This window comes from Onychostruthus taczanowskii, unplaced genomic scaffold (genome assembly GCF_017590055.1).
Source record: "Onychostruthus taczanowskii isolate IOZ18803 unplaced genomic scaffold, ASM1759005v1 scaffold59, whole genome shotgun sequence".
Lineage (NCBI taxonomy): Eukaryota > Metazoa > Chordata > Aves > Passeriformes > Passeridae > Onychostruthus > Onychostruthus taczanowskii.
The window spans coordinates 332,590-404,678 of NW_024503568.1; the positions used below are offsets into that span (position 1 = coordinate 332,590).

General features: G+C 38.8%; 1 protein-coding gene and 1 long non-coding RNA gene across 3 annotated transcripts; one reads left to right on the forward strand and one right to left on the reverse strand.

Annotated features, from left to right (window-relative positions):
- Positions 1-2,178: 2,178 nt before the first annotated feature.
- On the reverse strand, positions 2,179-28,925 carry SP4 (Sp4 transcription factor). Its single transcript, XM_041418243.1, has 6 exons — positions 28,496-28,925; positions 27,725-27,825; positions 25,669-27,217; positions 7,072-7,300; positions 6,638-6,837; positions 2,179-5,556 (listed from the first exon to the last, which is right to left on the reverse strand). The coding sequence occupies exons 1-6, from the start codon at positions 28,500-28,502 to the stop codon at positions 5,309-5,311; spliced, it is 2,334 nt and encodes a 777-aa protein (XP_041274177.1). The 5' UTR covers positions 28,503-28,925; the 3' UTR covers positions 2,179-5,308.
- LOC121343253 lies at positions 28,250-41,847 on the forward strand. 2 transcript variants are annotated; one of them, XR_005953669.1, is made up of 7 exons: positions 28,250-28,361; positions 34,098-34,193; positions 37,907-38,202; positions 39,036-39,129; positions 39,854-39,909; positions 40,434-40,595; positions 41,150-41,847. It is a non-coding gene; the product is annotated as an uncharacterized LOC121343253 (long non-coding RNA). The 2 variants fall into 2 exon arrangements; XR_005953670.1 differs by lacking the exon at positions 39,854-39,909.
- The last annotated feature ends 30,242 nt before the right edge of the window (positions 41,848-72,089 follow it).

Here is a 72,089-nt window from a genome sequence, read left to right on the forward strand (position 1 = left end):
TAGGACAAATTATAAAAACTTTTTTCTTTTTTTTTTTAAAGAGTTGTGCTAAAATATTGTTGTAAGAAATTATAAAATGCTCAAGGCTAGGCACTTTCCATACACAGAAGTAGAAATTATAGATATAACTTTGAATTTGTATATTATGAATCGTATATGGCACACTGCTGCTTATGTCAGTCAAAGAAATGCCCATGTTCCTTGACCTGGCAATTTAGAAGCAGGCAATTTTTGGCACTTGCTATGAAAACCATCCAACAAACCATATTAACCTGAACAGAAAAATGCCCATCACTATAACAACAGTAGCTGGGCAAAGCACCAATCCACCTTCTTGTGATAACCTCTGGTCATTTTTAGTGAGACTTTTCTAGAAAAGGTATCTGGCTGCCTGTCTCCATGGAAGGTATTCTAGCAAGCAAAGATGGCACATGCCAGCTCTAGGTCCCTACAGCTCTTCCATTTCATTGCCAAATCTCAGGATATCAGGAAATTATATCCTTTGCTTTGGGGAAAGGAAAAGAAATGGGAAGCAGTGACATAGAAGGCATTAAGAAGTTCAATATGAATTAATCCTGATACTTGCTGCCTAGCTGGACAGAAAATAAAGCTAATGGAATAAATATAAAAGGTAACTTTAGATAATTTTAGCAATGGTAGTGAATTTACAGTTGTGGACAGAAATACTCAGTTTGGTGTCACACTTCATGATTCCCAGAGTACAACAATCACATTTGAAGGACTAAAAGGTAAAATGTAACATGCACATTCATCCTTATATCCTTATGTAAGAATTTGTAATTTTTTGATATTGTATATTAGAAGTGGTGTAAGCAGAGGACTAGTCTCTCACCAGTAATGCAGAATTTGCTTCAAAACATACCACTGCCACAATACTAAAATATTGGTCTATAAAGATATATTAGTTGGTCAGATGTCCATTTACTTTGAATTACAACACAGATTGACTTCAGAAGTTTGACATTCAAATAGAGGTTACTGAGACCTTAATGGGTATCGAATCAAACATATAATAAAGATAATATATTTTATATCTTAGTTAGGAAAGATGATTCTGTTTTGCAGTACAAGGTTAGAGGTCTCAAATTATAAAATCATCTTTTGTAAAATGGAAGGAAGTGGCCTTCTTATGTGTATATGTGGTGGTTAGGGACATGTTTTAGTGGTGGGATTTGCAGCGTTATCTTTTCAGTTGAGCTCAATGGTGTTAATGGTCTTTTCCAACCTAAACGATCCTGTGATTCTCTAGGCATTTCTTCCTTTGTGAAACAGCATTACTTATTCACTGCAAAAGTAAAGTCCACCATAAAAATTTTTAGCATTAAAAAAAAATTAGTATAACATTATCATTAGCAATTGGGCATACCATGAAAGTTAATTTAGTATAACACACTGCAGGAGCCTGTTGACATTTCACTGAGAAAAGCTCAACATAGTTTCTGTGAGTTGAAGTCAGTACTTTCAGGTTTCCATCTATTTGTTATATTCATTCCCTGTGTGCAACACAGTGACATTTTGATTATTTATCAAATTTAATTATCTTCCATTTTCTAAATTTGTATTTTATCTGTGAGTGTGTGTGTGTGTGTGTGTATGCTCATGGTCCTTACCTTAGGAAATTTTTCCCTTTGGTTATTCCTTTGGTGTGTTCAGGAAGAACTTCCATTTGCAAGAGCTGAACAAACCCCACAGAATTCATGCTGAGCTGGAATCTGCTGGTTTAATTCCCTGCTGGGAGTCTGCCAGTTGGGAAACGCTGACCAGCAAGTACAGGTCTTAATTACACAAATCCAGAAGCTGCTGCCAACCTTTCTCCATTGAGAAGCATTTGTTTTCTAGTGTTCTTCTTGATGAACAGATTATCATACAAACATTATTTATTGCTGCTTTATATTGTAAGCAATTAAATGAAGAAACCTTTTAAACTCAAGGGAATTTTAATAGGTTACTTGCAAAATGTTATTGCAGGCAACAACTTGTACATGATTTTAGTTCCAAACCCACCAAAAAATTATACAAATCAGCATTGTAAAAGTGTCAGATTAATGCCTTACAGGCTTTGCTGGCAGAATTAATTTCTAAATTCTAGATGTGGGGAAACATTACTCTCATTTTTTTCCTTTTCCATTTTTTTTAGAAAAATTTACAAGTGAAATATTACTACAAAACTTTTTTTTTATAAGGAATTTTTGCAAAACATTTACATTTTTACCATCAACTATTTTTCTGTTTCAAAATCATTATGTAGATTTAATACCCTATGCTGCACATCAATTCTTGCGGGATGACAATTCAGTGACATGCATAAAAAAACACCACAAGGCATTAAAATGAAGACTTAAATACAAATATTGTTGCAATAAAACAGTTATAAAATTGAAAAATAGGACCTAAACATCATGCTTACTTAACTTTGACAAATTAACTTTTTCTCCTAGATTACACACTTTTATTACTGCTCTCGTGAAAGAATGTGATAAATAATGACTTAACACCAATTGCTAATGTAATCGGCAACACATACACAAACCTAACCAAAGAAAGTATATTGTAAGAAAAAAACTATTCTAACACTGGAGTTCTACCATGGTAAATACACTTTGCACTGATAATTACAATAAAGCAAAAATTTTAATGGTGGCAAAGGGAATGAACAGTGAAATGCCATTAAACAAGATACTACTGCACATCTGTGCCCTATTACTTACAACAGCTATATCCCACTGAGTCAAATAAAGGACATTGAAATTTACGATCCTTTTAAGACAGAAAAGTGGATTCAGAATGGTATGCAGAACAGACTGGCAGAATGTTTCTAATTCCAGCGGTAAAATGTGCACCTGCTAACACAAGTTAATGTACTTGAGATGCTATGAAGCCAACCAGATTTAGATTTGGATACATCTATAATAGGGATTCATTGCAGATTAAAAATTACTTCAGTTTCCTATCTGCATACAGAAGTATGCATGAAAAAATTACATATGAAATGGTTGTGCAGAATGCTTGTAGTTTCAGTTTACAAAACTGTTAACTTTTAGGAAATATGATATTAACATTAGGAAAGTTCTTCTTTGCATAAAGTAATGCAGAGCACTGATTGTGAAGCATAATGATAAAATATATCTTCGACGTTTCATTTCCTTTATAATAAAATTAACAGTTAATACTACCTAATGTTCATCTGTATTAAATGTAACACCTAATTGCTTCTGACGTTTTAAATCCAGATACATCAGTTAAGAGTACTTTAAATAAAATATACAAAATAATGTACAAAACCCAACTAAAATTTAAAGACTCTGTTACAAGTCTAAAAAAGCTTTAAGAAACTTGAAATTTATAACCACAGTGTAAAATTGTTTTTCTTTAATCTCAAAGCTTTTTATGTAAACTGAAAGTATAAAATACCCTCAGCTTAGTATTTTGCTACAAAGGGCTGGCCTAAAGTGTACACAGTGTAAACAATGGTATTTCTTTTGCTTCAAAAATACAGAAAACATCACAAGATTGATAAATTGTTCAGATGAGAAGTATATGCTCTTTAGGGAATGCACAGGGTACCTGTTACGTCTTGCAAATCAACAGCTACCACACACATTCTTCCTCTCATAATTTGTAGGGGAAAGAAAAACATCTTATTCTTCTTGCACTGTACTTCCTTCATTTACATTAAAATATTTTGGTGTATAAATCTCCTTAAAAACTGGTCATGAGAATTTATTAACAACTGACTGTAGATGCAAAAGGTTATATTTATGCCTAGGGGAAGTAATTAAAAATCCTGAGTATGAAGTATTTGGCCATCTTTCCTCCTTGAACCTACTACTAATTTTCACATAGAAAATGTAATTTTTGTCGTTTCTTCTATTTTTTTTTTTTTTTTTACATTTCCTCTATATTCACTGTCACATCTGAAAATGTAACCAAACCTTTGAAACCAAAAGTCATGTCCCAAAAAGATAATATTTCTCTTTTCCCAGTTTGTTTTGTGGTTGGAGGGTCAATATAAGACTTGATAGGTAACAGATATTTATTACCAGCCTACATATTATCCTTGAAGAGAAAAAGGATGGTAATATTTAAGGAGAAAGAGAAAATGTTTACTTACTTATTTTCTTACTAAAATGTGATAATTTTTTTCTTTGGCTGTTAAGTCAAAGCACAAAGAACTCAGCACATTAACCACAACATAATAAACTAGTATTTACAGAGAGGAGATACTGGACAACACTCTGTTGTCTGATTGATTTCCATGAATTCTAACAAAATTAAAACAAACACCTAAGGTCGAGTTTTTAAGAGTCAAGTTATCTATGAGTTAGAAATGGGCCACAGATGTTTTAAAATACAGAATCATAGAACCACAGAATGGTTTGGGTTGGAACAGACCTTAGAGATCATCTAGTTCCACCCTCCTTGCCATGGGCAGGGAAATATAAAATGAAATGAATTACCAAAAATTGACACAATTTTTTTTTTGTCCTACATAAAGTTACCATTACTTTTGTAAATCATATGTTAATATCTTTCTATGGTTTTATCTTTCCTACTGTTCACACTAATTCTAAATAGCCTAGCTCTCCACACGAAGAGAGGAATTAGAACTCACTGATTGTCATTTATACACACTACTATAATGTAGTAGTCAAAATTAATCTGAGGCCCACCTCAGAACCACTTTGCAGCATGCATCATCCAGCTGCTATTTGAGTAATTCCAAAATTTGAGAAAAGATGGCCAAAATTAACCGATGTGTTGTATGGACTGAGCAAAACCCCAAAATATGTCCACTGTTGTTCATCCAGTGTTCTGTTTTGCTGTGCCTTATGGGAAAAGGATGCTCTCATTAAAATATTACAAATTTATGTTGAAAACAAAGTGCCTTCATCAAATGGTATTAATCCTAGTCAAGGTCCACCCAGTTTTACATTGATACTATCAGATTTTATAAACACATTAACATACAGTGCTAAAATAGGGGGGTAAAGTTCACTTAAAATCGTTACAGAATATACAGATATATAACTAAAAAAGTACAGTATGGAAATATTATTCCTCTATCTGTTTATCCAGTCATCAATTTGCGCTGTTTGTATTTTTGAAATTTTTGTCTTGTTGCACCGGTGTACACTTCCCATGCTGACCCTCCAAACTGGAACACTTACAGAAGTCATGACTGAAAAAAAGATTTCCTGCTCTGTAATCCACTTTACCAGCCCACTTCCATATCCTGAAAGGTATGTAAACTTAAGTGCAGCACTAGGTGTCCATATAAATGATCCTTTCAGAATTCTTCCATGTTTGTTGAAACGTTAGGGGTTGCTGGGTTTGAATCTTGAGAAATGGCAGCAACTGTGACAATTCTTGGAGAACCAAGAACCTCAGTAACTGAAGAGTCCAGTTCTCCTGAGGTAACAATAGCGAGGGCTGTTCCACCGCCCTTCTTGTTTTGATGAGTTTTGACATGTTTCGAGAGATGGTCACTTCGCATAAACCTTTTAGAACATTCTGGGCATTCAAATCTCTTTTCACCTTTTTAAAAATAAGAAGAAAACCAAAATGTTACTGAAAGAGAGCAATGAACACTGCTTGATCATCTGAATCTCACCCTATTTTATTCAACACTGAAAGTGTCTTTAAAAGGACATCTTTTCCATCTGTCTCATTTCCAGGTGTGTTCTGTTCAATCACAGGCTTTTGGCCATCTACTCTTCACTACTTAAAAACCATTCTCAACAAGTATTTCCTGTGATCATCTGACGAGAAGTTTCAATTTCAGGACACCAGAGAATTTTCATAAACTTCCATAAACCTACCAGAGCAAGGGAGGTAAAAGCTCTCAAAGAACAACTTGGTAGCATTTCTTAAGAATACTTTTTAAATTTAGATTACAGTGATGGGAAACAAATTCGGAAACATGAATTCTAATGCTCCATAAAGATCTATGAAATCTACAACAAGAGAGACAAATTCAATTTACCAAAAGGTCCTGTTACTGTTCAAATGTAATTAGAGCTTAGACATCAGGTGCTCTAAGTTGGGGGAGAAGGGACAGGGAGGGGGGAGATACTCTCCTGGGGCTAAAAATATGAAGGCTGATAAAATTTTTCAGCTTTTAAAAGACCAACTCTTCCATTCTGAACTGCTAAGGGACTTTGCTTTATCAGTTCCCACTTGAAACTAGGAAATTTCCCAAGAAGACCAAATCTAGTGTATGGACTAGGTTAATAAATTTCTTAAGGACTGAGCTAATCCAAGTGAGGAAACAGTAACCCTGGTCCATGGCCAATCTTACGTGCCTGACCTAAATTTGCTACATGTAGATCAGGCACTAGCTAATGTACATCAGCTATCTGTCATGAAATGGTCATCTCTTCCTAGCCTACATACAAAAGAACAATTGGAATAGATCCCTTTTTATTTAGATGATTTCACAGTCAGCCTAAATTAATGAAAACTGGAATCTACCACTTCCTTGTTTTGAAGTTACTTTATTCACATTTAAGGGTAATTTTTAGCTAACTTAGTAAGTGAGAACTTCGATATCCTTGTTTAACTATGGCCACTACAATTCAGATTTCCTGTACTATGGTTACAGAGAGGGATGACCAACCTGTGTGGGTTCTTCTGTGCCTTTGTAACTCATCACTCCTTGTGAATCGCTTGCCACAAAAAATCCAGTTGCACACAAATGGTCTTTCACCGGTATGCCAGCGCAGATGTGCCCGAAGATGAGATGTCTTGCCATAAACTTTTCCACATCCTTCAATATGGCAGATATGCTGTTTCTTTTTTCCTGGCTCATTGCTGCCTCTAAAAAGATCATATTTAAACAGCTAAGTAGTTATATTCTAAAACATTACCAGCTATTAGGAGAAACATTTCATGCTAATAGAGGCAATTTTAATCCCTGTCTAAAAAAGCCCACACGAATGTACTTTCTAATAGAAAGCATTCAAAATCTAGGCAATATGGGACAATCTGACTCCCAAATAAGGCAAGCTGTGATAAGATGCTCAAATATATACTGATAAAAGTTACACTTACCTTCCTTCTCCCTCTCTGCAATTAGGACATGAGCAGGCAACTCTTCTCAGTCTCTTGCCAGGCTGCACTTCCTGGTCAGAAGCTTGTTGAGCTTGTTGAAGCTGCACTTGTGTTATCTGATCAGGACTAACAGCACCAATTGCTGCATTAGCAATGCCACCTACTGCTACGGTTACAGGAGCTATTGTGGCTTGCTGTACTTTTACTCCATCCTGTCCTTGCTGTTGACCTGTAAAATAAAAATTGTTTGTACCTTTTATTAGTCATTTCAATAAGTGAAATGCACAAATTAACTACACATTTATGTTAGGTGGACAAAAGTCCACCTAATGTTAAGGGAAGCCACAAACAAAATATTCAATCCAGCCATTTTCCTGAAGTATACCTACCTGCTAGTTTAATGTAATTTGCTATTACTGACTGATACTAAGAAAAATTAACTGGTTTAACAAATGTATTCTTTTTCTTAAAAGCTGAGATAGGCAAAATCTTATACTGAAATATAGTTGAGTCAATTGCCAATTAATGTCTCTCTAATAACCTTTGAACTATATCTGCATTCAGAAAACTACAATTAGCTAATTAAGAAGTTGCTTTATGGCACTTACAGAACTGTCACTTCTCTTACAATCTGTCTTGAATCAACATTGAGCCAGAAAGGAACTTTTGAATGAAAAAGAAACTTAGGACTAGACTTGAACAAGCTAACATACCAAAGCTTTTTTGAGACTGTTTTGCAGGATTCTCTACTCAGGATGGGGTAACCCTGGTTAGATGTATAAATGGGGGGACGAGAAGCAAGAGCAGCCCTGGGGAAAGACATCTGTTTTTTTGCGTTGATGGCAAGCTGTAGATGAGTCAACAGCGTGCCCTGTTGGGCACACTGCCGAAAGGGCCAGCTGTACCCTGGGGTGCATCAGCAGAGTGCAGTGAGCCAAGTGACTGGGAGGTGACTGGAAGGTGACTGTCCTGCTCTGTTTTGCACTGCTGCAGCCTCACCTCCAGCACTCTGAGCTGGTTTGGGTGCCTTAGTGGAAGAAGCACATCGAACTGCTAGAGTGTGTCCAGAGGAGGGGACCATGGTGATGAAAGGTCTCAAGGGCAAGATGTTCAAGGAGCAGCTGAGGTCACTCGGTTTGTTCAGCCGGGAGAAGAGAAGGCAGAGGGGTGACCTCCACAAAGTCTACACCTTCCTCAAGGGAGGCAGTGGAGGGAGAGGTGCTGATCTCCTCTCTCCTCTTTCTGGTGACTAGTGATAGGACATGAGGGAATGGCATGAGTCTGCACCAGGGAAAGTTCAGGTGGAACACTAAGAAAAGGCTCTTCACTGAGATGGTGGTCAATCACCTGAACAGCCTCCCCAGGGAAGGGATCAAATATAATTCCAAGACTCAATGAATGAAGAATTCAGCTTCATTGTGTAAGTCCATTATCTCATTGGCTTTCTTGATCTAAGGAAATCTGGATTACTGGCTTGATATTACAGCAAAAGAAACTATTCCAATATAGGTAAGAAGTGTAGTTTCTTGAACAAAGTAATATTATGTTTGTTTTAAAAGTTAGCGCTATACAGACTTAGAAAATACATGTAATAAACTAAATCAGACACAGAGATGACTTCCAGCCACAATATGACAATATGACTGAATGCAAGCTGTCTTAGTAACAGGAATGGGACAAAATATAATTAGATGCTGCCATTTTCAAAAATTCACTGCTTTCATACAACTGTGAAATTGAAGGAAATACTATCTCCTGATTTAGAGAGTGTAACAGGGTAACCAGAATTCTTTAGAGCAGAATACAATATTTAAGACATGGAAGTCCTCAGAATGGAAACATTCATTTAAAATTTAGAAATTCCTCAGGGATAACATGATTCAGAGATATATGAATGGGTTCTAATGACTTCTGTAACATCCATAACAGACACCACCAATGGAGACAAGAGGACTGCTCTCTCTGAAGGCTGAAGTGCCCAGCTACTGAGCTGACACGTAACCCAGCATGGGACAATGACTGCTTCGTTCACATGATTGCCGAGGGGCAATAGATGCTTGCACAGACTATCTTGTGTAAAAGCCAGATACGAAATCTAACACACACCACCTAACACCACCACATACATACATGCACACAGGTTAGTACTGAAGAACATGATAACAGAGAACCTTCCCAAGTGACCTGATTTGTCATCTAAAGGCCACTGCTGGCTACAGCAAGTAGAACAAATCTGGTTTCTGCCTAGGTCAGTACCAGGTTATTTTCACCTGAAGCACTGACCAAATTTTCCCAGTTATTTCCCTTAGTTTATGATTGGAAGTTGCATCTGATCTGCCTAGATATGCATAAACATGAATTAATTGTCTTCTTAAGAAGGCCACAAATACTGACAGACACTGAGTGTTTTCAGTTCTCTGAAAAGAACAAGGACAAGCCCTTGAGAGATAGCATTTGAACCCCACTTGCTATTGGACAGATACTTAAAACAAACAAACAATCTAAAAGGATTCTGGTATCAGCAGCAAAGGAAAAATAATTACAGGCTTAACCTTGAATGCAGAGTCCCCATATGTTTAGGATAGAAGCAAGTCTTTATTTTCAGAATAGCAGTGTATTGGAAACATATTTATTTCCCATACTTTAATAGGAAAGGAAAGCACTCATGATAATCCTTGAGGGACAATACGATAGGGTAAGAAGAACATAATGATATAAAAGCAAATAGTAACATCAAGTACTTTGGTCTAACAGTGGCTGAAGAGGATACTAGAGCTTCCAAAGAAAGTGCTAGTCCTGGGGTAACTCTTTGTCAGGCTGTTAAGCTGTTGGAACACTGACTGAGTGCTATAAACAGCCAGAGTCAAAAAAAGGCTAATCTTTTTTTTATGTCTAATGCTTATCCTAATATGATAATATCAATATGGTAACATGATTGCTTGTGATGAAAACCAGTTGCACATCCTGGTGAGCCAAAGGTAAATGAAAAGGAAGAATCTGCTCAATGTGTAGTCTTTCGCAGAGCACAATCCAGTCCCCATCTGTTAAATATACCCAAGGTGCAAACTCCTTTAATTCTCTGAGCAGCACTACAAATGAAGCATCTGTGAATGGTCACTACAAAAGTTAAAGATATAACAGATATTGTGACCTACTGCAGCCTCCTATTCTGTTTTCATTATCAGTCACATTTTTGAGTACATTGTTAAGAATTATACTTTTTTACCACATTCTATTAGAACGATGACTCCATTTATGTCACAAAGTCCTATTGGAGCAAAGAAGTCCTGAGACCTAATCAGTCTGTGGTCAGAACTCAGTTGAAAAGGATATTTTATCTTTTTCTCTCTGATTTTCTTGAATTGATACCAAAGTTTCAATGCAATCTTTCCCTGGGCTGTCCTGAGATGACTTTATGATGTGGTATCATAATAGTCTGTATTTTTGCTCATAAATGGGCCCTATAGCTCTAAACTAGGCCCAGAGAGACAGAGAGAGCAAAGGGGAGGGAGAAGATGCACATCATTTATCTGCAGAAACTTCTTTCTTACTCTTACTTAATGAGACTACCAACCACACAATGGTCTTCTGACTCTTTAGAATATCAAATACCACTGCTGACACACACTTTACCTTTCTGAACTTTCCTCCTCCCATGTAAGGACAGGGCGTATCTTGGAATACAGGATACACACTACTGAGCTACAACAATCTATTTATTAAACATAACACAGTGACAAATCTGAGTAGGAATTATTCACAATAACCAGAAAAATGACAATAAAAATACAAAGGGGACAATGCCAAGTAAAGTCGCTCAGGCAGACAATTACACTCCCCCAACATGGTTTCAGTTAAACAGTAATAAATTGACTGCTCTTGAGCTAGCATTAACTAGTTATAACATTTTCTAATATGTATATTGATTTTTCTTCTTTAAATTAATCTCATGGAGTCACTATTTTCAACTCCCTTCCCTTGAATTCCACTTACTAAATTCAGAACAGAAGGTTCTGAAGCTCTCAAAATATCATGCAAATTGCCTTACTTGAAGAACCAAGCCACAACATTCAATAAGCAAATCCAGTTTTTTGAGGTAAAAGAGTAGCTGAAGAAAGCACACATACACAATAAATATTCTTTGTCAGAGCTTTACACAGCTATGAAAAAACCCTGGGAAGTTCAGTAATGCAATTACTGGACTAAATTTTTGTTTTGAACTCCTGAGAGAGCACCCCAACAAGCTAGCACACTAGTAATACACAGGGTAGAAATGTATCTATTCTCATTTTAAAGCTGTTAAATATAAAAGTCTTTGTTCTTTGAGAATAACAGGAGTGTATTTTAGACCAGTTGAAATATCTTTTCTCCTGAAGAAAAATCAGAAATTTTTCATAAAACAACTGACAGAACATGCCCAAAATCTCTAAGTGAGTCTGCTACAGTCTTGAGTTGTATGGGATTTTTTTAAAACTATATACTAGAATTCTATGGATCACTTTTTAACTTTTACATCACTTGCACTTATTAACGAGGAAGAAAAACAAGGAGAATATAAAGGGAAGATAAGGGAATTTAATTATTTCTTAAATCACCTCTACCAAAGAAAAGATTCTGAGAAAACTTGATATGAGTTTGTCAGCAGCCTACTAAATTAAACGAGGGCAACTTCTAGAAGTTTGAAACAGAGGATTTTTCAGTTGAGAGGATCTAGGTCTAAACTGGCTTCTTATTTGGAGGAAAAAAACAACCAAAAAACAATCAAACCCAGCAAACAAACCTGCTTACTCTAAAAGCAAGTGCTTGAGATAATGTTATCCACACAGGAAGAGAATGATCTCTTGACACTAGATGGAGAAAAAAGGGCTTATTAAAAATATTCCTTTCAAAGTCTTACTAGAGGCATTAAATACTATTTAAAGCTTTCCAGAAATGCTGCTACAATCAGGAGATCACTTGAAATTGCTTCTTCCTGACATACTCCAAACCACAAGACCTGATATCACTACACTTCACCATTCATACTCAAACCCTTCAGTAACAACAGCTCTCATGTTTCAGCACCCGTTTCAAGAAGAGGCCTAAAGAAACTGCTATGTGAGGGAACAAAGTCACACTTCAGTTCATGTATGTTATTCTGCATGAGCTGTGAAAGCAGTCATTGCACACTGACATCTGCTTTTGGAATAGAGAAAGCTTTCTCAAATTCCCATGATTTCTTTAATAATGATTTCTGAAATTGTGAAATAGCTTGATTAAAAAAATTATCCCCGAACTTGCATATGCCTGAGCTTTATTGTACATACTGTCAAGATAGAAAGGTAAGTTACAACCATATGTTACAAAATAACAGTGATACAAAATAACATTGATACTAAATTGCATTTAATTTCCTCTCAGGCCTAAGTTCTGTCTTATTAAATAGGAACTATTTATTTGACCATAGGACAAAATGCATACAGCAAGGAAACCTGTTATAGTATTTACTTTACAAATCAAATGCAATAGAAGTCTCACTTATTGCAATATTACAAATATGATTATGACTGGATAGGAATTTTTTAAGCTTCTCAAATAAAAGAACCTGCATGATCTTGGTCACTAATCTTTCCCATTTAAGCCGTTAAGTAACTGCATCACTTATTAACATGAGATACAGGATTATCAAGATAAATGATTGCACATCCTTTATTCTTCAGCATCACTTGCTCAGCTTTCCAATTTTGCAGTCAAATTGCATCTTAGCAGGTAAAACTCACATATGCTTTCCCATACAGGAGTTTGTAATACATTCATGCAAGAAAATTTAACAACTTTAAGTAATTACTATGAAACCAAATAATACACACACATCAATCATATCTTCAGTTAAAAATTAATTTGCAAAACCAAAACAGTACTTGAATGATTTAAGAAAGCTAATGCATGGTACCTAAAAACTACTTTTCTACAGAGTGACTGATCACTGGTTATTAGGCTTGGCCATCCATTATAAGTCAAACCAATCCTCCTTTTACCACACACTACACCTGCTTTTCAACTCTTGTTCACCTGAAGTAGCAGGCACAAAACTCAGATTACTCTCTGAGGCAAATAGAGCAGAAGGGAAGGAAAAGGACTTAACTTTATTGATCTAGAGAAATCATGAGAGTAAAGCATTAGAAAATTGGATCTTGGAAAGAAGAAAAAGTTTAAGACTAAGAAAAGGATACTTCTAAGTTCTGGTACATAGTTCCTCAGAAAAAACATATACATTTCCTGTTGGTATTGTGCAACTAATGTTTAGCAGCCAAAAGATGAGAGCATCAATTACAGAGTAATCTCAGTAGGGTGCACCTTACTGTAAAATCTGAGAAACACTTGGCAAATGTACCTAGAGCTACAGTGGCCAATGCTGCAAAGAAGAAAGTTTGTTCAACTCTGTATTCTAAAAAGCAAAAAAAAAAGGCTGCACTTAGAATCCATAATTCAATGCATATTACTACAAGAGTTCCTGCAGAGTTCCCAAGCTCTACAGGCATCAGAGCTGATGTAGCAACTCACCCATTAACAACTCACTGATAGAAAGTAATGGGAAAAAATTTTCTCATCTTCCCTTGCCCTGCATACACCAGGTACTGTAAGCTTGAAAACATCCTTTAATATTATTTTTCCATAAAGATATAAACGTAATTTACACTAAGATCATATCTATATACTTTAAATACTTATTTTTAATATACTTATAATAACATGTCTATATGATATAATAGAATATAATGCTTTGATTAAGGCATAGCCAAGTTTTAAATATTGTTTAAAAGTATGTGTCAATATAGTTAGAGATCCTCAATTTTTTTAAAAAAAATCTACTATGAAGGAGGTTTCATGCTGAAAAAAGGACAAACCACTTTTTGAAATGACATATATGTAAAGACAACTGAATTTAAATATTTACAAAGAAAATGATACAGTATGCTGACAATTCTGCTCTCTTTTCTAAACAGCGGTTAATAAAGATTTATGAAGAAGCAATATGTGACAAAAGAAGATTTCCCCATAACAGAAACTGCAAGCACTGATACAAGGGACCCACACATTCTGTAGAGAAGATCAGTTTGGAGTAAGGAGAAGTGGATTCACCCAGCTACTACAAGGGTGATCACAAATCACAGCATTGTGTCCAGATGCTACTACAAGCAGAAAGTTTCCTGTGCAAACTGCAGCATCAAATAGACATCTGTCTTTTCTGCCTCCTACAAAGGCAGCAAGTTTCTATCACTTGTGCATGGCTAACTTTGTCAAGATTTGTAAGAACTTGCTATACACTTTTTCAAGAGATTTTTAAGTCTCAGTGTGTTGAAAAATTACAGAACCGCATAATAATTATGCTTAACTTCTGTTGAAAGTACCACTTCAAGAGTGAAATTTAAGGCAATAAAGTTAGAGGGGTTTAAGTATCTTTAAAAATATGAAGCTTTTTTCCTTTAGTGCAAGAATCATATTGGTAACCTAAACAAAATCAAACCAATGTCCTAAAAGTTTCACCAAGTTACTTTAATGATTTTTCAAAAATGTAAGGCTTTACCCAAATGCTTTAGGACAACCTGAGGGCACTTCAGTACTTTGAACCAGAAAATAAGTTTTCCCAGCTGGTAGGACCTTTCATTAAACTGAAAGCAAGTTTACTTTTTATTACTTTATTAAACATAGGAAAGAGCTACCACAAATACAACACAGAAAGACCCATACAAAACCAGTATAAAAATCAAACACAGAGCTACAATTTCACAAAATTCAGTCTTGAACAACCAACTGGGGGATTCAGTTAAAGCAAGACAATGCCTCAGGTTGTTTTGGATACTGTGACTTCAAACAAAAAAAAAAAAAAAAGGTCAATTTATTAAGTATTCTAAAGAAGGAGATGGAATAAGAAAAGTAACTTGTTATACTAATGAAAAGAGACCCTTCCAAAAAAACCCCTTGATTTTCATCATTATTGAATAAATAGTCAGGAAGTATATTTAGAGTAGGTGTCCAAGAACACTTCTAGATGAACACAAGTAGTTTCCTGCATGCTGAAACTCAGAGCAACAGCTGAAAACCCAAGCACCAGCTGTACTGCAAAGTACCAGATACATTGCATGGAAACTAGCAGCAGATGCAAGAAATTGAGATTCTTAGATTTACTTTTATAGAACATCTCCCTCTCCCCCATCCCCTTGCCTCAATTCTCAGATTATTCTACAGCTTATAGCCACAACAGAATGTGGCCCACTTCTTTCCTTCAGCTCCTCCCCCCAACTCTTAAACAGGGGTAGGACTAGAAAGAGTCTGTGGACTGTCTCCACAGTCTGACTAGAGGAGCTCAATGACTGACAAACTGAAAAAAAAACCCAAAAATCCCCCCAAAAAAATCAAATGCTATCTTGCACGCTTCTGCCATATGGCAACAAAAACACACACTCAGAAAGTGCAATTTTCTGCACCTCCATTTAATTTATGAGTATTGCCATGAAGTAGTAATAACTGATTCTTGAAAGGACATAGGGAGGCTAACATGAAAAAACATAAGCTAAGGTTCCAGTACTCTATTTGGATTTTGGGAGGTAGGCTGGAAGCTTTTCTGGGTGGGTATTATGGGATTTTGACTATGCTTTAGCTGGCTTACATATTTTACACTTGACTAGAAGGTTCATGAATTTCCTTGAAGTAAATATTTTGGCTGTATGAAATATTATGTTGATCAAGATAAAAGTAATTATAAAAAAAAAAGGCAAAGAGATTCAAAGGCATTTAAAGGATATTTTCAGAAAAAAACCCCAAGATTCATAAAACATTTTTGAAGATCTTATACAGCAAGACTAAACACAATCCACAAGCTTTGGTTTTATTAACAGCCCTGACAAATATTAAAACTAACTTGTTTATTAAAGATGTAAAACCTGAAATTTTGTTACAACCTTCATCAGGCAAGGACCAAAAAAACCACATATTATATAATTACAAAAGAAGGGCCAAAAGAATCAGGAAGATCCAAACCCACAACAGTTCTGACATTTTCTGTTAACCCTACTAAACTATTTAACTAGTCTTGTTTTTTGGATCGGAACAAACTGAAAATATTCATGCTTTTGTCAGTTACTTCCTGATGATCAAAGAAATAAGACAATCAAGGTCCATTTTTCTTAAACTTCAGGATTTTTCTCCAGGGAAAAGCAGTAACGTCATCACTTGAAACTATAATTAAGGAAACTCAGGCTTGTACTTACCGTGTATCCCAAGGGTTTTTTCAGCAGGAAGATATTAACTGATAATTCTCTCTTTACAATAAAATAATACTAGACTTCCAATCTATGAAGATTAAATATGCATGTTGGGGTGATACAGTTTTTCCAAAGACAAACTGATTAAGGTGCATGACTGTTATCAACTCTCAGCAACATTAAACACCAGCGGAGACTCCACTTTTAGGAACAGATGCACACAGAAATCAATATAACTGTATAACCATACTCCAAACTAAACTAAGCATGTCCAGAGCTACTGTTTTGGTATGTGCCATAATCAGAGTAAAATAGTAATTTTAGAAATTATACTTCATTATGCAGTCTTGACTACTTCTAAAGCTACTATGTTATAGCATATAAATCAAGCTACTTTTATTAACTATATTATCCATTAAAATCATGGACCACTAAACAAAAGAGTTACTTTTCAATAATCACGGAACATCCTGAGCTGGGAGGGACCCACAAGCATCATCAAGTCCAACTCCTGGCTCTCCACAGGGCAACCCCCAATAATAACCCTGTTTCACTTGAAATTAATACTCCTCTTAGAACACAACATCCCATTCCATATACAGGTACCTTTTCTCAATAATCGCCATTGCCATTTTAAAATGGCTTTTAATATATTAAAACAGTAAGAAATTATTTATTTCATCTACCAGTTCCAAAGTCATATGACACTTAGAATTCCAAAATCTAAGTTACAGTGAGGAAGCTGCTGAAATGAAATTTTGAACATGCTTCTTGTTTTTCCCTCGCACCATGTGGTAATGGAAGAAGAAGAAGGTTGGCTTAGTGCAGATTTAAGTATGCTTTAACAAAGAAAACAATACTAACAAGCTGTTGAAGATGTGCCGCATCACTCAATTCACTTGCTTGGCACTTTATGAACAAGAAAGCTCAGCCAATTATTTTCCTGCTCTGATTTCTGAAAACAGGAATTGAGAGAGGTGATAGCAAAACCCAATATTCTTACGACAGGGCTTACATTTAAGGCTTACATTTTGTTCTTGAAGTTTATAGCATAAAAATAGCTCATTATAAACCTATTATAAACTATAAACCCGCTCATGATGTCGCAATCATGAGCAAAGTTGGTACCTGAAACGCTTCCCCTTCCCACTTTATTTTAGAAGTAATGATGAAGTCATGCCTGCTACTCACAGGTCAGGCAGAAAAGACTAGTTTTACTGAGGCATATTTACCAGGGTATTCTCCAATGGCAATTTATCTGAACAGGCAGATTGCACACGTTGGAGGCATCAAGCTCAGAACCACTATATTGACACTTTTATTTTTATGCTGACATCACCATGGCTAATGTTTGTTTTCAACTGCAGTTTGTTGTCAAACTGTTTCTGCCACTGTATTGAATTTCAGTTTAAGAAAATCCCATAACCAAAGCAATTTTGTCATTAGGAGACTTAATGCTTCTCCTGTAATTACTTTGAAATACTTGAAAAGGGTGCCAGTACTATAATATTTAGAACACTGGTTCTGCAACAATTCTCAGCTCAAGGCAGCCTGAGAACAGTTGTGACCTTTCACGACTTTGGAAAAAGTATGCTACATTTCTATACTCTTCCCATCTACACTCTCAGAATGCCAAGTCACATACTATGAAGTAAAAACCCATGATACATTCCTTTTTTTGCTTTTTTTTTTTTTTTTTAATACAGCTCAATACTTTGTACTTATCTTTTTACTACAGATTCCACAGCTTGCAGCCTGTTTCTTTCAAGATATTTGCTGCATCTTACTTGTCAATGAACATCCAGGAAAACACTGCAGGTTATTTTAAAAAAATAAATCATGCAACCCCTATCCTTCAGCTCTTTTGACTTCCACATTTGGTGTTTATACTTGCCAGTTTTCTTGTATGTAACGTGGCTATTTTAAACCTTTTTCAACTTCTTAGCACCTACGGGAATCCCTTCTTGCTTAGCTGTACCACTCATTGAGTTCTGTTTCTAGACATACTGTTACATTCACATGAGAGGAGCCCCACAGGATTTGCTGTCACAAAAATGTATTTTCGTTCATTCAACAGTGTAAGAGTAATATTCTAGGACTTCAGACTAAACACCTTCCCCTCCCTCAAAATCTATCATGCGTTATAGAGAGTCATAGAAGACTGTGAATAGCATGAAGATGAATCAGGTATTTTAAGTTTTCATAATAGAGGAACTTCAGAACTTTAAATAAAAACATGTCTTATGCAACAATTAAAACACAATATATTGCAGAAAAATATTAAATGCATAAAAAATAGGCACTCAGAAAAGACAAATTCAGAGAAAAAAATCCATTGAGAACTATTAAACTTGTTTTAAAAAAATCCTCCTTTTGACTCAGGAATATGCAGGTGACTGAATGAGAGAAGAGAATCTGAGCACTGCACTTTGTATGCATCACCTGCAGTCAGCATGAGACAGGGTCAGAAACACTTTTGATTCTTATACTCATGGAATCATAGAAGGTTTTGGATGATAAGGCACCTTTAAAGATCATGTAGTTCTGATCCCCCTGCCATGGGCAGGAACATCTTCAGCTAGATCACACTGCCCAAAGACCTACCCAACCTCACCTTGAACACTTTCAGGGATGGAGCATCTACAACCTCTCTGGAAAACCTGTTCCATTGTCTCACCACCCTCAGAGCAAAGCATTTCTTCCTCATGTCCCATCTAAACCTACCCTTTTTCAGCTTAAAACTGCTGCCCCTTGCACTGTTACTGCCAACACCTCTTGGTAAAGAATCTGTCTTTCTGACAAGATCCTGTTGTGTATCTGGAAGGCTCCCAGAGCTTTCTCTTCACCAGTCTGAACAGCCCCAGCTCTTGCAGCCCATCTTCATACAAGATGTGTTTCAGCTCTCTGATCATTTTCATGGTTCTTTTCCAGACCAGTTGTAACAGATCCACATCCGTCTTCTAGTGGGGATCCCAGCACACTACTATGGATGGGGTCTCACAACAGTGGCAGAGAGAGAATCACATCCCTTGAACTGCTGGCCTTGTTTGTTTTTATGTAGCCCAGGATACCATAGGCTTCCTGGACTGCAAGTGTACATTGCCAGCGCATATCTCATTTTTCATCTAATATCCCCAAGTCTTTCTCCACAGAGCTGCTCTCAATCCATTACTTCATCACACAATCTATACTGAGATTACTCCACCATTACAGGTAGGAGACCTTTCATTCAGCCTTGCTGAAGTACAATGAAGCTCATACTGGCCCACTTCTCAAGCTTGCCAAGACCCCTCTGGATGTCATCCTTTCCCTCAAGCACATCAACTGCACCGTTCATTTTGGTGCCATCTGCAAATTTGCCAAGTGTGCACAGAATTCTACAACATCATTAGTAAAGATACTGACAGTACTAGTCCCAGTACAGACCCCTGAAGGACATCATTGATTACTGATCTACATTTGGAGATTGAATCATTGATGGCAACTCTGAATGTGTCCATCCAGCCACTTCCCTATCATCCATAAAATCTGTATCTTTCCAAGACTTCTGCAAGGGACTACGTTAAAAACCCTTACAAAAAGTCACAGCAGATGGAGTAGATTATCAGCAGCTCTTCCTTTACCTGTCACTCTGGCACAGAAGGCCACTGGATTAGCCAGGCACGATTTGCCCCCTGTGAAGCCATGCTTGGTGTACATTTGGGACAACATGTTGGCTGTCTCTAACCGCCTCCGTACCCACACACCTGGACATAGCTGGCAGAAGGCGTGCTCCATGACCGTGCCAGACACAGAGATGAGGCTGACCGCTTAGTAGTTCTCAGGGGCCTACTTATTACCTTTCTAAAAATTGGTGTGATGTTTCCCTTTTTCCAGTCACTGAGTTAATTTAATCCTTTTTTTCCCATGTTTAAAGAATTGGGTAGAGTGCTTCAAAGTCCTCATCAAACTTTGACTCAGAATGACAGTCATGTCTAAACAATATATTGACTCTTTGAACTGCAAGTCCTAAAACTAGCGACTGTCACACAAGAAGACTTAATAAGGAAGGAAAGGGAAAAGAAAGCCTTGAAGAAAGACTGAAGCTGGATGCAGAAGTGGGAAAATGCACAAGAAATCAGGAGACCTCAAGGTACTGACAAACTGCATAACTACTAGTCACAGTGATGTGAAAGTATCTGGCCAAAGAGAGAAATGCCTTAGTAGCTCACATTACACTACAGAGTGTGAAACTCTGTAGAATGGCAAGACTCATTATATATTTTTAAGTATCCCAATAAGAACTCTTGGCATTGGATTTTATTGTCATTAAGACCTATTTTGGAGCCCATCACACACCCCTACAAAAGACTTAAAACTCTCCAGCTTTACTATTGCCAGGCAACAGCCTGTTCCACTGAACAGAAGTCATTGCTCCAGGTTATTTTGGGTGGATGAACTCCAAATTCCCCATAATACAGGCCATGTCACCACTCATGTTCAAGAAAAAGGGTTGAACTTGTGTTGCAAGGTGATGGAATCTGATGACTTTTGCTTAAAAAAAGTGATCTTGGAACAAGTATACATAAAATACAAATAATATTTTTCACTATTTTAAAACAAAATCATCTAATTCACTTTTGTATGGGGCAAACACCTCCATCATCATGTAACAAAAGTACTCTAAGAAGTTTAACTAAGGTAGATATAAGTTTGATCTATTACTTTTTTTCTCTCTCATAAAGAGGGAATTTTTCTGAAGGAAAAAAAACCAACAAAACAAAACCAAACGCAACCAGAAAACCCCACCAAAAAAAACCCACCAAAAATCCCCCAAAACCAAAAGACAAACACCAAAATGAACCAACCAACCAACACAACTCCACCTACCAAAAGAAAACAGTTTTACAAACTGTATCTTTTTCTTAGACTCAACAAGTACTAAAAGCAGCTCCTTTCAAGTAGTCTCTTACACTGCTAATCAACTCATCTACACAAATCTACCTTATTTTAAAAAGGGGCTGGGGACAGGAATCCTTTGAACTTGCATCTGCAACTCTCACAGCAGAAGCCTTGAAAAAAGGCAAGGGTATTCTGCAGTATCTACTTTTCCCTGAGACCATAGCGGCTAAATTCAGGAAGTTACTATCTGTAACATTCCAGGCTATTCCATGTGCAAAACAACAACTGACAGCAGAGAAGAAATCTTAGTGCAGAACTAGCTTAGTAAAAGGCTAAGACATGTACTGATCTCACAGCAAGGCAGGTAATAGTAGATCCCTGAATGTTCAAGCAACCACAGTGGTTTTTATGTAGCCTGTTGTTTGCCTTCCTCTTAATTAAACAACTCATTAAAGATCTGGTTTTAACACTCAGAAACTTAACTGGATGAGAATAAAACTTCCTTCTGTACATTTAATTATGCCTTTGACTGACACTTTGTACACCTTAATAAAATTCTATGGAATCACAGATTGGTGTAGACTTTGACGGACCTCTGGAGAGCATCTGGTTCCATCACCCTGCTCAGGCTGGGCCACCTACAGAAAGCTGTCCAGGACCACGTCCAGACAGTTTCTGAATATGTCCCAAGATGGAGAGTCTTCAACTTCTCTCAGCAACCTGTGTCAGTACTCAGTAGCTCTCACAGTAAAAAAATAATTTTCATCACTGACATTGAAGTTTTATCTCAGGCCAGAAAGTGAAAAACTGTGAGATCTTCCCTGCTTTGCCCTGCATTTTTGAACACATGCAACATATAACCCTAAGTATGGTACTTACCAGGATCAGTATTCGAACTTTTAACTGAAAAAACACAAGAAACCCCAAACACACTTATACATCTTGCTAGGTTTACAGCAGACTTTCAGTAACAAAGGTTATGAAAAGTAGACCACAATGTAGTATTTACCAGAAGATGTTAAGGTTTTTCTTCCCAATGTGAAATTTTTCTCTTTTGGAATTTAGAATCTATCCGACAAAACAACAACAAAAACCACCCCCCCTCCCCCCCCATTTCTCAAAATTTTCTATAGATCAACAATTCTGTTATAATTTTAAATTAAGTATTTTCCTGCTTTACTATTTCATTTACTACTGAAAAACTAAAGGAAAAAGTGCTCAAATATCTCACTATGGAAATAACTAGGAAAACCACTGTTCATGGAACAGAAATATGACACAAATACAAACCCAGTTATTTGTTGTGATTTTTTATTGTGATTTTAAAAGTTTTTTTCCTAGAAACTCAACTGGCTTGATTGAAGGGGTTTGATTGAAGGAAAACGTAACTTCTTTTCCCTAACAAAGTTAGAGCACCTGAATCAATGCATGGGATGAGTTCTTCACTCAGCCTTCTCCTTAAAATTTTCTGGACATCCTCCACACAGCTCATTTCTAACACCTACTGCTCATTTGTGGCAAATGAACTACTTGTGGAGAGTTCAGCTTATTTTCAAGACACTTCACACTGGCAAGCTCAGGTACTGCAGAAAAGAAATACCAGTCTGCAGATACTGAGGTAGCTGAGCTGTTTGTTTTTCAAAAGGTTTCCTGTAATGATGCCTGGGAATAACTAAAAAAAAAGAAAAACAAACAACAACATTTCAAATTAAAACCAGCAATCCCAGGGAAGTTAACAGCCCTGATAAAGTCAGCTTATTCTACTAAAGTGGCAAGCAAAGTTTAGAGTTTAGCATATTTGCAATTTTCTATTTCATAACCATTCTTTCCTTGGAATCTTAACATATTAGCATTAAGGACTGCACATCATGTTCTTCCCTTTCCTTTCCATTCTACCATGTCTCCCATTCCCAGAGTGTAGAATCAGGAAGTTTCATAGGACAGAAGCAGAGATAAGTAAGAGAAGGAAATTACAACTAATCTCTTGCATTGAAAAGCTTGTTCTTTCTCCATACCATCAAGTCCTGGGGGAGAAATAGTACCTCATTGACAAAGGAAAGCAAAAAATGTCAGAATACTTATAGGGGTGGAGCACCTCTTCTGTGCGGAAAGGCTGACAAAAATGGGGTTGTTCAGTCTGAAGAAAAGAAGGTTCTGGGGAGACCTTATAGCACCTTCCAATACCTAAAGGGGCTACAATAGACTTGAAGAAGAACTTCCTACAAGTGTAGTGATAGGACAATAGGGAATGGCCTTAATATGAAAGAGGGCAGGTGCAGATTAGACATAAAAAAGAGGTTTTTTTACAATGAGGGTGACAAAATACTGGAACAGATTGCCCAGAGAGGTGGTGGATGCCCCATCCCTGGAAACATTCAAGGCTAGGTTGAACGGGCTCTGAGCAACCTGATCTAGTTGAAGATGTCCCTGATCATTGCAGAGGGGTTGAACTACATGACCTTTAAAGGTCCCTTTCAATCCAAACTATTCTGTGTTTCTATGATTCACTGCTGCCAAAAAATTATGGAAATAGCCATGAGACCTACTGGGAGCAGGGTGTGAGAGAGTGGGCACAATGAAGAGGCATTCAATGATCACAAAATGTAGTCTAGTTAGCATACAAACACTGTATGACTAAGGCTTAGCTTGTCCAGGATCATACTTGTGATTCATTGCCCTTTTTTCATCCTCAAGTTACCAATCTCAATCCCTTTATTTTCCAAAAGACATCATATGCAAGCACAGGCAGGGTCAATATAACCAATGAAGATGATATTCAGACTCTCTTGCTCTAACACCTGCTAGTGTGTACTGAACAGTAGTACACCATTAGTAAGCAGAGAAGAAACCTACATGCAGAAAGGTTTTTCCAGCATCCCCAAATCTAGGCTGTTCCCAAAGCAGGCTTCCTATGGAGTCCCCTATCAAAGTAGAGACTTCTGTCTATGAAAACCACCACCCAGCACCTTCCTATCAAGAAAAAAAGTGTTCCAAGGTAAATAGGACTGCAGCTGCTCAGCTAGCTAACCAAACTTCTCTTTGAACCATTACAGCTAAACACAAGGTCAAGATTTTAATTCTGATTACCCAGATTAATGCTTGTGTTACACTCCTTAAACAGCCAGGTTTAGTGCCATCTTACTCAGCACTTAGTATTTCAACATGCCATTCCATGCTGAGAAGTACCATAGCAGACAAAATTCTCCCAATTGTGAATTTCTTACTACTAAACTATGTTAGTAGTTATGTCCCCTCAAAAACATTTCAATCCAAAAGAACAATTTTTTGCCCAGTTAAACATTTGTCACCTTAGCATATGATTATAAAAACCAAACCATTTAAGAGTCAATATGATACTAAGGTTTGCTTATGCAGACTTGACAGCAGTTAAACACGATGTGTTTTTTTCTAACAGTTTTATAGTAAAACTGTGCCTATAGTCAGGCTGTTGTTGAGAAGAGGTCATTGTAACTACTACAATAGAAGACTTACTTCTATGACATAAACCCAAGCTTAGGTAAGTAGTTATAAAGCTGACAAAGATAAAACTTGATTTAGGCGGGAGTTATCTGAAACATTAAAAGTCAGCAAATTTTGCATAAAGAGGTGTCCTTGTGGGACACTATAGAGACCTTGCACAGAGTTCACTGTAAAACTAAGCTCAGTTATCCAGCCTAGAACCTTTTAATAGCTCCTTTCCCAACTACTAGACCAGCATAAGCAAACAGTCATTTCATAGTACATAACAAAAGTTCAGCAAGTCCTGAAGTACAGTCACCAGTTGGCTTCATCTTTTTATTCTAAAGCAAGCCACAGAAACTATGTGCAAGCACACCTTATTCCACTCAATCTCTTTGCAGAGCTCAAACTTTTAAGGGAACAACTTTGAGCTAGTGCAGAATGCAATGAGTAGTTCCATATGAATGCATGCCAGGACACAAGGTATCCCATGTTGTACACAATACAATACAATACACAAGGTATCACATATTGCCACTTCTCATTCTAGGTTCCCAAAAGATTAGGAATACTGCTTGGTTGGAAAAAGCTTTTTTGTGCTGTCTTTTAAACATATCAAAGCTCTAACTATAAAGTCTCATGTTCGCTTCTGGAGCCTACAAGTCTTTAGTAAGATAGAGGACAGAAATATTTAAGTATAGTTTATCAAATACAAACAGTTCAGTTTCAACTGACACCACTGGTAATATTAATTCAATGTTTAGCAAAAAATGTCAGCTATTTTAAAATCTGAATTTTAGTGATAAGTGTAATATATTTCCTCACAGTTAAGCGTTTAACGTTCATTACAGAAAATTCTGAAGAGTACTAATCTAAAATCATCTGGTATTCTTGTAATAGGAAAAAAACCCCAAAAAACCCAAAACAAAACAAAGCCACAAACAACCACCACAAACAGAGCAAAACAACCATACAAACAAGGAAAACTCAAAAACTTTGTCAGACCACTCACCCGCAACGCTGGTAATGGTAACAGGAACTCCTTGAACTTGAACACCTGCAGCACTCAGGTTGGCAACACTTACTGTTTGAAGATTAGGTACTGAAGCAAGCTGGGCAGCATTCAGAGTGATGGGGGTACCAGCAACAGCCACCGGAGCAATCTGGGCAATGGTTGTGCCACCACTTGAAGACACAGGAGTAATGGTTAGCTGTTGGGGTAACCCAGCATTTTGAACTTGCAGATTTGAAAGGCTTTGCAGATTCTGAACCTGCACAGTTTGCCAGCTGATCTGTCCTGATGGTGTTAAAGTTGGAGCCCTGATGAGCACCTGAGTTGGGCTCACTGCCTGCAGCTGAACATTCTGCAAAGGCTGCTGCTGGATGGTCTGTATAGTCTGCCCTGACTGGAGCTGAAATGACTGTGGAGGAATGGCCTGGATAATCTGCTGTTGAGGCTGCTGGATCTGTATCTGCTGCAGAATAGGCTGACCTACAATCTGGACCTGTTGAAGGGAACCTGATTGATCCTGGACGTTCTGTAGTCCATTGGACTGAAGCTGACTGGAGCTCTGGGCTTCGGAGTCTGTAGCAGTTGTTTGAGGTTCTTCAGTCGCCTGCTCTGAACTGCTGCCTGCTGTGCTTGTGTATTGGCCTGTTTCTGCAGAGCTTACCAGGGTGTCACTGCTAGTCAGAGATGTTGAGGCAGTGGTTGTAGCGGTGGAAGATGAGGAAGGAGACTCTGGCATGGTACTACCAGAGGCAGAAGTGACAGGTGTAGATGCCAGCTGATTTCCATTGGAAACTCCACTCTCCGTAGACTGGCCAACTTGCCCCGAACTTCCCCCAGTGGCAACGTTGTTAATCACAGGCAAAGCCAGGGTTACCCCACCAATGTTTATAGGTAGCGTTGTTACAACTTGCGCCTGAGTACCAGGAATAGTTTGCAGTTGCAGTGGTATGGAAACACCGGGCCTAATTTGGACTGGAACTGTCTGATTTGCTAGGTTTTGAGCAATAACATTTCCTGAAGCTGTCCTGTTTGCAGTTGTTAGGATAGCTTGATTATTCCCTGCAGGAATAAGCTGAATTTGACCCTGTATATCTTGTAGACCAGTAGCACTGGATGGATTGATTTGACCTTCCGTTGTCTGAATCTGTGGAATCACTTGGTACTGGACACTACCGCTTGGATTCTGTACTTGAATGACTTGGAATTGTCCAGGGGTTGTTGTAGAAGAATTGCCTGATTTGGTTTTTGAAGGAGATGTACTTCCATTGTTACTGCTGGAGGGACTTGCTGCACTTGAGGCAACAGAAGATCCTTGCTGAGCAACATTATTGTCTTTTGAAGCAGAAGGAGCAGCGGCAACGAGCTGCCAAGCATTTCCAGCTAGCTGAGTTGTTACCAATTCCAACTGCTGTGGCTGATTCTGAAGCTGCACCAAACCTTGATTTGGGTCTATAATAATCTGCTGCTGTCCAGTTCCTTGATTCTCACCAGGAGTTCCTATTTTGCTGCAAGTGGCTGCTAGCAAAGCAAGAGGTGAAGGCTGAGAATCCTATCCATAAAAAGAGAACACAGAAAGCATTTAGGACAAGAGTGCAAGTATGAAGCATCAGGAGTCAGCACTAAGGTTTGCACCTTAAGGTGGAGGAAGCCAAAAAAAACCAAAACAAGGTGCTTCTGCAGAGACCAATGATACAGCTCTGAATAAGGAAGCATGAATTGCTGTAAATAGTCTTTAAACATAGTGCTCTTAAAAGTCTCTAATTATCAATGATTACGTGACAGCCAAGACCTCAACTGCATCATCAATTCAGTCTTTTTTCCCCCCTCAAAATAAAGAAAAAAAAAATTAAAAATACTTCTATTACATGGAAAGCAGCTGATCACTGCAAAATGCAACCAAACAAACATGTCCAGGCAGTAAAAACACTGCACCCAACCAACTGTGTTTCATCCAACCCAAAGAAAGATGCCCTGAGCAGGAAATGCTGTTAGCTGAACATTTCATTTTAAATGCTAATAGTTTGGGCACTTCCCTATTCGGGTGTGTGTTCTTTACCTGTGAGCCTCCAGTTTTCCCTTTTTTATTATTATTGTTGTTATTCTCTGCCTCGGGAGATTTCTCTCCCTCTGTGGGCATAGTTTCCTCCTTCTTTTGATCTGCAAAAATATCAAGTGTAACAGGTTAATTATTCACCTTCATTTATACAATAACAAAACCTACAAGCATATCCTTTTCGGTTCCCAGCTTGTCGCTTTTGCCTCTTCATAAAAACAACAGTACAAATCATTATTACAAAAGAACGAGTCCTAAGAAACGTGGTTTGAAACCCAACCCATGGGGGCTGGAGAGTTAACACCCAGAAAGGGGAGGTTTGGTTTCCTCTCCCAGAGACAGCAGGAAAAAACCACCCACAACCCTCCTCCTCCTCCTGCCCCCTAAAGCATCGACGGCCACTGAGTGGCCGCCGATGCTTTAGGGGGCAGGAGGAGGGTTGTGCATGGGAGGGAAAGAGGGAGGAAAAGAGGAATGAAGGAGGGAAGGATGTGCACAGGAGGGAGGGTTAGCGAAGAAAGGGGGAATGGAGGAGGGAGGTACGGAGGAGGCAAGCCGGAGGGGCAGGCAGGAGAGGAGAAGAAAGGGGGCATAGAGGAAGCAGCACGGATGGGCGGAGGGGCAGCGAGAGAAGAGCGGGGTAAGAAGGGGGAGAACAGAGGGAAGAAAAGGGGGAACCCGGGAGGGCGGGATAGAGGGGGGATGAAGGGTGGAGGGAGGAGCAGAGGGAGGGAGGGGTGTGCACAGGAGGGAGAGAGGGAGGGGGTTACATACCGCTCATCCCGCATTAATGCCCCGCTGAGGCGCCGCTCTAGGGGGGAGGAGAAGGAGGAGGAGGAGGCGGAGGGTGGGGTGGGGGTAGCGGGGAGAAGGCCGGTCGCAGCCGGAGCTGGGAGGAGCGGGACGGCCTATTTTTCCACGAATGGCCGCCGCTGGGCTGTGGCGTAGCTGCCTCTCTCTCCGCCCGCCGCTGCCGCCGGCCTCAGCCCGCCGCCTTGAGTGACAGCTGGGGCCCGGGGTGGGCGGCACGGGGGCGGGGCCCGCCGGGGCCCCAACGACGCCCACTGAGCAGGAAACCGAGCCCAGCCGCCGGCCCCTCGGTCGCCCCGCTCCGCCTCAGCCCGGCTCCCCACGCCGCAGGCACAGGGGGCGGGCCGGAGGCGGGCCGCGGCCCAGGGCCCTCGGCCTCCTCCTCCTCCTCCTCCCGCTCGTAACTGACAGCGCGCGGGAAGCCCCGAGCCGCCGCTTCCCCTGAGGCGCGGCCCCCGCGCCCGCTTCCCCGGCTGCGCAGGGAGCGGGGAGGAGACGCCCCTGCGGCTTCCCCACGGCAGCCAGGGCCTGTTCGCTCTGCCGCCTCTGTGCTCCTTTGTAACAGCGTCCCGCGCCAGCCCTCTGCCTGCGGGCGGGGGAAGGGTGGCTCGGGGAATTGTGTCCACACCTGCTGCGTGGAGGCGGGAACTGCTTCTTCCCTCGCCATTGGCTCGGCTGCGGCGCTGGGCACACGCGGCACGCCGGGATATGTAGTTGTGGGCTGGCGGTGGCGGCTAGCGCGCATGCGTGGTGGCTGTGCCCGGCAGGTGCCTTCGGGGCGGGTCAGCGCTGGGCCGTCCCTGCTCGGCCTCGCTGCGGAGTCACAAAGCTGCCGTCAGTCTGGGCTGGGTGTTGCTCGATTAAAAGCAGATGAATTCCCGTGGTGCTGGTGTTTTCCCCCGATGCTTGTGCCGCTGTTCCCTGCTGCTTCGGCCCCGCTCAGGCTGACTGGCTTGGGGCGATAGCTGGGCAAGGCGAAGCCGGTCGTGGCAGCTGTGGTAGATCTACATTAACCGCCTCCATGGCAAAGCCTGTTAGCCTTACTCAAATTTGGGAAAAAAAATTGGTGCACTTGTGCAAATTTTGCCCTTTCAAGTTTTCTATACTGTATGCCGGATTTGTTTGTCAAGTGCAAAATCACCAGGCTCTGTGATGATTAGTGGCACTGAGCGCCTCTCCTATAAGGGAAAGCTGAGAGAGGTTTAGATTTTTTCAGCCTGGAAAAGAGAAGGCTTAAGGGTTAACATTTTTGCAGCCTTCCAGCACCCAAAAGGAGCCTACAAGAAAAATGGAAAGAGACTATTTGCAGGAACTATTTGTAGTGATAGGACAACAGGGGTACGGCTTCAATCTGAGAATAGGTTTAGATTAGATACTAGGAAAAAAATCTTTTTTGTGGAGAGGGTGAGGCACTGGAACAGGTTGCCCAGAGGAGCTGTGGATGCTCCATCCCTGGAAGTGTTCAAGGCTAGGCTGGAGGGAGTTCTGAGCAAACTGGCCTAGTGGAATGAGTCTCACATGGCAGAAGGGTTGGAACTAGATGATCTTCAAGTTCTCTCCCTATGCAGGCCATTCTATGATTCTATGATAAAACAAAGACAAAAGTGCCAAAGCAGTTCTTTTACCAGCTGTTCAACAGTTTCATCCTCCAAAGGGAGGAGGCCACCCTTCCCTCAATCCCTACTCCAGGCCTGCAGCAAACCCTTTGGAAGAGAGGAAATGTAGAAATACCATTGTATAGTAAGAAAGTGATAGGCATAAGTATGATACAGGTTGTTTCCCAGACATTGTACAGACAGAAAACACAGGTCACAAGTAGAAAATCACAGGACAGAATAGTTTGGGTTGGAGGGATGCAAAAGGATCATTGAATCCAACTCAAGTGTTACATTGTCATGGCAGTGATGAATGATGTTTGTCCCTACTATGAACATAACATAGCCATGCTCTGAATCTCTGCTCTGTTATGTTGTATTGTAGTGGTGAGACACCAGAACTGACCAGCTGTTGGGCCAAAGGAACTTCCTTTGCAGGAAGTTTTTGGGAAGTTAGGATGTGCATGTACCAGGCTGCTCTGGGAGTATTTGATTCCACCTCAGTGCAGGGTTAGACAGAGTAGTTTTCTGAACTCCTTCACAATTCTGTAGTTCTAAAGGTTTCTATTTTCTAAAGAGACAATTTTCTCGTGCGTCAGTCACGTGGTGTGGTTTTATGCATTGCTCCATACTTTTGAAAGGCTTACCCACTGTAGTAGTGAAAATTTAAAACTATGTTCTGAAAATTGGCCCATTTCTTAACAACATATCAAAGACAGAGACATGGAATATCACACATAACGTAATTAAGATTGCTTTTTCTTTCTTTTCTACAGTGTAAATATATTTCTACTTCTTCCTCCCCCAAGCTGTCCAGCCCAGTTTTTGTGAGCTGGGATTCTGAGGCTATCCCACTATTGTGCTTTTAAAGAATATAATTAAAACTTCCTTCTTTCATCTATGAATTCCCCAAAACTGCTTGAATTCCTGCTCTTTCTTTTGACAATTTTTCTTTTTGTTTCACAGCAACAACAGTTGGGAAGGGATCATGACCCCACAAATGCTGAATTATTTGTGTTCAGACAAGCAAGTGGTAGTAGCTCACAGTTTGCAGCTCAGCCTAGTCAGTGCCAGGGAGCAGCAAGACTGGGGCTTCCTCCTTGGAGAGTCCACTGCCAAGGCAGGGCAGTGCCTTCCTGTTCAGGGCACCACCTTTCACATCCAAGCAGGTCTGAGGTAGTGACAGGACTGCTGGTGACCCAGTGGTCATCAGATGAGCAGGAGACTGGGCCACCTGCAGCACAGGGCCAGGGCTGAGCTCCTTGAGAGCTCCAGCTCCTGGACAGTGTGTGGGAGTGTATGGTCAGGCTGTTCAGAGCACCAGAGCTTTCCCGTGCACTCTGCTCTGGAAAGCAGAGTATGCAGTATGGGGTGGGGCACCTCCTGAAGGAAGGGATATATGAAGAAAGGCAAATGTGCTATCCAGGTCACTCAGGTCACACTTTTTTTTTTTTTTTTTTTTCTCCTGAGAGAGACGGGTTTTAAGTCCTATGTATCTTTTAAACTTTTACTGGATTTCCATCTGAGGCTGTAGGTACAGTGCTTTTGAAAAATTTGCTCTAGGGTGCAAAGAGTAACATCTGTCTCAACTGAAGTGACAGATAAAATATGGTGGTGGTGGTGTAGGTGGTTTCAGTAGGGGCACCATGATTTTCATTTTTTATTTTTACCATCCATAGTTACTCCTATACCACCTACTCTTTCCCAAATTCCAAATGTCACTCTTGCTCAAATTCTTTCTGCCAGCTTAAGCTTTCTGAGTCTGCCCCTTTCAGCATTGTTCCCACATGAACCAGTACCTTCCCTTTGCACCCTGACATGGTTGTTCTCTGTGGGCTTTGATTGAAGTCAGCAGTAGTCACCTGTTGAGTTATATGAAAGAAAGATCAGGTCTGAGGATTTATGTCTGTTGGCACAGGAGTTCCAACTGCTAATGGGGATCTATGAAAGTAAAACATCAGAAACGGGAAAAAAATAAGCAAAAGGCTTTCATTACTGCTTTCTTTCAGGCTCGGAACTTTAGAAGTGTGTTGTCACCCAGGAAAAGAGCACAACATGGAAATGTGTGGGTGAGCAGAGACCCACTGAAATACGAGGTTCCTGGCAAGATGTAGCTCAGGCATAGTATCACATGAGGGTGGTTGGTTTGCACAACAGCCCAAACTAAGAAAATCCACTTAATGCTGAGTGTTTATTGCTTTGTGTCTCTCACAGTGTGTATATATTTTAACTACAAAGAGCTTAGCTCCTTGTTTTTGATACTTTAATTATCCTTCCTCTCTATTCATATGTGCAGTTTTTCTGACTCTCTTGTTTGTCAGTTCTTCTGTGTTTTGTTTCTGTTTTCCTAATCTTTTAATTTTCTTTGTTTTCTACAACTTTTTTTCTGTGTGAATTTAATTCCCTGGGTCTTGCTTTTCCCATTATTTTTTGCTACTTTCTTTCTTTGTTCTAAGAGCCACCCATTTCTCCACCTCAAAAATATTCTCTCACTCCAAATCCGCACGTGTGTTGCATTCTTTTTTTTTTTTTTTTTTTTTTTTTCTTTTTTTTCTCCCCCTTTTTAAGCTCCCAAGTTATCTTTATCACTTCTGGCTTGCTCTTTAAGCTGACTTTAGCATTCATTGATTTTTCACCTAACACACTGACTGATATTTTTGAGCCTATTTAGGCATGACTCTCTAGAGCACAGTAGGGCTTGTAATGCTGAACAGAACAACATCAAATATCTTTACAAAGGGAAAAAAAAAGAGGGGGCGTGAAGGGGGAGGGAAAGACAGCTGTCTGCATGCTCCAGTTTCATTGGTTCCCTTCTCTGCCAGCACTTACATAGGTTGTGTTTGGACAGAGAGAGACGAGAGGCCGGCAGCTGCAAACAGCAGAGACAGTAATGACATGGTGGCTTCACAAAACTGTAATGCCAGTTGTAGGGGAGCTTCCATTAGATTAAAAATGCTGCAGCCCTTAGACACAAGGTGCTGAACTACTATAAGACCACACTGTTTGACTGAAGCTGGAGGTGGTGGTGAGAATATTTATATAAACATATGAAGGAGTAATTTTTGTCTGCCAGGATTGTGTAAGATCAAGTATCACATAACTGTATTTCTGAATGAAGCTTATTTACCAGCCCAAAGGCTCTTTTGCCAGTTCTTTCATGCTCCCTTTGTGCTCTTGGTGCTGCTTTGCCATGGAATTCAAATGTTTCCCAAGAAATATAAGCAGGTTTGGATGCATATTTACTCTTATGCTTCTGGTGCTTTTGTTGTAAACTGTCTCAACTCCATCAACAGCAGCTTTGAAGAATTTGGTGATGGCGTAGTGTTACTGATCAGACAGAGCCTGGACCAGAGCCACAGTGGAAATCATGTACTTGGCAAGCAAGCCCCTTCGGCATTGTTCCACATGATCCCAAGTGAACCAAGCAAAAGGTGTTTGACCTACTTGGATTCTGTGGAAAATATATATTGACAACACCATGGGAACTTGAGCAATGATTTCTTTTGTAGCATACTGACCTTACAAATGCATCAGCCTGGGGAACCTTAGACAGCACAGGACTGGATTAAGAATCTTTCCTTTAGGAAGACAAGTAGCAAAAATGAGTGCTTCAGTTCTGATTGCCATGGCCCTAACTTCTCCAGGCCTGAAACACAAAGCTTCTCTTGTACTGCATTCAATTGTACCTGCTTCTCACTCACCTGATGTTCTCCTAGGATATTCTCATGTCATTACTGTGTCATTGCTATGAGAAAGCAGGTATGTCTCAGGCACTGGATCAAACACTTATTCTGAACAGGATTTTTATGGCTCTAGACAGGGCCCATGCACTCTGCACCCTGCTACCATATCAGCTCTGACTATCGGATGACATTGTATCAGACATTGTGAAAGTGAGTTTTTAGTTTAGGAAGGGAAAGTGAGGTCTACCTGACATTACTCAAGACATCAGACTTTGTTTCTTGTCACAGTAACAAGTGACAGCTGCAATCCAGGACTTCAGCATATCCAAGGACACAGTGTGGGAATTGACTTCAGGACATACACTAAGAAGCTTCCCCTACCAGGTAAAAAATGTGTTCTTCCAACACTCAGGATCATGTCATCTAGCAGAGAGATAATCTGCATACCTTAAGGGAGTGATAATTGTCTTCTGTATTCTTTTCTATGCCCAATCTATCACAAGTCTGAAAACTAAAATCAAGTCTTGCCTGAAGTGTGTTTGAATTCAGGGAGTTACTTGATTCTACTTGTCATTGCAATGAAGTATTTTTGGCTTCTCTCCTCCTGTCCCTAGCTTCTGTCAAGTGTAATTCTCTGCAGACATCTTGGCTTCTCCTTTCTCCCAAGCCAGAGAGCCAGCCCCTGTTGGCTGTGTGTGACATACCCTACCATCATCAATCCTAGACTAAGGAGGGAAGGAAAAACCTTGAGATGTAGTTCCTTCTGATGAGGAGATAGATACTCTTAAACATGTAAAACAAATGTGGGAAAGATATGTATAGAATAAAATCTGACAGAAAATCAGGGACTTTTCTTTGAGGTAAACAAGTACACATAGCCAGTGACCACTTGAAAGTAATTAAATCAGTAACTGAAAAGGATTTAGTGAAGATTGCCAATGGATGAGCTCATGAGCTTGAATACCAGGGTGCAGGCACAGTGGCCCTGATGGGTCAGTCTGTTGATCTCAGTGTGTTGGGAGCTTGAGGGATCATAGTCTTCTTGTGTCAGCGTGGCCAGGAGAGAGCTGTGGGATGCGCAGATACCGTGCATCTCCATGTACCACCAACCCTAGCGTTGTCTTCCATGGCTGTTACAAAAGCTTGCAACACAGTGACTCCTTCCTTTTGATCTAGAACCTGGAGATCTGAACTCATGGATGTGGTGGTTTATCCCCAGCCAGCAAGTAACACTCAGCTACTCACTCACTGCCCTCCCTGCCCCGGTGGGATGGGGAGGAGAAACTACTGGGTTTACATAAGAACAGCTTAATAATTAAAAGAAAACACAAAACACTAAACATCAAACATAAAATAATAATAATAGTGGTAATAATAATTAAAAGGTTGGCAACAAAGAGATAAATAAAAATAAAACTCAAGAAAGACAAATTATGCACAATACAATTGCTCACCTGTTGACCAACATTCAGTCCAAGCCTGAGCTGCAATTGTCTCCTCCTGTCAACTCCACCCATTTATGTACTGGGCATGGTATTCTGTGGTATGGAATATCCTTGTGTCTGGTTTGGGTCAGAAGTCCTGGCTATGCTCCTTTCTGGCTTCTTGTGTACCTGTTCACTAGTAAAGCTTGGGAAACTGGGAAGTCCTTGATTTAAAGTAATTATTTCTCAGCAGCACCTAAAATATCAGTGTGTTATCAACATTATTCTCATACTAAATGCAAACGCCACAGTACTGTACCAGCTACTAGGAAAAAAAAATGATCTCAGCAGCAGCCGGGATAGTGGAGAGGACATTTTCCCTGTCACTGACTCCATCAGATGCAGCTGAGGATGTATCCGAGTTTACTACCACTTCCTGTCAAAATGATTGTTTTAATTTCCTAAGTAACCTTGATTGCTGTTGATTTTTCAGTCCCAAAATGCTGCCAGGGCACTGAGATAAGGGAACTGTGCTTTGGGTCTCTGCATGATTAGTTATTTCCTCTGTTTGCTCAACAACATGCTCACACACTAGTCTTCGCACCAAAAAAGGGCTGAATTCATCATTAATATTGTACTTCTCATTCTAGAAATTTCTTTTTGCTGCTGATCTGCCCCACCTGCATTTGCAGAACTCTTCTCATAGAGCCAGATGTGATGCTCAAAAGGATCCTGTCTTTGTCATCATTGACAATATATGACTACACAGAAAGTCATGTCTGATGTAACCAACTTTGCAGTCTCATTTTATGTGGCCCATTGTGTGCAGGAAACTCTTCTGGCTCAGGAAGTCTGCCTGCATCTGTGCTGCCACTGAAAGCACTGCTGCTCTGCCCACATACATGTTTTTTGCTCAGTTCATCTTCCAAAAATGGAGACACTGTGATGGCAGGTGTGGTGATAGGTCCAGGGCATTTTATATTAGTTGTTTAAAGTTGTTCAACTTAAACAGTTCAAAAACAGAATCAGAGAATATGCTGAGTTAGAAGGGACCCATCAGGATCATTGAGTCCTACTCATGACCTGTCTCACCTACTCCTTGCAGTGAAACCAGGCTGGCAGTTTACAAAGTACCAGAGGATGGGAAAATGGGATGAAGTTCAACCAGGATATTAGTTAAAATGCCTGTAATACATGTAGGCATAAACAGGACACTCTGTGTTCTGTGTTACTTGCAATTTGTAATCCAAATTTTGTATGTGGTACCAGTGACCCAGTTCTGCACAGGTCTTGTATTAGTAAATGTAGATGAAAGCTGCATGAGGAACATGTCAATTACAATGTCAGTTCTTGTTTGAGAAAATAAATGAAACCTGGAAATTCAAGTCTACAGGTACAGCAGATGGAGGGGGAATTTTTTTTCTCCTTGAGCTCTAATAGAAAAAAAAAAAACCAAAAAAACAAAACAAAACAGTTGAAACAAGCACAGTCCAGAGCCTCAAATATATTTTCTAATCTTGACTCTTCCATAGGAAACAGTTTTACTTTCATGAAGTGTCTGAGGAGAGGGAACTGAGGACATGAGCCACAGGCTCAATTTTTACCTCTCTCCAAGTCTCAGTGCATTTTATTGTAGAAGAATAACCCTTGCAAAAGAATTGCACTAACAAGGGTCCAGATAGAAGTAAACTTGTTGTAATAGATAATTTCAAGTACCCAGGATTAATGGCTCAAATACTACTGAAGGATATAGCTAAGAGTAGCAAATTCTTGTTACCACAAAGGACTGCTTTAAGCAGTAGGTGGCTTTGCTGGTGTGCAGGAGATTTAGTCGTAAGTAACAAATGAGATCTGATTTAAGAAGTAATTATAGCTGACTCTCTCTGTCACAGTAGCTGCAAGATAGTGAAGATTAGTGTAGTAATCTTAACTGCAGAATGGGTGTCCATAGGCATAAAACCATGAAATCAAAGGCAAAGTATTTTAGAAAATAAAATCCTTAAAATCAACCTGGTAAATATTTAACTACATTATAGTATAATGATTAAAAGCACAAAACATACTGCATTAGATAGTTTATTTGAGTAATAAATAAGCCTATAAATAGTTAAAAGCAGCCCTCGTGATGCCAGGGGAAAGCATCAAGAACAGTGTCATCTGAATTCTGTAGCTGATTAATGTGTCAGAGAGGTTCTGTGAGGAAATGTAAAATTCAAGTGGTCAGAAATAAATCCGAAAGAAGACAAATATTTGGAATCAAAGACCTGCAGGCATCAAGAGATGCATTAAGCTGTCATGAGAGAATGGATCGAAGTCAGCAAGAGGTCTAACCTCTGCAGATGTTACTGTTTAAAACTAGCAGACCACCAGGGCATGAATTTCTGAAAGGCAAGTCACTCAGAAACTGTCATGAAAATATTTAGTACTAAAAAAATAGCTAATTTAAGTTACAACTTTCTGTTGCTTTGAGACTCTAACAAAAGTAGCAAGAATGAAAATTCAGCAGGATCCACTTGTTTGCCTCTTCCTCCAAGGAATGGAGAAACTCTGATGAGTATTTTTCTAACCTCTTCTTAGAAAGTTGAATTGTGGAGATTATACCTCAGTTTTTGGGTGACCTATTTCTGTCTGTAGCTATCCTTGGAGTCAGAAGCTTTTTGTGTTTTATCCTAGACCTTTCCAGCTGTGATTAAAGCCAGAAAGGTTCTGCCATGTCTTCAGTGTCATGAAGCACCATCGTGAAGAAGGATCCCTGCTTTTCAGAATTTTTTACATATTGGAAGGTTGAGATATCACCTCCACACCTGCCATCAGCCTTTATTTTTTAGAGCAAATATTACCTCTCCTTTTTTCAATAATTTTCCATATTTTAAACCATTTAAAAAGTACTCTTTATGTACTATTGTATGATACTATTATAGTACTATTGCACTATTGTATGTACTACCCCAAACAGAGGCTTCTGAAAGGTGAGTTAAGGAAAACAATTGCTAATTCTGCCTCACATATGACATATCTATTAGAATGTCCCAGGATGAGTTTTTGTTTTTCCATCAGTGTGGTGTCATTGATTCTATTCAATATGTGGTTTATTGTAACAGCCAGGTCTCTTTCTACAGAGCTGTTAGTACTCTCAGTTTTGTATTTATGCATTTGATTTTCTTCTAGCGTAAATATAGTACTTGGTCCTTGTATTTATTGAGTTTCATCTTATTGATTACAGACCACTTCTCCCATTTATCAAAGTCATTTTGAATTCTAATCTTTCAGCTCCCTTGTACCTCTTCTCTTTGACATTTTTTTGAGTGTGCTCCCCATTCCGTCAACCAAGTCATATGTGAAAATTTTGCACTGGATCAGATTTTGGCCAGATCCTAGCAGAATTCTGTATTATATATCCTTTCTATTTGAAAACAAAATATAAATAAGTCTAGGAGTATTTTCTGCAAGCAATTATGCACATATTGTGTGCAGCAAGTTAGCCGAGAACAAAATGTTTCTGTACCTTGTTAATGAGAATGTCAAGTAAGGTAGTGCCCAAAGATTCCCATAAGTCAATACACATCTCTTCTACTGCCTTTTTTGCTACGAGCCAGATAATCTGTTAAAGAAAGAAAACACAGCAGTTTATCAAACTTTTTTTTGCAACAAATCTTTTCTGCCTGTTTGTTTTTCACTGACCCTCCAGGTGCTTTAAAAGTGTCAATTTAATAATTTATTAGAGTATTGTTCTTGATGTTGAATTGATGTTGACTGCTGATTTTTCCTTTCTGAAAATGATATTTTATTCTCCCCTATTCAGACTACCCGTTGTTCAAGAATTCTTGAAAACAGTGATGGCAATGCAGTGTTATAAATGTTTTAATTCTAGGACCACTTCACAGAAAATATCTGAGGTAAATATTTGGATACTGTGTGAACATAAAAACTGTGTCTCTGTTCTCGGTATTAATATTTGACACTTGCTTCAAAAGGGGAAAATTATGTAAACACTTTAAAAGACAAAATTTTCAAGACAAAAAATAAAGTAAAATAACTTTTCAGAAGAAAAGTTGTATAACTACTTTATTAGTATTCCTTGTAGCTTTAAGAGACTTTTCCTTCTAAATACTGCTGGCGCTTATTAGAAGAAGCTAGTTAGATACTTACTAATTTTCTCTATCCAAACTACATTATAATAAATTACTGGTTGCCAAATTGCTTCTTTGAAATAAGTCGGTGGTGAAAAGAATTAAAATGTGAACAAAAGAAGAATAGAGATAGTAAGACATAGAAATATTGAAATATAGTGTATTTACACACAACTGGCCATGTTTATCCCCTTACCCCTCAATTTTCCCACTCTTACTCCTCCCCAAATCACCTAAACATCTCCCTTTTCCTGCCTCTGGATCCTCCCCTAAACATTATGTAGTAAATCCTGTACAACTTGAAAATGCTTTTCTCCTGCATTGCATGATGTATCCCACCCCCTTTGCTTGGTCTGGAAGGGGATCTAGAAAGCTGCTTGCTTGCAGCACCTTGACATTATGGCCTTTCCACCTGGACACTGGGTCCCTGCTGGGACAGTCCAGGAAGGAGCCTGAATAAAGTGTTTGTTTCTTGGTACTCCTTGTTCAGGTTGTTCTGTGGCCAGCAGGACCAGGGCAGTGATTGTCCCCTCGTACCTGGCACAGGTGAGGCCACACCTTGAACCCTGTGTTCAGTTTTGGACCTCTCATTACAAGAAAGAGACTGAGATGCTGGAGAGTGTCCAGAGAAGGGCAACAGAGCTGGGGAAGGGTCTGGAGTCCATGTCCTGTGTGGGAACTGGGGTTGTTTATCCTGGAGAAAAGGAGGCTCAGGAGGAACCTTACTGCTCTCTACAGCTGCCTGAGAGGAGGCTGTAGCCAGGTGGAGTTCAGCCTCTTTTCCCAGCTTATCTGGGATAGGACATGAAGAAAAGGCCTCAAGTTGCACCAGGGAAGGTTTAGATTGAATATGAAGAAAAAATTCTTTGCTGAAAGGGTTGCCAAGGCTTTAAACAGGCTGCCCAAGGAAGTGGTGGATCACCATCTGTGGAGGTATTTAAAACTTGTGTAGATGTGACACTTAAGGGCATGGTTTAGTGGTGGGCTTCTCAGTGCTGGATTAACAATTGGATTCAATGATTTTACAGGTCTTTTCCTGTGTAAATGATTATTTGATTGTATTATTCTAGGTTCCTGCCTGCTACTCTGCCTTCCCTGTACTCTGGACTTGTGGAGATTGGTCCTCAGTGGTCTGATGGCTTCTGTGATGGGTCTGAGGGTAGCCCAGCAGGGTATAATTTGGGGTTCCCTATCCTTCCTCTCTCTCTCTGAACATCTTTGTGGACATGCAGGTGAGCTTTAGCACACAACTGAGTAGCTTTTCTGCCACAGATAGCACTCCAGATAATAATTAAAAAAAAACAAAAACAAAAACAAAAACAAAAAAAAAAAAAAACCAAAACCAAAAACAAACAAACAAAAAAAACCAAACCAAAAACAAAAAACCCAAACCACCCCTCTTCCACCAAGTAGTTATAACCTTTCATTTGTAACTGATTTTTGTTAGTGAAATTTAAACCTCTTTGGAGGAAAGCACCTATTTGCTGTTGGTCTTGTAAATACACATATTTGATTCTATGAGTTGTAGGAGGTGATTACTGCAATTTGTTCCTTCTCTTATAAGGAAAAAATATCAGAAAAACAGTGAAGAAGTGCCATTTTACATTGGTCATACTTTCATGGTTTCTTTGGTGGCTTTCTGTTTACTTTGTTTTTGGTGATGATGGAAATATAAGTGATTTCTTTTTTGTAAAGACCTTCATGTAGATTGCCAAGACTCACTTCCAAAGCATTAAAAGTCACATTCTAAATCATAACAAAATTCTTCTCTTTCTTCAATTTTCAGTTATTATGTAAGGAAGAAAAAGGGATCTGCTTTTGGATGCAGCTTGGAATTACGTGGTGCTCAAAGAAGCTGTTGCTAAGAAATTGCAGAGTTCAGGTTTTTCTTCTTAGCAGAAGAATGTGGGCATGAACAGCTCTCCATCAGCCTTAGAAGAACACCTTCATTTATAGCTGTACATTGAAATTTATATTTTAGAGCACAGACACAGTTGTCTGGCATGAAAGACAGCTTTCCTAGACAGCGAATTTGTTGTACATTGAAATAAGCAGTTCACAGAAGTGGACAGAACCAATCTGACATCATGCAGCCTGTTCATGTTAGTCTTCACATGAAGAACTACTAAAGAGTTGTAAAGTCAGAGTTACGTATCTTGTAACAGTGGATAACAACTCTGCACTGGCTAGATGCCTTCTGCTGCTCTCTAAGCTGAACAGGAAATCTAATTCATCTCATGTGGTTTCCTGATGAAATATATACTGCGAATGATAAATGTATGAGTGCTGCTAAATGCAGTTGCTAGATAGTGAAAGATATCTTCTGGGTGGTTTTGGTTTTTTTTTCCCCCTACAATTAAACATTTAACATTGCCAAACAAATTAAATTTGCCAAAACAATGATTAAAGGTCAACATAAAATACAAAATGGAAATTGCTTTTCTCTTTACTTACCTGAAAAATAATAATTAACAGAGAGAGAAAGAGAGAGATTTCTGCTTCAATGTGTATATTTTGCATATTAAAAAATGGAAGGTATTCTCATTGAAGTAACATCTATCCTGAAGCTTCACAAGGACATCACACAGCTCTAGAGTAAGCTCTGCATTGGTGCTTATCTGAGATGACTAAAGAGCAAGAATGAAGTGCCAAACTCTTTGGGTACCATCAAGTCTCCCTCTTGGGGAAGGTGTGCATTCAATCACTAGAGAGAGAAAACAGCCCGACAGTGAAAACAGCCAGACAGTGTCTGCTGAAACCACACAGTGGTGTAGGTGAAATATTCGACTATGAACAGCTAAACTATTTTGTCAGTTTGGCAATAAATTTTATTCTAAGTAGAATTCCCTGTACACATCCAAATGCTAACACTAGCTGTTTTTCCTGGTTCAAACAGAGAGTGAGAAGGGGAACAACTGGGATAACCAAAGTCAAACCTGACACCTTCTGTTTCATGTGATCAGTAAATACTTTGTGCAAAGTTCTTGCAGTCTCTGCGTAAAGCTGAGATAGCTGGCACAGCAAAGCAGGTAGCAGCTCTAGAAGCAAAAAACTGGCACGCTGGAGCTTATGCCAGTTTGATCCCTTCTGCTATTCTGTATCAGAGGACATATTGTAGATTCTTTATTTTCTACTTTTATTTTAAAAAATTATTTTTGTTTTGACAGAGTTTGCAATCTCCCATTTTTAGTTACAGAAAGACTCCAGAAACATTTAACATCTCTGCTTTCTGTAAGTTTGCTTGTTCTTGACAATGCTTGTCTCAGAAAAACCATGATCTTTCAAATCATGGTGGTCTATACTGATCTCACTGATCATTGCAGCACTAGCCATTAGCAAATGCAATTCTACACTAACTAATTAAAGTCTTCTGGGTTTAGCATTTAGTTTGTGTGCTGATTCACAGCAATGTACTTATTTGTGCTGGGTTCATATGCAGCTGTGTGGCTTCATAACTGCCTTTAGCCAATTTGAGAAGGTACTCTTCCAAAAATAATCATTCTTCTTTTTCTTGCCCAGGTGTGCATCACCACTGATTTCCTTGTGGTTGTACCAGTGTGGCCATGCAGCAACTCAGAGAAACTCACTTAACCCAACTGGAAAAAACAGTCACACAACAGATATTTTCTCAGCTAAATTGTTTCAGTTTACTGTGGTGATGAAGCAGCACTCCCCCAACACAAAGGGAAGGTGAGAAGATGTGGCCAGGCACAAATTAGAATTGCACCCTTTCAGCAGCAGTAGAGATCAGCTACAAGAGGTGTGACACCTTTCCTTCGCTGTGGGGTTAGCAGAACATCTCTACACCTATTCTCTTTGCTTTCATGAGGTCTCTTCTTCTTTCTCTCCATGGTAAGAGGCTCAGCAATGCTGTGAGGCTGTGCTTGTATCCTAGTTGGAAAGAGAGACATGCTATTTGGACTCCTGAGCTGCCTTTGCTGGCAGCATGGCCCACATGAACACCTTATAGTTGTTACTTAGCTCAGGTTTCAAGCCTAGACTCCACAATTATCCACACTGGTTTTCAGCTTGAACCTGTGTACAGGGGCAAGTTGACTGATGTACTAGGAGGGAAAACCTAAGTAGGAAATGCAAACAGGAGAAATTAGTCTGACCTTAGGACACATGGGGCAGAGTGAGTTTAAGTTACATGACTTCACGTATAATAAGTGAATGAATAAACCCAGAATGAGGAATGTCTCACAAGGATTCAGCATGAGACATGGTATATGAGCAGCATCAGGACATGTGGTGTGGCCTCACAGCAATTTTAAAGCATATAATTAAAGTTTCATAGAATATGTGGATGGGCCTAAAAATAAGCAGGAAGGATGAAACAGTTACCATTCTCAAAGCACTTGTGAAAGTCAATCCCCTGTCTATCATGCTGCTGATGCAGATATTTACAAAGACAGGCTAATTCTGCTTTAGCTGGTGCAATACATTAACATTCTCTGGAGAGCTACTATGGTATGTGAGACAGCTTGGTCTAGTATCCTCTTTGGCCTTGCTCCTAGTAATTTCTGTTAAGCCAAAAGCTGAAATGAGTGATCAGGCACTACCATTTCACTGGATTTACATGTCTCACAGTACTCTATAATTTGGAGAAGGTCCTTGGATGGGCATTTAATATTCTTAAAGAATTTCAGGTCTAAAGTATGTCAGCCTTTTTTAAAAATTATTCTTTATTGCGGGCATTTTTTACCAAAAAAAAAAAAAAAAAAAAAAAAAAAAGAAAAAAAAAAAAAGAAAAAAAAAGGTTCTTGACCAGCCCAGTATCTCCCAGTCACAAGTTAATGACCATTGTTGCCAATTCTGCCATTTGGTTTCTGAGGAGAGGATGCTCATGTCAATAGATGTGTGCTGTGCCATAGTTTGGGAAGAACCTGTTGGTGGTAGCCCAAGTGTCTGATCTTTGAATTTCAGCAGAAGATCACCCAAACATCTGAAGAATGTGCCTGGGATGTCACTCTTCAGCAGACACCAAATGCAGTGCAGAGAAGTACTGAAAGTATCACTTTAGTATGAACGAACCTGCCCTACCTACTTGACCTTTTTAGCCTATATGTGAAGGAATGCAAGAGTCAGCAGTGACTGTAAATGATCTCAGTGGCCAAGAAAGCCTTGCTCCCCATGCCCTTGCTCCCTTCCTTCCTGATCCACGTGTTCTTGTCTCCTCAAGCACCCATCCTTCCTTGTTCAGGTTATAACAGGCTTCGTTGTCAATTGACATGACACACTGCTGACTGAAGGTGGTTCCCAAAAAGACCTCATTAGCTGTGGAGCTGGCACAATGCAAGCATCAGGAGTGAGTAGTCAGTGCTGGGGCAGAAAGGAAGGGTGGGGAGGGCAGGTAGCAGTGTGTGCATCAGCTGTGGAGGGGTGTTGAGTCAGCTTCCTAGAGCTGTGGAGCCACCTCTCGAAGATGAACAGTCTGTCTTGCAACCAATGACAGTGAAAATGCTAACTAATAAGGTTCTTTAAACTCTGGTTAACAGTGTTGCTAAAATTACTAATGAAGGGAAAAATTGGAAGGTAATGCTCTTCAAGCCTGCCTTTGCTGCAGGTATACCACTGATAATGGATATGCAGCTGAAACTTAATTGGAACACTAAGGAAAGCTTGAGCTATTTATGGTATTTAATAATTTAATAGTACAAAGTGCACTGATTGTAGTAGTATTCATTTTTCTATTTAATTTAATTATTACTTCTATTTCTTAATTATAATGCAAGAGTGTATTTTCGTGTAGCATTTTTTTTTTTTGTGCAGTTCCTATTTTGCACCAGTATTTAATCAAGATCTTCCTGCTGTTTGTAAAAAACAAGTACATTCTGGTATATGCACATTCTGAAAAATTGCTTGAGTCTGTAATCTATGAGATCCTGCAAGGCTCATAAAGAGGATCTTATCACTAAATGTTTATTCCAGGATGTGTAAGAGACCTCTAATTTTTACATTCTTATGTTTACAACACTGTGGTAAAAACAGGGAATTTTATTTCTCCCACTACAGCTGGGATATCAAAGCACAGAGAAGTTAAAGTCTGTACTCAAAAAGGTTATGTAAGATCATGGATCCCAGTAGATGATTTGCTTAGAGTGCTAAGAAAAGCTTTTGTGGAACAAGCACTGAACTTACATCTGCCGAATCCAAGAGAATCTTCCTTACTACTGGACTTTACTGTCTCACTAAGATTGCAATAAAGAGTTCTTTAAAACTGGGTTTGGAGTACTTTGTTGAGTGGGAAGAAAGATTTTCTTCTAAGGGAAGTTTTGAATGTAGGTCACAGGAGGGCAGAAAGGATATAAAATAGCTGCTGATGCACATGGTGGCTTTTATGGGCAATGAAAATGAAAGTTGTAATGTTTTGGAAAAAACAAAACTTTATCCATGACATGAAAAACAAGCTTAAATTAAGGAATACTGGGTTATACTGAAGCCCCAAGGGATTGAAGTCAGTAGAGAATAGTCATCCCACTGGAAAAACAAAGGAGGTACTCCATAGATTAACTTAGAATTGCTCTAGAACAAGATGTTGTTACTTAGAAAGCCAGTGTGCTGACAGCCTGTGCACCTACTCAGAATGTATATAAAATAATAAATTTTAAACTTATGTCTTAAATGTGAAGAATTAAGATGCTGTATTTGTGTAATGGGCTTGCTTTGTTGTACTGATGGTAAATTACTTCTCAGTGTTTAAGATCATTTATGAGTATAACCATGTCTCTAAATTTTGTACCTCTATTCTATATGAAGTCAGTTTGGTTGAGATATTATTGGTAGATCTGCATGCAATTTTCATGGCTAAGAAAGCAAATTTTAAATTGAAGTGCATGAAATGAGGAATGAACATTTTCCACAGGAATTTGCCCTGATGTGAAAGAAATTCTTGGTGGGACCTCTAATCTCCTATGCTTCATATAGGAGACCAGCCTAAAGGAAGAAAAGAAGTGAATTCTCAACAGGTGGCATAGACAGAATATACTTTATTATCACTTGCCTTATTCTGGGAGTTTTAAGTGTCATTGGTAGCAGAACTGGACTTAGGTCTGTGCATGACCTAGTTTGACTAGTCTTACTTTCCAGAATATAGTTTCATTCAATGAACTTTTTATATTTTCATACTGTAGTATTCGACTTTTAATTTTGTTTTAATTTTTATGACATTTTATTAATAAAACTGATTTTATACAATGCAGTGTATATAGATAAATGAGTATTATATATATGTATATAGAAAAATGAGTATTTTTATATATATGAGTGTGTGTATATATATATATATATGTTATTATATATATATGTTGTCATTTTACCAGTTCCATGAGTAATGTATTTTCTGATCACAATATTTTCTTCTATAGTCTATATAAATGTGCTATTTATATGTTTTATAATAATAAATTATTCTCATCAGGATGTTCAGAGTATTTGATTTAATGAATGAAAACTAGTTATGAATGCTAGAATTACAGACAGATTTTATTAGATAATCTTGAAACAACAAAATTATTGAATATATGGAAATTGTCAGAAAGCAGCAATATATTTTAAAAAAGGAAAACCATATTCGAATTATGCAGTGAGTTTTTTATTCTTATATTGTCCAGATTAATACTGTTCCAGTGATTTTACAAATAACTGTTTCCACTGCATTATATCTTTCTTCCTTTCCCTGACCAGTATTCCTGATAAGACTCACACAAGTAAACACCGACACATTTGAGAAAGACACAGAAGGTAAAATTTCCTGGGATGTATTTCCATAATCCCTTTTTCTAACATTTTGCTGTCCCTTGAGAAGGGGAGGCTTTGCTCCTGCTGTGCTCACAGGGCCTCATTGCAAGCACTGTTGGCCCCTACAGAGTTCTTCCTCCTTCTTTACTAGCTTTGATATTCATCAGCCCCCTCCCCAAGCCAACTGAGCTCACTGCTCAAGAAGCTCACTGCTCATAGGAAATGTTCTCTTTTGCTGTGCTTGTGTGCTGTGTCACTGAGCTGAACAGGTCACAAAGAGGTGCCCAGTGCTGCCTACATGGTGGGAGCAGGTGCTAGGGGACAGAGAGGAGTGTTTTTTCTCTTTTCCATGGTGAAGAGTTGTTTCATCAGCTCACCCTGCTTAATGTAACTTCAAGTTCATTTAGTGAAAAAAGAATGGTTTTTTTTTGCTAGGTCAATTACTGTGAAGACAAGATAGGGAAACCCCTAGAGGGACTGTAGCCTCTGGGTGACTCCCAATGGAATAACAACCATGGCAATGGTCATTAACAATGAAGGCATTGTGTTGATATGGCATTTAACATTGTACTGAATTACCCAATAAGAATTTTCAGAAATTGTTTGATCAGCTTTATTCTGAAATTATTTAGCTGGAGATACTCTAATGAAGGATTTTTTACAAGTGATGACTTTTTTTTTTTTTTTTTTTTAATGAGGCTGTCCCATATTTCCTAACAGAAGTGATTTTTAGCTCTCTGAGATTCTGTTAATGTACGCACTAATGTACAGCATCAGCTCTTCACAGCAGCCTAACAAAGTTTTGAAGATTAAGCAAGTCTTCTCCCAGCAGTCTCACTACCTATTCAAAGGATTGTGTTCAAAGCACAGTGAGAATCTACCAGGTTGTATCCCTAGTCTCTGGATAATACTGAGCTAATTACAGAGCTGGTGCTCAGAGCAACTGGAAAATTGAAATTGCAAGAAAGGAGAGATATTTTTCAGTGTCTTTGGCTTCCATTCCACATAGAATGACATGGCTTGTTCCTTCCAACCCGTATGCTAGAAACAGCAGCTCCTTCATCTCCTCCCAAACTAGCCTCTCATTACTGCTCAGAATGATAAGGTGTTTGTAACTTCAGACAGTGATAAATGTTAGGTATACATCAGTGAAGGCATGAAAACAAGCTAAAGCAGAGCCAAAGTTCTGCTTCATTCAGCCTGGAAAAGAGGTTTCACAGTGACCTAATTATAGCCTCCTAGTACCTGAGGGGAACAGACAAGAGAGATGGAGAGGGACTATTTGCAAAAACATATAGTGACAGGACAAGGGGAATGGATTCAAACTGAAAGGGAGAAGGTTTAGCTTAGAGACGAGAAAAAAATTCTTTCCTGTGAGGGTGACGAGACATTGGAACATGTTAACAGAATAGTTAAGGAGGTCCCATCTTAGAAGTTTTTAAGGCCAGGTTGGATGGAGCTCTGAGCAATCTGGTCTGGTGAAAGATGTCCCTGCTAATGGAAGAGTGGTTGGAATTACACTATCCTTTATGTCCCTTCCAACACAAACCTATTCTATTTCTATTCTATTCTATTCTATTCTATTCTATTCTATTCTATTCTATTGCCTCCCAAGGAGGTGGTAGATCATGGTGGATCACCCATCCCTTTCAGTGTTTATGAGGCATTTGAACAATGCCATTAATGATATACTGTAAGTTTTGGTCAGCCCTGAAGTGGTAAGGCCATTGGACGGGATAATCTTTGTAGGTCCTTTCCAAATGAAGTAGAAAATAAATGAAACAAAGTTTGCAACAGCTGATCATCTGAGTCTCATCTGTGTGTCTGGGCCCTTGCACAAGGGGCTATGGAAAGGTGACCTGCTCTGCCCCTTCCAGCTAGCTTCCCTGCCAATTGCACAGAAGGCACAAGAAGGGCTAGGTTTACAAACAGATATCTCATCCAGATCCAAAAAGATTGTTTTGCATTAATGCAGCACTTTTCTCTTTTAAATGAAAGTAACAAGTAACAGTTATTTGAAAGGATATTAAAGCTAAGAAGTGCATGTTTCAAGAGACTGTAAGCAATGTCACTTGTGGCTGTCAGATGCCCTAAATATCTGTGATTAGGCTTGAACAGGAGGAATGACAAGTGTGGCTTTTTAAAAGAAAAAAGTCAGTGGTTTTTCTTTTCAGCACTGAAAAGATAGGATCCAGTACTTTGGCACTGAACAAGAGCTGTTTTTCTGTGTGCCTGGTTGAAAGGAAGAGTGAATGAAGAGAGAATGACAAGCTCAAACCCCAGATCCTTCTGTTAGCTTACTCAGATGGAAAAAAGAACAATTATTATTATGAAGAGGAAAGTTACAAGTATATCAGATTGCAAATAACACAAAAGATAATTCTCTAATGACAGACAGCAAAGCTGACTTACCAATGTTTTCTGGAAACATTATGTTTTAATTTTATGTGGCAGAAGCTTGCAGAGAATATCAAAAACACTTTCAGTTACTTCTTTAGAGACTATAAAAGCAACATATGATCACAGAGAGACTGAGCTAAAAACTTGAGCTGTGTTTAGTTTCAGATTGTACTCTTTGCATAAGGCAAATATGAAGACTTTTTACTTAGAATAATTCTTAATTTTTTTAGTGCTTCCCTGCTTTATTCAAGCTGGGACATACTCTCCAAAGTAGCCTAGACTTAAACTAGTTCTGATCACAGCCTGGATGTTGAGATAGACTCTGATTTGCTGCATAAGTAAAACCTCTTTGGAGTCAGAAGGCATGTACAGCTTTCTTGTAGCTTCCTTTAATAACCCGTTTATACTGCTCAGGCCAAATGCAAAGGAGCAACAGAAGTCATAGTCATTTGTTGTAATTGTAGTCTTGAGTGAGGAGATGGAGGTGGCAGAAGCTGAAAGACAAGGAAGTGGTCAGGAGAGAATGAGGCATGTAGTGATGTGGCCCTGCAAAACTCCCATTGATGCAAATGCATCACAGGACTCTTAGTAAGCACAGTGTGCCCTTGGCCTCTCCAGCTTTCCTGCAGCAAGGTGGTCTATCCAGCCTTTCCTTAGCCACAGCTTTGTATCTGTTGCCACTGTAAGGACAGCAGTGTGCCCTTGTGGCCCAGAAGCCCAAAGGAATCCTGGGGGGCATCAGGAAAAGGATTTCCAGCAGTTTGAGAGAGGTGATCCTGCCCTTCTTCTCAGCCCTGCTGGGGCTGCATCTGTGGTAATGTACCCAGGTCTGGGCTCCTCAGCACAAGAGACACATGGAGCTCCTGGAGCAGGTCCAGCAGAGGGCTACAGAGATCATTAAGGGACTGGAGCATCTCTGTTTCCAGGCTGTGGGAGCTGGGCCTGTTCAGCCTCGAGAGAGGACTGAGAGGGAACCTCACCAATGTCTGTCAGTGTCTGAGGGGAGGGAGCTAAGAGGATGGAGCCAGGCTGCTCCCAGGGCTGCTGAGCAACAGGACAAGAGGTGATGGGCAGAAACTGCTGCATAGGAAATTCCACGTGAACACAAGGAAAAACTCCTTTACTGTGCAGTGACTAAGCACTGGATCAGATTGCCCAGAGTTGTTGTGGAGTCTCCCTCACTGGAGATATTCAAGAGCTGTCTGGATGCAATTCTGTGCAGTGTGCTCTAGGATGACCCTTCCAACCTTTCCCATTATGTGATTCTGTGTTTCTGTGAAAGAAAACCTAAACCTACCCCTTTAAGTATATAGAACCAGGACAGCATCCCCTTGGAAAGATGTGCCTTAGCATTCCCATCTATTTCAGAGAAATAAAGCAGGTGTCTTCTGCAGGAATCTCCAGGCAGATGAGGGAAATATATTGAAGTCAGGAAAACAATACATTATTCTTTAACCATTTGGTAGCATAGAATATAAGAAACTCTTTGGAATTTCCATGGTCACAGGCATCACAAGGCCATAGATGAAAACAATTCCTTCCTTCCTTCCTTCCCAATCAAATTTTGCAACAACATTGTCTCAGCTGAAAAAGGGACTAAAGAGCAAAACAAAACACCTGGTCTTCATAAATGTATATTTTAACATAGGTGCAACCTGGAAAACTATATGTCACAAACAGGTGACATATAAATAAAAGATGATTGATAACAATACTGCAACGATTTGTTGCTTCTGCAGGAGCAATCTTGTCATTCTCTGTATTTTTCTTGCATGTTAGCAGCATAAACATTGCAAGAATTTTATTGTAAAATGATTAGAATAATTAAATGTCTTGGTTTGCATGCTGTGTTGTACCTGACAGTCTGCCACAGAGACCTCTGCATAAATTTCACTAGGTTTTATCTCATCTTTTACCTTTCAAAATGCAAAAAAAAAAAAAAAAAAAAAAAAAAAAAAAAAAAAAAAAAAAAAAAAAAAATCCATTCAAGTTAGAGAAATAACGATCTGTCTTTTAACAATTTTCTTTTTAACAGTTACTGTCATTATTTTCATCCTAATAGAGTGCACTTGTCTAAAATAAATTATAAAGTGGATGGTTTTCATAAGCCTCATGTCTGTGCTAACCTTAGCACAGCACAACTATATATAAAGCTAAAAGATTGAATGTGGTATTTATGATGAGGATAAGAAACAAGATATATAAAACTAAAAGGTTACTTGGGCCTTTTTTTTGGCCTTTTTTACTATGTGATAAATATTTATCCTAAATATTTCATTTGACTAATGTGTGAAAAGATAGATGTATAAGAAGGTACACAAGGTACTCAAATGTGCTTAAAAAATTTAGTACCAATTGGGTCAATTTCTACAGCAAGCTTGTAAGCAAATGAAAGATTATTTGTTTTAAAAGTGCTGCATAAATGCTATCTGTTATTTGACATCAAATCTCTGAGATACTTTATAAATTTCTAATGTCTTCTTCAAAGAGTTACTATCTTCTTGTAGACTAGATCAAAGAGTTTGACTGTAAAATTGAGGAAATATAAACTATTGGTTTCCTCATTGAATCCCAAACTCTTTGCTTTTTCTGCAACCTTTCAGTCATTATCAAGCTCTGAAGGCAGAAGGATGAGCTGGCTTGCTTCAGGCTGTAGCAGGAGAGACTGACAGCTCTTTCCAACAACTGTCCAGCATAGTCTGTGAGGGCATATCACTCATTAACCACCTACATGCATTAGTTTCAGTTTAGTAATCTAATTTTATTCTGTGTCTTCAGTATGCATCTTTAACTTGACTCTTACTGCTTAATTTGTTATTAAGGCATTTGCCTCCAATATTGAATTAAATGTCATCATCTTGCTGAAAAAATAGTCCGCTGATGTCAAGGTGGGACAGAACAAAAGGGGTAGGAGCATGAATTAAGGCTGGGAAAACCATAGAAAGGCTTGCAAATGTGAACAAGATATGAAAGTGATATGATAAAAATCTGTTGCCTTTTTCTTTTCTGGAAAATTCACAGAGTGGATGGGAAACAGGACCAGGATAGTGATAGGCATGTCTGAGCACCAGCATTTTCCTTTTCAGCCTGTGCAGTGAATTCTGTGAAGAAGCAGGGAAAGTTGGTCAGGGCTCTCCATTTTACCTGATCTGTTATTGCTACAGGGAAAGGACCATCAGGGGAGAAGATGAGCTTTACTGAGCATTTGTGTGACCTCTGCTTTACAAAAACCAAGTTACAGCAGCAAAGTCGTAGAGATCCCTGGAAGATCTATGTCTCCACCTATGGATAGACAGGTGATAAGAAATTATGTTAACTGTACAGCTGTCTGGTCTTTAGTACTTGGTGTTTCTGTGTGCACTAAGGAAGCTAGTGACCTGTAGAGAATAATTTAACACCTCTAGAAAGTGGTTATTTTACTCCAGGGAATTCTGCACTAGGAACATGCTGATTCATTTCAGGACTTTCTTAAGCACAGATCAGGAGCAGAGCATCAGACTCCTTTTAGCAACTGAGACAGCTGTGGCCTGTTTGCTTGGTTTTTTTGTTTAGAACCAACTTTTTAAAGGTAATGAAGATGTTTTCCTACCTTAGATTATGCGGGATCTGATTCAAAACCCAGCCAGACTGCAGAGTTTATAGTGAAATGCAGTGATTTGTGTTTTGTTCTCTTCAAACATTACTGCAGGATGGTGATGAACACCACCAGTTCCTGTTAAATCTGACACAACCACAGTGGCAGTCAGGATTTCTCAGCTGAGAATTGTCCCTCCTGAAGCAGATGAATGGTAAATTGTAACTTAATGTTCATAAAATCTGTAGTATTTAGCAAAACAGCAAATATGACCTTTGAAATAATGTCTTCTTTCCTGAAGTGGCTTTAGTCCTCGTGGCACTATTTGACAGTCTAGTAGTAAAAAGTCTTATTAATTTTCCTGTTAAAAAAAGGCATACAGGAAGAGTTTTAATGCACTTTGCCACAGGAAAATTTACTGCCTGTGTACCTTTGTGGGTTACATATGTTGAATATAGTATTTATGAAGAGGATAAGAAACAAAATATATTAATAAGTAACTGGAAATTACTTATGCTGCCTTTTTGCAATTAATCTCTGGCATAAATCTGGAATGAGATCCATGGAAATATAAACACGAAAACCTGAAATATAAGATTAATAACCTGAAATTGAGTACCGTTCTTGAATTGTAAGTAGAAATTTTGTACCTTTAAATTTAATTAATTCCATTCAAATTCTGCTTGCATATGTGATGAATGTGCCACAGGACTGCATTAAGAAAAAATAAATGGATTAACACATGCTACAGTTCCTGCCACACGATGTTAGATTTGCTGTAAAAACTTTAGATATGGGGGGATTTTAACTGAGGGATAATGTTTAGATTTCCCCTTAAAAAGAAATAATCACAATACACATTTCAATTAATTTAAAATTATTTATAAAATTTGAACAAATAAAGTTTTAAAAACAGTTTAATATTTGAAATCAAGTAAAATATAATATTAATAATTATTGTAATAAAAAAAGAATACAACAAAAAGAGAGACAGGAATAAGGCTCAAGGAGGAGAAATGATGCACTGTACAATTGCTCACCAGTGCAGCTGACTGCTGCCCAACCCAGACTTAAGCGTTCATTAGATCCTCCAGCCCAGCTCCTGCCCAGTTTATATCCTGGGCATGGTGTGGAATATCCCTTCAGCCACTTTGGTCCAGCTGTCCTGGCTATGTTCCCTCCCAGCTTCTTTTGCACCTCCTCTCAGGCGAAGCATTGGAAACTGAGAAGTCCTTGAAGAAGTATGAGCACTGCTGAGAAACACTAAACATCCGTGTGTTATCAACATTGTTCTCATGCTAAATCCAAAACATAGCACTGTACCACTTATTAGGAACAAAACCAGCCTTATCCCCGTGGAAAGCAGGATATCTGAACACATCAGAGATTTAACCAATATTCAGGAATCAAGGAAAAGGAAAAAGAAAATCAGAGATCCATTCTGATTTTCAAGGGTTTAGTCCTGTGTTTTTCTTGGGGCTAAAATCACAGAATCACAAAAAATGCCTGTACTGAGTTCCATGCACTGTTGTATTAACTTGCACAGTTATTTTTACCTGCAAGTCAGCACCCATATTGTCTGCATCTTTTACTATGTCATTATTTTTGTTCTCTTGGGCAGTTGTCTCGAAAAGAATGTTATTTGGGGCAAGCCTATATATAACAGATAAGGTTATGCCATCACTTGCTCAGAATGCTGTATGATAATATGCACCTAAGTAAATATGAGTCAACAGTTTAGAAAAAGAAACATTATTAATGAATATACATATTAAATAAAGCTTCTGTAGGAGGGGGGGAAAAGTGAAATTCTTTGTGCTTTCTCTTCTATATAGATTGCCTTTGCAAAGAGAAAAAATATGCCTTTTCTTTGAACTCAGTAAATGCCCTCTGGGTCAGTTATCAAAAGGGAAGGGGACTTCTGTACACTCATCTTACCAAAGGAATTACAGAGCCCTTCAAGGAGATGACATGTTTCTGGGAACCGTAACGCCCACATCAATAATATTAAATAGCATTTGCTATTAAAGGGAATCCTGTTACAAATGAATCTCTGGTCTAAAACTCAGATTCCATCTAATCTTTTAGTTGGCTTCATTCCTTTGAGACAGTCTTGAATAGAAGCATTAGGTTTGCTCAAGCTGTATAGCACGTCTTTAATGCCAGCAACCACAAAGAGGTTTTTGCTCAAGGTCTTAGAAAAGGATCTGGAATTTCAGATATTCTTTTGGACCTTTTTCAAATCTGTTGTTTTCTGGTACTATGAAGCATTCTCGTTTTTCTCTACAAAAATAAAAAAATCTTTTCTGCAGCTGTTCTTAGAGCCTCATTTTACACCTACTCTTTCAAATCACTAATAACCTGTAACTAAATGCCTGTCATGTCCTATCCTTCATCGACAAGAGAGTTTTACGCATGGATGTGTGCACTCTCACAGAGTCACCAAAAAGGAATGTTGGAAATGATGTAAAGTGATCATCTGATACTCCACCCACATGCTTACTGATATGTATAATATGTGTGTTTTCATGTGCACTGTATTGATGTATGTTATCCATGTGCAAGAATAAGTAGTCAGCCATTTGGTACCTAAGTAGTAAACAAAGATTCTGCTCAAAGTTCTTTTTGTGCAGGTATCTTACCTGCTGGAATATAAATTTTCTGACAGATATGAAATAAAAAGCCAGCCAAGTATTCAAGAAACCTGTCAGTTAAATAAGAGAAAACATTAGCTCCTGAACATTTCCTCTTTACTTTGTATTTCTCTTTATAACTGAAATTGCTTTTATGAGAATGCCTAAAGCAATTTCTGCGCTTTGTGTTGGTGAAGAATAACACCTCTGGTAAGGAATAGTGTGGGTTTGTTTTCTGATCAAGTGATAAAAGGAATCCCATTGTGCATTCTTTTCTCTGCATAGTTTATTCTCCTAAGTCATTAAAAAGCAGGAGACACTTCAGCTCTCCCAGCTGATCATCACAATGAAACTGTGAGATGAAAAGTGATCTGAATTATACTCTTCAATTTAAAACTGAGCACATATTTTCAAACATGTATGCTAACATCCACTCAGTCCCCTATTTTTAGGATTCTATCAAGTCATTCCAATGATGAGATTTTTAGTAAAATACCTATCAGGAAAATCATTTGGGGAAAGAAACTCCAAAACCAGAATAGGGCCTAGAGTACATCTTCAGAGACAATTATTCTCAAACTCTGCTGCTGCTTCAAAGTTTTCATTCACCCTGTTATCTGCAGTCCTGCAAACAATCCTCAGAGAGGAGCGTTCTCCAGTGCAGCTGCCAGGTAAAAACACATTGTACTTTCTGCAAAACTCTGCCCATGTGTGCAGCTGTTATTGTTGTCACAAGAAAGTTGTGTGGCCGTGCTTGAGGGATGTAAACAATGCAAGCAAAGGTAAAGTGTCTCTGTGCAGTCTTCAGAGGGAGGAAGGACTCAGAGACATTTCTATGCTATCAAAAGATTTTAAAGTCCTATTTCAGCATACAACTAAAAAAAAAATAATTAAGGACTGTCTATATAAAATCACCTTAAACAAACTATTTTCCCATTGTGGGTAAGGAACAGGCAGGAAACGTGGAGTTTATAGTGAACAAAGAAAACATTCCCTGAGAGAAATTTCTCATATAGATCACCAGCACACATATCTGCCTTGTCTCTCCTTTAACAGGATGGATAGCCGGATCCATACCCTGAAAAGAAGCGTTTTCTTGCAATCTTTTCTCCCCGAGCCCTGGGAGCAGCGGGCGGTCCCGCGGGGACGGCGGTGGCACTCTCCAGGGTCCTGACTGCGGGCTCGGCCGCGCTGCTGACTGGCCGGGTCAGGGTCATGGAGCAAGAACATTGCTCTGACTTCTAAATAGATGATAGCAGAAAGTATGAGGCTTTCAGAGAGAGTCCTCAACACCGTTTCTGCTTTTCTCTTTAGTAAGCAGAATTAGTAATTTAGGGGAGTATATGGCTCATTTCTAATCAGTTGTACATTACCACTTGGGAACGGGTTCTCTCGCTAAAAAAAAAAAAAAAAAAAGCTTTATAAGATATGAATTGAACATAAGGAAAACTAGCTAGAGAAACTGAAACAAATGAGAACAAACAAAGCAGTGGATCTGCTCTGCAGATGTGTGAAATGGGAGTTTCAAACTACGACTGGCCAATTTAGCAAAGAAACGAAGGCCACCCTCTCTTGGTAATTGAGGAAGTGAGCAGAGGTTTGGGCATAATGTACTAATGTTCACCCCTGCACACCATATGGGAGACTTTCACTTTAACATATTTCTTCTTCATTCAACAAAATAATATAACTAGAAGAACTAATACCTGGCATACCCCAAGGCAGGTGAGCTCTTTCTCACATGACTGGTGGCTGTGGATGTAAAATTGAACTGCAGAGAATCATTGGCCTCTGCTCTGGAAATGAGCTAAAACCTGCAAAAACAGAGTTGGACCTATTTAACAAAATACCTGCCAAAATGATGCCAGGAAAGAAAGTGACTGGATGAGATGCTCTCTTTCTATTGCAATGTGGGTTTTTGCCATGTTAATTCCCAAAGGCAGTACCTTTTCTCATTTTCTGAATAAAATTCTGTTTTCAGTATACGGTGCCCCATCTCCTCTTCTGCTGATCTCTGCTTCCATCAGCTTTGTTTAGGTTGATCTTTGTTTTAATGGTAAACAATGTTTTTATAATTAATTAATTAATTAATTAATATTATTATTATATTTAAAAGTATTAATTTTATAGGTTGATGATGGAAAGTAGAAGGTGAAACTGAGTTTTGAGGTGAATATTTATATATATAAACTCTACCATTTTTGACCTTACTACTTTTTTTACATATAGAGGGTGAATTCTCCAGCTTCTTCTAGGCTAGTGTTTGTGACAAGAATGGTAGAAAGACAAATTTAAATGTCTGAAAGCACTTTATAGCATTGGAAATAAAAAAAAAATATTCCTATTCCAAGGATCTTTGAACTTGGAATCTAATTTTCCTAAAAGCATTATCCTCTCTTCTCTCTCACTAGTGCTTCTTTCAGGAATATGAGTGCCCAATGTGCCCAGGTGGCCAAGAAGGTCAATGCCAGTCTGGCCTGGATCAGCAATAGTGTGGCCAGCAGGACCAGGGCACCGATGAGACCACACCTCAAATCCTGCATTCAGTCTTGGGCCCCTCACTTCAAAAAGACATTGAGGTGCTGGAATGGGTCCAGAGAAGGGCAACAGAGACTGGGGAAGGGTTTGGAGCAAAAGTCTTATGAGGAGCAGCTGAGGGAACTGTGAGCTTTGAGCCTGGAGCAAAGGACACTTCAGGGAGACATTGGTCTCCTCAACTGCGTGGGAGGAGGCTGTGGCCAGGTGGGGGTCAGTGTCTTCTCCCATGTAACAAGAGACCAGATAAGAGCAGTTGCACCAGGGGAGGTTTAAACTGCACATCAGGAAATATTTCTTCACTGAAAGGGCTCCAAGCAGTGGAATGGAATGCCCAGAGAACTGGTGAAGTGATTGTCCCGGAAGGAATTTAAAAAATGTGTATATGGGGTGTTTATGTGTATAATTTAGTGTCAGGCTTGGCAGTGATGGATTAATGGCTGGACTTAATGATTTTAAAGGTCTTTTCCAACCTGAACAAGTCTAAGATTCTATGATTTCCTCCTCAACATTTGTTCAAGACTTGTAGATGGAAGTTGAGAAAATAGAACTAACCTGCTTGCACAAGGATTGGCTCCTGACCTTTGTCTCTGGTTATTCAACATCACTTGCTTGGGACTAACGACTGACAGTCTCTTCAGTACATCTCAGTCTGAGAGCCCCAAATTTCCTAAGAACTGCACCCTATTCACTGAGTAGATGACTCAGATGACTTTTATTAAACATTATGAAAGAGTCATTTGCAACGTCTGTCTGTGTGAAGTCATTTTTAACTAGACAAAATGTGGGGCAATATTTTTAAAGTTACCTGAAGTGTCATTAATTATAAATGTGCTGGATAAAGCTTTCTTTTTTTGTGCCTAATTAATGACATTAATTGCTCAGGAAATAAAAATCAAGCAATCAGTACCTCTAAAAAGAATATGTACACATAAATGTAACACTTGTGAACACAGCTGGGAAGCTGTAGAGTATGGAATAACTTTGGTCTGTGCATTCTTTGTACAGAACATGCTGTGCCACTGGCCAGCTGCAGAATACCAGAATACAGGTGATCATTCCAACGTGATCTGTAACTCATAGGAGTATTTAAAATCATCACTAACAGTTTGGATCCATTACTGGAAATGATTGTCAAATGGTATAATAAATCAATGTGTTAGAAGCACTCAGTGCTCTGCATACACATTACGCTTGCACATTTTATAAATGTTCTTTTGTACACTGTAAAATTTGTAGGCAAATACAGATGTGCCTCTTCATGCAGTTCATCTTCTAGTAGCTGCCTTGGTACTACTCTTTTATCACAAAAATCTGTCATCTTTTGGTCCTTGTTCTCATGGTCTCCTTTCAACACAATACGTAGGTTGCCTAACATAAATTATATTGCATGCCCTGCATTAGGAAGCTTGGAGTGAATTTCTCTCTGGCAATACAGTGCCTGGCAATGGGACTGCAGAGCGTTTGCCATAGACATGGGGGAATCCAGAATGCTTTCCAAATGCACAGCTGAACAGCACACTCCACACCAGCAGTGATGAAAACCTGGTGAAGAAACCATGTCTTGATCAGACAATGATGACTCTGCATTTTTTCACTATGATTCTTACAAATAAGGCAAATCCACACAAAATTAATTGTTCTTTCTGCATCTAATGTGCTGATTACTCTCTGCACAAAGCATATTCTTAAACAGTTAACTTCAATCTTCCATGGGTCTATGCCAGATAGGGAAAAAAGTGGGATCAAACCAGTCCTTCTGTGACACACAAGCACTTCCTCCAAAGGCCAGCAGTGCACAGCAGGGGTAAAGATGTCACTCTCCTTGTTATGGGTGTGTTTTTGTTCAGCTCTGTTGTGCCCACCTGGAAAGGCAACTTCTTTTTTTGCATTCAGGCAGCACCTGCTCCACTTTGTGTACTGCCAGTGGGCACTGTGTGCTTGGCAGTGGTGTGGGGAGGAGGATGTGGGAGCAGACTGCAGGTCACATGTGGATAAATGAACCTCTGTGCTCAAGAAATGGCACAGATGAGGCAGTCTACCAGGGAATCCCAAAATTAAACATGACCTACCTGTGTGTTTAAGTATAACCACATAATGATTTCCTCTGGTCTTCCAAGCCTTCATGACCAAGAACAAAATGAGGTTCTAGGTGGAGACTGAAAAGACCCTTTTATCTCACCAGAGACTTCATTATGAATAAGTATGTTGGGCAAGATTTAACCCAGTTGACCTGAGTAAACTGAGTAAACTGCTCATCTCACCTAGCAGCATGGGCAGCAGTTCAAATGCTTAATTACCGTCATAACTTGTTTACAAGTTCAAATGGCTCCCCAAGCAAATAAAACTGCAAACGGCAAGGAGAGAAAATTATTTACCTTTACTTTCTCTCTCATTCTCTTTTTAAATATTGTTTTTGTTTTTCTTTATTTGTGTTTTGTTTTATGTTTTCTTTTTTCTTCTTTTTTCTTTTTTCTTTTTATTTTTCTTTTTTTCTTTATTTTTCTCTTTTTTTCTTTCTTTTTTTCTTTTTTTCTCTTTAATTTTAATTTATTTTAGGAGCCATTATACGCCAAAATCTGATGGTTTTTATTTCATCACTTCTGATATATTAGGCAAGGTTTCTATACCATCTGATGAAAGATTCTATAGAGGACTTATTTTCAAAGTGAATCTTCTCTTCAGTCCTAAGAACATCATAAGGTTGACAGTCAGAAAATTTTAGAAATTAAAATGAGGAGTGTGTCTGCAGCTCAGGCTGGGACACTGTATTTTCCCTTTTATCCTTATAAAATGCAGAATGGAAACATTTGGATATGTCTACACTTAATCATTCTTCTAACATCATAGATTCTGTTATGATCAGACTGGTGGAAGAAAGAATATAAAAAGGATAACCTCTTTTTTTTTTTTTTTTTTTTTGCTTACTCTTTAGGACATTAGCTTAAATATTACTTCCTACGAAATGTGAGTTAACTTGTAGTGATATGCTTTCTGGGATTAACAACATTTTCTTCCAGATTTTGCTGATCTGGAACTCATTCATGATTTTGCTGTTCCTATGAATAGAAGCTGTTTATGTGTATGTATACATATGCAAAATTTCCCTTAAAATAAAATTAAAATATCTGTTAAAATACCCTTCAGCATAATTAAGTTTTTTGCCAAGATAAACATACCCTTCAGTGCACAGGTGTGACAGTGGTGACACTGCAGGTCAGAGTATGTAAAGTAATGCTCATTATTCTGAAATTTTTCCCCGAAGACTATGACCTTCAGTGAAAATAAACAACATTTTGAAAGCAAAGGTAATGCAATTATTCATAGACTGTTTTGGAGTAGCTGGCAGAAAAGCAAATATTTCAGTTTCAGCTTGAAAATCAAGCCATTATTTAACTTTCAATGTGCAGTTCCCATAGTAAATTCATTTTTAATGGGATGGTTTACCTGGTTTGTACTTAGTAATTCAGCTATAAGAAATCTGAGCTGTATCCCATAAATCAATCTGAATGGTATGCCATAAGACTGCAATAAATTTATGAGCTGCCTTAAAAAAAATATAAAAAAAAAGAACAGATCACATCTTAAGTATTTTATGTCTTGTACAGATTGCAATTCAAATCTTTGACTCTAGAAAGAAAGCTGTGGGAGATTTTAAAATTGCAAAACCTCATTTGGATCCCCTGGAATTCTTTGTATTTTGTCTATCCCTGGCCTGAAACTGATCTTTGGGATCCCTTTCAGATTTACTGGAAGATCACTTTCAGGTAGCATTGCAGAAGTAGCTGTCAGGTAATGTACATTTGTTCTCCTGGAAAGCCTTTACTGAAGGGGAGTTGTAGCCATGGATGTGACATTTACATTACCGTGTGTGCGACAGCTCTGTTTGCCTCTCAGGTCATTCATTCCATAGTCGGCAGCAGAGACCCAGAGTTTTATGACAACAGCCCTTCTCAGAGGGCTTGGGTGAGCACATGGGTCTGCACCTCTGCTGAGACACCCAGCTGGCTTTGGACAGCCACAGTGCTTCTCCCAGGGAAACAGAGGGAATATTATACTGGATTGGTTTAATTTCAGCAAAGCTGAAAATCTGACAGAGCAAGCAGGAATAATGTCATTGTCCTCTTTCTACCTACAGATAGCTAAAAAAAGAGAATGTACTAATATTGAAATCCTGAAGGACACACTGAAAAAGAGACTTCTCAATTACATGATGCTTGATTTGGTAAATCAGAGAACAATGTGTTGTACTGAATGTTTTCTCTTCTTCTCCTGCATATGCATACCTTCACTTAACAATCTCAGGTTCTGGTTTGGGTCATTTTAAAATGAAACCAATTTTCATTCAAGCACATTTGGTTCAAGCCATATTAAAATTACATTATCCCTTACTATGTAAAGAGATAAAAATATGAAAATTTGGAACAAGAATTACCATGTTAGATATATTATAATTTAAATAAAAGTTTATGTACATACAGTATCTGATATCACTCCCTACCAAAAATTCATTCCATAAGGGAAGGGAAAAAATTGAAAATTTGTTGACTTTTCATATAATCATAGGATTGTTAGGATTGAACAAGACCTCTAAGGCCATGGTGACCAGCTGTTGACCCAGCACTGACAAGTCCACCATTAAACTATGGGTCTAAGAGTAACATCTACATGTCTCTTAAATACCTCTGGTGATGATGATCCCACCACTTCCGTGGACAGCCTGTTCCAGTGCTTAACAACCCTCTCAGAGAAGAAATTCTTCCTAATATCCACCTTCCCTGGCATAACTTGAGGCCATTTCCTCTTGTACTGTTGCTTGTTACTTGGGAGTAAGGAAAGCTACAAGTAGCTTTCCTTGGGGGTAAGGAAAGCTCGGGAAAGGAGGCTACACCCTCCTTTCAGGTAGAGAACAAGAAGGTCCCTCCTGAGCCTCCTTTTCTTCAGCTAAATAACCCCAGCTCTCTCAGCCACTCTCCATAAGTCTCTCTGTATGTGATTCAGACCCTTCTCCAGCTCTGTTGCCCTTCTCTGGACACTCTCCAGCACCTCAATGTCTTTCTTGCAGTGAGGAGCCCAAAACCGAACACAGGGTTCAGTGCTGAGGACAGCAGAACAATCACTGCCCTAGTCCTGCTGTCCACACTATCCTTGATCCAAGCCAGGAAGGCACTGGCCTTCTTGGCCACCTGGGCTTCCTCCTGGCTCATGTTCAGCTGCTGTTGCCCAGCACCCCCAGCTTCTTTTCCAGCCTCTCTGCCCTCCCAAACCTGTAGGGTTGTGACCCACCACTTGGCCTTCTTGAACCTCATACAACTGACTTCATGCCATCAATCCAGCCTCTCCAGACCCCTCTGTAGACCCTTCCTACCCTCCATCAGATCAACACTTCTGCCCAACCCAGTGCTGTTTGCAAACTGAGAGAAGGGGAACTTGTTCCCCTCATTCACATCATTGATAAAAATCTGAAACAGAACTGGTCCCAGTACTGAGCCCTGGTGAGCAGCACTTGTGGCTGGCCACCAACTGGACGTAACTCCTGTCACTACCACCCTGAACCTGGACATTCAGCCATATTTTTTACCCATGAAGCATATTTTTTTGCCTGTCCAAGCCATGAGCAGTAGCTTTTCCAGCAGAATAACATGGGAAATAGTGGCAAAGGTGTTACTGAAGTCCAGGTAGGCACATCTACAACCTTCCCCTCATGCACCAAGTGGATCCCCTTGTCACAGAAAGAGAGCAGCTGGTCAAGTAAGAGTTTTTCATGTTCTTGACAGCAAGTATCATGAGCAATACTGGTAGTGTACATGACTTTTGTATGAATCAGTTTATTGAAATATGTGGTCTAAACTTAAAGGGAGAAAAGTATGAACTGTAGAGGTTGATGCTAGACAGTTAAAGACTCAGACCTCATTATTTGTATTTCCACTAAGTGATTAATGAGTTAATGTTTCAGTTTTCAAGATGCAAAAGGATGTTTCTTTTTTTTCAGCATCTGGATAGCAAATTTTGCTCTGCATCAGGTTTTGTCGTGATTGATTCACATGTTTTGCTTCCTGCATATTTCTCACATCCAGATACTCTGAATCTATTTCTCTCCAGAAAGCAAGAACTTAGAAAACATAAGAATCCATCATGCTTAACCTTTCATATGAATTGAATGTGTTTAAAATGTTTCCATGTTTTAAATCATGGAAAAAAATGTTGACAGGTATTTCACTGAAATTAAATTTCCTTATTAAGAACTGCAGTTCATTGGTTCTACTGTACACCTGAATTTTCATCATCAGTTCCTGAAATGTAATGTTTTTTCATGGTTTTATACATTTAAAGAGTTAAAAATTATTCTGAAGGAGATCCCTATCTTAGAAATGAGTGATCTATAGATAGAGAGGAATATGTTGTGTGACTTATGTTCAGGTAATCAATGGAGATAAGAGAAGAGAAGAGAAGAGAAGAGAAGAGAAGAGAAGAGAAGAGAAGAGAAGAGAAGAGAAGAGAGAAGAGAATTAGAACAGAAGGTTTCAGTTGGAAGGGACCTTCAATGATCATCTAATCCATCTGCCACTCACAAACTTCAGAAAACCTTGCAATAATGAGACTGACTATGGGATTTCATTCACAGCATGCACAGTGTGACATAACATCCTGCAGTCCTAACCCTGCGAAGCAGAGAAACAGGTTTTATTCATTTTAATTTGACACTACTTCACCACAGCCATCTGATTTTGGGTCAGTTTAGAGAGTGATCAGTGAGAGTTTGTGTCTTGCATTTGATAAAATTTTGATATAACCTCACTGATGCTTTAAAGTTCAACATGACCTAGTTCCAAGGAATATATTTTTAATCCTGTGAAAAAAAAATAATATCAAAGACAAATGAGAGTTGCTATAAGCAGTCTATGTATTCCAGTTGAAAACCCAACAATTTCTTCTTAACCCTGCCATGCAGACAGGCCTTAAGCAAGATGAATTAAAATAATTTTAAAAAATAAAATATTATTCAAATATTGACTGAGACTTTCTCAGCAGTGGTAGTGAGGCACTAGGTAAGATACAGAAGGCAGCCATCTGAAGGAGTATAAGCCCTATGCACAGACTATGAGGAAAGAGGGAGCTTGGCTAATAATTACCAGCCTTTACTTGTGTTCCTCCTTCCCCTCCTCTCTCTCCACCAATATTTCCTTACCTGTTTGCAAAGAAGAGAAATTCTGAAAGATCTGAGTAAGAGACTTTGATTTATGTATCAAAGGGAGCATAGTCATGTCTGCAACACACATCTTTTCAGCCTCCACATCTTCCTGATAAAACTGGCAGAACCCTCTCTTTTATATGTCCTCCTAAAACTTTTGCTACATTTGAAATGCAGGTAATGAGCTAAACCTCCTGAAGTTCTTAATGATGGTGAAACTTGTAATTAATGTTGAAAAAATAATTTGACAGAAGATATCATTATTTCCTTTTCATTTCTTCACATCTTTAGAACAGAATTCTGGCATTATCTGCAGATTTCCTGTCCTCTTCCTCTTGTTCCCAAGTGGTTTCTGTAAGTGTGGAAACATTTTTGTTTAAATAAATGCCTAAAAATAAATCACCTTTACTTTCCTCAGATGTTTTTAAAATTAGCCAAAGAAATACCTCTAAAAGAAAATAGCTGTTAACATCTTTCCAACTTTGCTTTCCTCAGTAACTTAGTTTTACTGGCCACATACCTCCAGTTCTGAGAAAACACCTTCGAAAACAGAGGGGATGTTGTCAAGAGACTGTTTTTAATGAAGTGAAATGTCTTAATATAGCAATATAGATGTGATCTGTCAGAAATAGCATCAGAAAACATTTTCCAGGCTATGACAATCTTCCTCTAAAAGTCACAGTAGAGCAGACCCCAAGTCACTTGTGTGCTTCGATCTCATATCTCCTAATCCAACAAGCTTGGATTTCTTTTAAACTGAACTATCAATAACTGAATTTGATGATTTTTTTGTAAGATTTAACATTTCTGCTTTTGGAGGCAATGGCAACCTGTTAGCAGCCTCATGCTTTCTCACAAATATTTCTTGTCAATCTTACTTCTAGTTTCATATACTTCTAATGCTCTGTGTATTTTTAAAATTTTAGGAATTCTCTAGGTGTTTATGAATGCCCAGAAGTGATGATAATATTTCAGTTCTGCAGCTTTGCCAAAAAAAGTGCACCTCAAGTACATAATCTGGGTAGCACTATTGTGGTGTTACTTGAAAAATAGGAAAGGAAAGAGCACGCAGTGCACAGCAGAACACCTGCTACTGCGGCAACAAGTGTTTTGATGGAGCTACCCAATCCTTCTGCTTAGTCAGACCTGCTCTTTTTAATGGAAAAGCTGAGAAAAATCAGTTATTGAGGTAATAGAAATGTAGATGTTCTAGTCTGGTTTTTCCTTTATCACAATATACACAGACAGGAGATGTTATCACGTACAGCTGACAGAAGTGTTTCAAATGGAGAACAATAACTATGTGCAAGATAAATTAAATTATTTTTCTTTGTGTAACTGTCATAGATGCATCACATGATTTTTTTACTGTGTGTGAGGATTGATTGCTGGTGAATTTCACAAATGGAAATTATCTTAATTGCAAAATATTTCATCCCTTTCTTTATTTTCAAAGAAAACATGAATATAATTTTTTTTGCAACATTATGATTTCCAGGTACAATAAAAGTGAAAGAGAGAGGACAAAAAGCCGCTCCTGTATTTTGCTGACATTAGCTAGGTTCTTAAAGCACTTTGCAAGGCTGAGTGAAATAAAACTCATCAGACCAATATGTTAAGCTCATAATATTTTCATTCCTGTATTACAGCTAGGGAAAGTATGTAAAAAAGCTACCAAGTAGAACACTTGAAACCCAGAAGGACCAACATCTGTTTCAACTTAATTGTGTATTTTACCAACTGTCCTGTGTTTTTCAGCCAGTTTCCTCAGTTGTGCAGAGAATGCACAAGTTTTCCTTGCAAAACTGGAAAATACAGAGGGCAATGGTTGCCACTCTCAGATGTTTTATAAGTTGTCTTTTCCCTTCACAAAAATGCCAAACATCTTTTCCCCTATTATTCTGACATAATACAACATTCCATTTGAAACCTTTAAAATCAGGCACAAGATAGGAGGGGATGGTTTAGACAATGGCATAAAATTAACTGGAGAGTCAGCTAGAGATCACCATCAGAGGGCATTAAAGATGGACATTTTTTATGCAAAACTGTTCTCTGTAATACATGAGATATATTTGCAATATTTCGTGTGCCACACAAGAAATACCTGCATCAAAAATTGTATTAACTCTAACTTCTGCATGATACCCTCTCCTTGAAGAGGGGAGTAAACTGCCTGACATTTCAAGGCTCCCATTTCAGCATCCTTGAGGAAAGGAGTCGCTGCTGAGCCATGTAGTGACCACCAACAACATCTGCCTGCAGGGTAGGGCTGTCTAGAACTTGCAGGGCTGGTCCTTTCATGGGTGACTACATGATAACATCTTTGTCTGCTCACTCTAAAAATGGTCAGAGCTCTTTCCTGTGTGAAATAAGGACCTTTCTAAGAGGCAGGAGGAGAGGGAAGGGATTAGAGCAGAGGAAAGGATATCTCTAACCAGGTGCACTGCTGAGTTCCTGAAGATAACATATTATCTAGATTCATTGGATTTACATGAAAGACATTACCAGGAAGGATCTTTACTTTTTTCCCTTTCATTGCTTTGAGGGTGATTAACAATGCCTGTACTTTCACTGCTGCACCTGCAGGTAGTGAAGAGATGTATTCACAACAGCAAGCAATTTCACAGCATGAGCACTCAGAAACATTATTTATTACTACCGTTCCAGCTAAAAAGTCTGAGACTGCAAAATAGTAACACATACAAGATCTCATCACTCATCTGTAATTTGCATTTTTCATGGATACAAACCTGGCTGGCTAATTGGGAAGTCATTTGACTTGAGACTTAATATACTTTTACCTTATGATGGATTCAGCATGAGGAGAATATATTGTGTTTTCATTACTTAGAGCCAGGAGCAATATTCAACTGTGTGTTTTCCAGTTTCAAACAAGAGAAAAGATTTATCTGTGAGAATAACAGATTGGCCCATCTAATTCAGCATACTTCCATCAACTGCCACCAATGCAGTAGCTGTTGCTGAGAGTGTGCCCTTTCCTGATGGTTTTATCAAAGAATGCTCAATTATACAAAACATGTAGTGATAGTAGAGCAGGGGAAATTCTTTGTTCAAAGAGTGCAGGGGATGAGAATTGCAATGAAGGAAATCAAACTTCCCCCCACTTGTTATGTTTTCTGTGGTAAAATTGAAGGAAAGAAGACTAAAAATTGAATGTGGAAAGGTGGTTAATTTCTAAAACATGCCACAGACAATCCATAACTACAGAGTGAATTTTATCCATCCTTCTGTGTGTCACCGTACACCAATACTCAGGATGGGCCTGATAAAGGCCCAGCTAAAGGGACCAAGCTTGCTTGTGGTTTGTTAATGATGACATGCAGAGAAAAGCCTTCGAGATGGAGATGGACTCCCACAAGTCTAAAACACTGGAAAACATCAGCACCCCTCCCCTCACTGTGATGCATTTGTCAAGGAAAAGCACCCTATGCTTCTAAAAATGGGCACAAAAAGGATTTTCCTATGCCTTTCCTGGACAGCTTTCTTCTTGGAAGGCTCCCTTGGAAATCTACTTAGAGGATTAGTCCTGTGTAGTCTAAAGCTATATATGGTCTAGGGTGCTGAGAAAAACAAGGTAGCCTTCTGTGTCTAATTTACAAATGTACCTGTAAACTTTTGTTAATGTTGCTTAATTATTGTGTATAGCAGAAAATATGATTTATTCCAATGGAAAAGGCATACTGAAAAAAAATTCTATGTTCGTGCTGCTGTGTATCACATTTAAAACGACTAATGGAGTAGATATTTCAGGGTCAGGTATAAGGAGTACAACTTACAACTATCTTCTGGCTTTATAATATGTTGCATTCAAGGCATAGCCTGATAGAAAATCAGATTTCATGGAGGTGTCTATACATCCACACCATGTTCCTTTGGCGTAGTCCCTCTTCTCAGGTACTACAGGAGCTCTGCACCCACTTCTGATGTGACTCAGAAGAGTGAGTTCTGCTTCTCTTTAATAATGCCCAAGAGTTCAGTCTGTCCATGAAACAAAACTCTTTTTGGTTGGATCGTTTTGGGTGTATCCCATATACTCAACAGAATAAAACAGTTTGTGAGCGCTTGAACAGTGCAATGGCAGCAGGGAGGCACAACTTGAGCGAGTGGCTGTAGAAGTGTAGCCACACATCAAGGATTTTTGGCTCCTTCATTTCATCACCTCCTTATATAAAGCGGCAAAATGCACAGTCTTTGAAATGGGATGAAAAAAGGGGGAGAAAAAGAGGAAGGCGGCTCCCGGTAGGACGGCAGATCCCCGAGCTCCGGAGCGGCTGGAGCGCGCTACCGACAAAAGCAGAGCGCCCTCGTGTGGCCGCTGGCGCGGGCGGGAAGGGCGCGGGACCGGGATTTGGGGCTGTCATGGGAATACTCTGCGGTTGGGGTCTTCTGCGCGGGAAGAGATTTCCACTTTCCTTCTGCACGGAAAGAAATTTCCATCATTTTAAAGGGAATTTGTAAAAGCTGCTCGCATAAGCCCAAGAAAACTTATTTTAAATGCACACACTCCGAAGCATTTTACTGCCTTCAGTAAAATGAAGTTTGGCAGTGCTACACTACATATTATTTTTCATGACTATAAGAATTTCCTTTTAAAAATGGAAGGACTATTAGTCTAGTTACTCTTGCTTTTTGTTTATTTTTTTCTTATTTCTGCATGCTACTAAGTTTTATTTTATAAATTCAGTTAACTATATTGCAAATTTTCCAAAACACTCTTGTGTTTTCCTCTTGACATTTACCTTTTTTTTTTTTTTTTTTTTTTTCCCCTCTCCACAGAAATGCATTTGATATGTTTCAGTGCACAACTGAATTTAATCTGCGGACCTGGAAAAATGAAGGTCATATGCAAAAATTATAATGACGAATGTTCTTTAAAAAAATTATATTGCCATATTCCCAACAAAATAAAACCTTGTTTTAATGAATATATGGTTTATTTATAGGGTAAGGGAAAAAAATCAAATTTGAAGAAAAATACAATGCAAGGAAGAAGCAAGATCAGTGAAGAACTGTGTTTCTGTATGTTTCCTCTTTAATTTTCAGACCTCTGCTTTAAGTCTGTATGTTTCATATTAGCAAGTAAGGGTTAATTTACTCTATTTACTAGTGATTTAACGTGATTCAACAGCTGAATTGTCCATGTGTTTTTATAGATGCCACCATATTTCTGAATACACAGACATTCAGCATTAGTATCCATTTCTTCAACAGCTGGAACCAAAATCCTTATACAGTAAGAGAAATCAAACTACACAACCATTTTTCCACCCTATGCATTCAAATGGACACAAACAAAATCATGGAAATTGGTCTTCCTTTATTACAAAATGTCACAGAACAGTCACTTCCAGAAATGAATCATTATCTGTACAGTACAGGATAAATTGAACTATTTCATTAACTGGTTAGGTTAAATATAGACTAATATTTATCTCAATGCTCATCATGAAGAGTGCGTCTTTTATCAACGTTTAAATAAAGCATATCAGATGTTATTTTATTGTTATTTTAGAAAATATTTTAATGCAACTCAATCACTGTCAGTGTTGACATCCTCAATCAATTAACATGTGAAATAGTCCTAAGTATAACTGTGCTTTCATTCGGCCAACAGATGAGAAAGGAAAGATGATGGGAAAAAAACCAGAACTATTCTCATCCTACTATGAATTCCTGCTCAGAAATTGCAATAAAATTTACTGTTTTATCAAGGTTTGCTGGAACTTATTTTCAAAGTCACCAGCAAGCCAAGCCATCAATTTTTCTGTGTCATGTGGCGACAACATGGGAACTGAAATCTGCACTCAGCTGTTTTGCTTTTTTGGGAGAACATGGTGGGATTAAGCGATCACCATTCACCATACATTTTCTGTTGCTCACTGTGTGCTCTGTCATGCAGTGTCTCTGTCTGCTCTGAGTTTTTACAAAGCCTATTTTTTTTCATTGTATTAATAGAAATGTGCATGATCAGGACAGTAGGCAACAATGAACAGACATGTGCATGCCTGTGCATATGCAGGGAAGGAAATTGCTCTCAGCTAGCATTACCAGGTATGTATCTTTCCAATCATCACTATTTTGTGTAAATATTTAGTAATGCAGTCCATTGTAGTTTTGGGGGTTTTTTTAATACTTCTGCATTCTAATAGCAGTCTTTAAGGGAATACATTCACTTTTCCAAAATTAGCACTTTTTTAAGTGAAACAGGAAAAGATGAAAGTGTAACATTTTCTGTATGAAATTTTAATAAAGGAACATGTTTTGGTCAACAGAGGGCACTCTATGGTTTTCAAAGGAGCCTAACAGAAGCTTAAAAAGGTTCAGTAGGAGATGACTGAGTGTGGTTTTCAAAGAGACTTTAGTACTGGTCAATCTATAATTTATTGGAAATGCTACTGATTTCCACAATAACATAGAGTACAGGAATGAAAGAGAACCCCATCATTTGATAAAGTCAGATACTAGGATTAAAGCTGTGATGTACACAGTCAGCTCTTAGTTACATCTTCAAAATTGGAAATTATGTGAAAAGTTGTAACATACTCTGAGTTACAAGTGCACTTAGCCAGTAATGCAGTAGTGATGTGTTTTTTTCCCTTGCTGTTTGTTTAAAAATTATGACTTTGAA

What these genes read in the sequence shown, in the direction of transcription:
- SP4 (XM_041418243.1), bottom strand. An exon ending in GGAAAACTGGAGGCTCACAG is followed by an intron (nt 27,218 to 27,724) that starts GTAAAGAACACA and finishes TTTTATGGATAG; the next exon opens with GATTCTCAGCCTTCACCTCT. An exon ending in TGCAGAGAGGGAGAAGGAAG is followed by an intron (nt 6,838 to 7,071) that starts GTAAGTGTAACT and finishes TGATCTTTTTAG; the next exon opens with AGGCAGCAATGAGCCAGGAA.